The sequence below is a fragment of the Bombyx mandarina genome, chromosome 28 (assembly GCF_030267445.1).
Source record: "Bombyx mandarina strain Sakado chromosome 28, ASM3026744v2".
Lineage (NCBI taxonomy): Eukaryota > Metazoa > Arthropoda > Insecta > Lepidoptera > Bombycidae > Bombyx > Bombyx mandarina.
The window spans coordinates 8,376,905-8,433,877 of NC_143233.1; the positions used below are offsets into that span (position 1 = coordinate 8,376,905).

At 37.9% G+C, this 56,973-nt stretch overlaps 2 protein-coding genes across 3 annotated transcripts; both read right to left on the bottom strand.

Moving 5' to 3' along the window:
- Positions 1-345: 345 nt before the first annotated feature.
- LOC114250111 (uncharacterized) lies at positions 346-31,257 on the bottom strand. Of its 2 annotated transcripts, none has more exons than XM_089739007.1 (6): positions 30,673-31,257; positions 8,806-8,953; positions 3,419-3,528; positions 2,474-2,632; positions 1,802-1,916; positions 346-539 (listed from the first exon to the last, which is right to left on the bottom strand). In XM_089739007.1, the coding sequence occupies exons 1-6, from the start codon at positions 31,171-31,173 to the stop codon at positions 361-363; spliced, it is 1,212 nt and encodes a 403-aa protein (XP_089595133.1). In that variant the 5' UTR covers positions 31,174-31,257; the 3' UTR covers positions 346-360. The 2 variants fall into 2 exon arrangements, with proteins under 2 accessions (XP_089595133.1, XP_089595132.1); XM_089739006.1 differs by lacking the exon at positions 30,673-31,257 and adding an exon at positions 23,016-23,809.
- Positions 31,258-33,112: 1,855 nt separating this feature from the next.
- Positions 33,113-40,609, bottom strand: LOC114250116 (uncharacterized). The gene is made up of 3 exons (XM_089738949.1): positions 40,589-40,609; positions 39,489-39,590; positions 33,113-33,973 (listed from the first exon to the last, which is right to left on the bottom strand). The coding sequence occupies exons 1-3, from the start codon at positions 40,607-40,609 to the stop codon at positions 33,479-33,481; spliced, it is 618 nt and encodes a 205-aa protein (XP_089595075.1). The 3' UTR covers positions 33,113-33,478.
- Between the last annotated feature and the right edge of the window lie 16,364 nt (positions 40,610-56,973).

Genomic DNA, 56,973 nt, shown 5'->3' on the forward strand with positions numbered 1-56,973 from the left:
TTGCTGGCTTCATCCTACACATTTTTGTATTTGTGTCTCTTACCTGTCGTTTTTTCCGTTGCATCCGGTTTGAAATCACAACGATTCTAAAGAAGTTTTCATTTCAAAAAAATATTATTATACTATTCTGCACTCCTTCTCTATACTCTCTACAAGTGTGGGAAATTTCATACTCCTCCGTCCGCACAATTTTCGTAAAAAGGGATACAAAGTTTTTGCTTCACGTATTAATATATAGATTTAAATTAAACTTTCAGTCGATTAATAAACAACTTCACAGCAGTCTTGCGTGAGGAAGAACTTTTATCCATTTCTAATGAGGTATTTGAATAAAAAAGAACACCATGTTAATTAACTAATTTATTTCTCCAAAAATTGGTTGATCCAATCCAAATAATTATCCAAGGTAGTATAATCGATGCGTTTGATGAAGCAAATTCCCCTCTCTGCTGGATCCCCTGATCGGATGCCACGAAGATACCAGCCGTTCTCAACCTTGACAGCGTAGAGCCCTCCGTAACTTGGACAAAGAGCCACCTCTGGGAAATACAAATTAAAGAGTAAATTAGATTGACAAGGCATGCCTCAAATAAGGCTTGTGTGGTTTGAGCCCCGTGAGCTCACCTACACGTCAAGAAGAAGCTGAAATAGCCTCTCAAGGCTATCAGCATACAAAATCAGGCTTTTGTAACGTGCTTCTAGTGAGCCGATTTATATGTGTTTCGGAATCTTTTGAACGTAAAATTAATTTTCGGTTCAATTAATGTTTTTATCCTGAACTTGATAAAAACATTAATTAAATTATTTTTTTTTTTGGTGGCTGTTAAGATTTGTTAATTTAATTTATTTTGTACGACACTGTGCCTAGGATCCATTTACCAGATTTTCAAAGACAAAACTCACACTTTTGCGGTTTCATTCGATGTTTCATATATTAATAAGGTGCTTTCGATTACGAATGAGTGTGTATCGAATGCTTATTGTATTCATTTCTAGCACATTCGAAATTTGTCTTAATTTTTTTTTCCGGGCCGGGTGCCAAACTTCCTACGAGGCCCCCGCGCCTAGGCCCTACCAGGCCGCCCGGGCGATGCCGCTGGTTTTCCGGGATACCCCGCTGGGCCAGAACCAGCCTGCCGGGTCGGAACGCGATACACCGCCAACTGGGTAGGACATAGGCCTCCCTCAAGCCTCAAAGATCAGTCCTGTGCTGCTTGCATCCAGCGGATCCCCGCGAACCTCAATAGATCGTCGGTCCATCTTGTGGGAGGCCTACCCACGCTACGTCTTCCGGCACGCGGTCGCCACTCAAGAACTTTTCGGCCCTAACGTTTGTTTCCCTACAACTAGTTCCACTACGAGATCAAATCAGAAATGAGGAGATTCGCAGGAAATCCATGGTAACCGGCAAAGCCTAAAGGAGTGCGACGTTTAAGTGGCATTTGGCAGGGCGTTGCGCTCGTAGAACGGATGACTGTTGGGCCGAAAAAGATTGCTACTTCATCATCATCATCAGCCTGCGGCAGCCCACTGTTGGACATAGGCCTCCCCCAAACTCGCCACTGAACCCGATCTCCGGTTCTAGTTACTTCCAGCTGCCTTGCCCAGGTCGTCGCTCCATCTAGTAAATATTTGAAACTACGCAACGGATTTTGATGCGTTTTTTTTAATAGATAGAGTGATTGAAGAGAAAGGTTTACATGTATAATAAAATCCATTAAATAGTGGAGAAATCAATAATAAATTACAGTTCCCAAAGCAAAGCGAGGGCGGGTGGCTAGTACTCCTATAAAATCCTTACCGTTTCCATAAGTAGCACACAAGACATTCTCCAAGTCGTCGTCAGCGCACGATCCATTTTCTACTTTCTCGAAGTAAACAGGCCTTAGTTCACCCGAAAAGGCCCATGCAGTAGTCTGGAATTTGGCACACGAGATTAATAGATATTACTAATGTGACGTCGTGTACACAATTGTCACCAGCTCTTTGTTTTTTTGAATAATAACCTTGATTTCTCGGAATTGATGTTCGATTCTGACTTAGAGCAGTATCTTTGTAGTCTTGATTTCTTCCGCGAAATAGTCATGAGTACTGGTCTGAGGGGTGGGATAGCCTTTATACGGTACAATTGAAACTTCAACCTTATGTCTTAAGTTAGGTGGCAACATTCATGCTGTCGTGTCAATTGACTAAGGCATACTTGTCACCAAGTGACGCCGTCCAACAATCTAGAGCAATAACAAAAACAGATCTGAACTCCTCCTAAACGGCTTGACCGATTTTTTTTGTATGCATTTGGGTGGCACCCTGGATGGTTTAGATTCACAAATCAGCCCGGCAGAGGGCGCTGCAGTCGATATCTAAGTTATTTATCTTTCCTAGAAATAATTGATATGGCAAAACATCGTTTGCCGGGCCAGCTAGTACATTTATTACCAAAAAACATTTTCTAATCGTGTTTCGGGATACTTACTAAAGATTTGTCGGAATCGCCAAATTCATCTGAACTTATATTCGCGATTTGAACATCGTCATTAAGATAGACAATCTCATCGAGTTTGAGCACCGCTAACTCATTTAAAACTTTACCATTTCCGATTGTGAAATTATCGTGCCTATGTATTTCGGTGACCTGCAATACATAAATACATTATTAAAAACAAATAACTTGACCATACGAAGACTTTATTTTATATTTCTGCCGTGAAGCAGTAATGCGTTTCGGTTTGAAGGGCGGGGCAGCCGTTGTAACTATACTTGAGACCTTAGAACTTATATCTCAAGGTGGGTGGCACATGTACGTTGTAGACGTCTATGGGCTCCAGTAACCACTTAACACCAGGTGGGACGTGAGCTTGTCCACCCATCTAATGTCCGCTCACTTACACGTCAAGGAGAAGCTTAAATAGCCGCTCAAGGCTATCAGCATAGGTAGGAAAAAAAACATTGATTATTGCGTCTTAATGTTTTATTAGATTTACACAATTTACATTACGCAACGCATTACTGCTTCACAGCAGAAATAGGCAGGGTGGTGGTACCCACCCGCGCGGACTCACAAGAAGTCCTAACACCAGTAGTTACGTAAATTATAATTTTGCGGGTTTGATTTTTATTACACGATGTTATTCCTTCACCGTGGAAATCAATCGTGAACATTAAAATTTGTTGAGTACGTATTTCATTACAAAAATTGGTACCCGCCTGAGATTCGAGCACCGGTGCATCGCTCAACACGAATGCACCGGACTAATATACAATACAAGTCACTCTTTCAAGCTTGTGGTTGGAATCAGTTTTCGATAATTAAGTAGTGACTTCGTCCATCCATCTTTATACGCCATTAAAAAAATTAGGCAAATGCTGCCCAGAACACAAGTAGTATCCAGAATGCAGAGCAGTAGAAAGCAAGCGTTACCCTGACAGCCTTTTCATTCCCGCCAGACCCTTGCAAAGACTTCTTCCCAACAATAACTATAACGTCATCAGGCTTGAACGTGACATTTGCGTGGACTGTACATCTTGCACCTGGAATGAATTAGAAACAAAATCTGAAGCAGTTAAAGATATGACTGTCGCGATACTTGAACCATTGTACCATGGTTCACTTGCGGACTAAATAATCTATATATTAATACGTGAAGCAAAAACTTTGTATCCCTTTTTACGAAAATTGCGCGGACGGAGGAGTATGAAATTTTCTTCACTTATAGAGAATATAGAGAAGAAGTGCACAACGCTAATATTTTTTAAAAATAATGCATAAAAGATACATTAAATCAATAAAGAAAACATTACACACACTACATACCATGTATTTGACGCACACACGCATGCATACTATTTATTGTCAAACTTTTGTTCTTGACGTCTGTTGTCAAATTGAGAATAAATTAAATATTGTTAGTCTTAATTAATATTTTTTTATAGTGTACCCTTGGTGAAGTTTGTGATTATAGAAGTATAAAATACAATAATAACAGTGTACAAACTTACAATTCCAATTAATTATAGTCGAATTTCGACTACTGCGGGACCTCTAGTTATAATAATAATGGTTTGTTCGAAGTAAGTATCAGTTGAATGGAATATTTGAAATGTATTCAACTGATAATAATTATTTTTGATAAATGTATCTTTTTTATTTGATTGGTGTTGTTAATTTTAAGTATGTTTCAATGATACTATATACACATATAGAGTTCTTGTTGTCTGAAATAAAATAAATCATTCATTCATTCATTCATCATTCATTCATTCATTCAAAGTCAATGATTAGATTTTGGAAAACACGTATAACAAAGAAAGTATTGTATTATATTTTAAAGAAAGTAGCGAAGTTGTTATTTTTAAATTTAATCTATATATTCTAGAGGCTTGGGGAGGCCTATGTTCAACAGTGGACGTCTGTAGGCTGATAGGATAGAATTAAAAAGTCGACACATGTATGATGAAATCTTCAGATTGGCCTGGCAGTGATCCTGAGAAGTTTGGTAGCGACCGAATCCAAGTTGAATCAAAGATCTTCCATCAAAGCGGGCTGAGGTTGAATAGCATATTATTAAAAAAAAACGTTTTCTAATTTACATGACATCATATTTACTTATAAACAACTTGACGAAAACGGAATTCGAAAATAAGTGATCCACACAATTATTACAAAATCCAATGACGGCGACAACAAATATAGTGATTACGTCATTTCCTGCAGACCGGAAATAATATTAAGCCGTAGACTGCAAGGCGGAAACGGAAGGAGGGCGTAATCAAATTAGAGCCACTGGCGCCCTGTGCTTGTTAAGGAAAAAAAAACGAACATTGAGTGAAACGTATTATTATGGTGCTGGTTCCGTACGTTATTCACCGTCACCTGATATAATAATAATATTAATAAGCCTTTATTGCTGTTTCACTTACTAATTACTAACTTAATACATTACTTAATAATAAATTAAATTTAAATGCAACTTATAATCAACTATTCCGTTCGGAGTTCGGTGCGGTTTTAAAAACAGCTTGTCTCTCGACAAAGGCCTCCTCTAAAGATTGCCAATATTCTCTATTTTTGGCCATTCGACTCCAATGCGGGCCGGCTACACTCTTTATTTCATCTTCCCAACGTTTTGGCTGTCTGCCTTTTTTTCTACAGCCATCCCGTGGGTACCACTCTGTAGTTATTTTAGTCCATTTCTCGTATTTCTCTCTTAAGATATGTCCTGTCCATCTCCACTTCAGCGTTCTACCGTCTAGCGTCACCTGATATACTTGCTAATTAATACTTAGCACATAGTTCCTGTGTCAACGTATTGTTACGCGCTGGGGATCGGGATACATAAAATTCCACCAAAGTACAACTAAAGCTGTATTCAACACTTAGAACACTTAAAACACTCAAAAAACACTTTAAAACTCTCAATTCGCTTCTTCCGCTTCGCTTCAGGTGATCCGTTCGCTGTTTCGCTTCGAGTAGTTCCGATTACTGCCACTACTGCGTGCCATCTCTGCAACGCTTTTATAGCTGATACCACATCCCTAGAATTATCGAGAATATTCCACATATTTCGAGTATTGTGTTTCCGCTATCTGGCAATAGATGGCGTTGTACTTCTCGAGCGTTCTAGATGTTACTAGATCCTTCGATATTCGTTCGGCTATTCGGCGATAGATGGCGTTACTCTTACCAGCGTAACAATACGTACGCTTTAATAGGTATGCTTTTACGATTTAATTTCCCGTTTATTACTGGAGTAAGTGGTATTTGGCGTAATATTGTAGTGTCGAATAACAACTTAGTCGTAGGTGACTACGAAAACTGTAATAGCTTAAAAACATTACTTAACATTACTTTACTTAAAAAAAACATTACATTACAACAGAAACGCATTACTGCTTCGCGATAGAAATAGATTGAATGGACCTGCCGTAATGAGCCACTATGCGCCCTACCCACTATAATTACGCAAATCAAAATATCTGAGGATATGATTTTGATTACACTATGTTGTGATCACCTACCGAACGGACCGACAACCTAGTGAAAATCGCTGAGTCACATTGGATGCAGGTCCCAACGGACCACATTGGAGATCGATTGGAGAGGTCAACGTTCAACAGTGGAGACTGGACAGGTTGAGATGAGGATGATTATGATGATCCCTTCGTCGTGGGAGCCTTCAAATCTTAATCTCTTGTATCTCAAATCGTGTTTAATTTACTAAGTTTTTCATGATCCATGTAAACATTATATAAGCTCTAGCTGCACTGCAAATTATCAATCAACTAGCGACCCGCCCTCGCTTCGCTTCGGAAACTGTAATTTATTATTGATTTCTCCACTATTTAATGGATGTTATACATTTTTTTTATTGCCCTTGTAGGCAGACGAGCCATACGGCCCACCTGATAGTGGGTGGTTACCGTCGCCCATGGACTTCAGCAATGCCAGGGGCAGAGCCAAGCCGCTGCCTACCGCGGCATATAAAATACCTATACATATAAACCTTCAATCACTCTAACTATTAAAAAAAAAAAGTGAGCCATCACGGGACGCCTGGCAGATGTGAAACATCGACATTATTTTGTAAAACTAATATGCAGAAAAGAACAGATTGTGATAGAAACTAAATATGTCATAATGTTTAAATAAAATATTACGAAAAAATAATTTGTTTTCAAGTAAAACACAGGCTATGTGTACTGTAGTAAACAACACTGTATACACTACGGAGTATACACTATAGGTATCCGAGCTCAGAGTAGCGAGAGAGATGGCTTAACGCCGGATCGAGTGGGAGAGAATCGCACAGTCGATTGCGCATGGCGGCGCGTCGCCACGGCATACGTCGCCACGCCAGAAATCGGTTTTACGTGCGGATATAGATGTTTCACATCAAAAAACCGCATCAAAATTCGTTGCGTATTTTTAAAGATTTAAGCACACATAGGGACAGATATAGGGATAGAGAAAGCGACTTTGTTTTATACTATGTAGTGATATTTCAGGGCTGGTTCCACGCTCTGACCGTGGTGGGTTGTTACGTTGCTATATTAGGTGTACATAAGTAGTCCACAGACATAATGCTTCCTAACTCATTGTTTTTTTTATTTTATTTTTATTGCTTAGGTGGGTGGACGAGCTCACGGTCCACCTGGTGTTAAGTGATTACCAGAGCCCACAGCTACAACCTAAATTCCGCAAGCTACCTTGAATTTTTACAGTATAACGGCTGCCCCACCTTTTAAACTTAAACGCATTACTGCTTCACGGTGGAAATAGGCGGGGTGGTGGTACCTACCCGTGCGGACTCCCAAGAGGTCCTACCATCAGTGATTACGCAAATTATAATTTTGCGGGTTTCGTTTTTATAACACGATGTTATTCCTTCACCGTGGAAGTCAATCGTGAACATTTGTTGAGTACGTATTTCATTAGAAAAATTGGTACCCGCCTGCGGGATTCGAACACCGGTGCATCGCTACATACGAATGTGCCGGACGTCTTATCCTTTAAGCCAGGATGACTTCCAATTGTGACATGTTATATCTTATGAATTTATGTGTCTGTCTCTTTTTACTGTCGCTTTTTCGTTCCATCGACTTTCGAATCACAACGATGCTAAAGAAATTTTCATTTCAAAATAACTAGTGATTATTAATTCGCACAACACGGTACCCTAAAAAGTCGTTCGATCTCTGATTTCTATTTAATTTCAACGAGACTTGTCTTCGAAGTAGAATTCAAAGATTCAGATATTCTTATAGAAAACGGTGACTCTAATTTTTACTGTCTTTTACAGTTTGCGGAACGTTAGATAGATTTGTAGGTTTACGACGAAAGGAAAGATCATCCACCGAGCGAGTGATATTGCTCTGTAGACCGACGGTCCAAATGTTGTTCGGAACTTGTATATATGCGAGCTTATCTTGAAAATGTCGTAAGCGTGATTCAGGCATCTGTCAAATATCTTGTGTTCTGTGATGGCTACCGCCACAGGACTGTACATATTGTTTTGTCTATAGTCAAGTGCAATAGTTAACTGGGTGTGCAACGTCGTCTTCTGACTTCTAGATCTTTTCCAGTTTTGGGAAGCAATTATGCGTTCTAGTTCGAAAGGTCCTATAGTCATTATCCAGTTTAATTGAAACTTCGGCTTTATGATTAAAGAAATGTTACGCCGGTAAGAGTAACGCCATCTATCGCCGAATAGTCGAACGAATATCGAAGTATCTAGTAGCACCTAGAACGCTCTAAAAGTACAACGCCATCTATTTGTCACATAGCGGAAACACAATACTAGAGATGTGTGAAATATTCTCGATAATTCTAGGGATGTGGTATCGGCCATAAAAGCGTTGCATAAATGGCACGCAATCACTTAGTAATCGGAACGAAACAGCGGACGGATCACCTGAAGCGAAGCGGAAGACGCGAATTGAGAATTTTAAAGTGTTTGTGAAGTGTTTTATGTGTTTTAAGTACTAATAAAGTGTTAACTTGTGATTCGGTAGATTTTTTTTATTTATCCCTAACCCCAGCGTGTAACAGTAATATAGCGACATGTCACGGCTCGCTGGTGCATTAATTAGCACCCCTCACTGCTACGCTGAACGCATCTCACTCACCAGATCGGATAAAGCTCCTCCCTATATATAGCACATTGCACTGCATATACTACTGGAGGTTATAGGCTTAGGAGAGTTTACTTGATCGTAAAACTCATGCCAAGTCCTTACGCAGCAGGATACCCTGGGCCGACCTTAAATAGAGACAAGAAACAGAAAGAAGAAGATAATATAATTACTCACCAGTCAGCACATGTTGATTCGATATCAGAGCTCCATCGCACACATAGTCGAACTGGCTATTCGCGGTCGTATTTTTCACAAACACAGTAACGATCCATGCGGAAACTACATTTAAGTCAGCGTTTTCCTCGTCTGATTTCGATCGTGACTGAAAAAAGAAAGATTCGATCACTGCTATTTACTTCTTCTAGGTTTTTTTTTTATTGCTTAGATGTGTGGTCGAGCTCATAGCCCACCTGGTGTTAACTAATTACTGGAGCCCATAGACATCTACAACGTAAATGCGCCACCCACCTTGAGAGATGAGTTCTAAGGTCTCAGTATAGTTACAACGGCTGCCCCGCCCTTCAAACCGAAACGCATTACTGCTTCACGGCAGAAAATAGGCAGGACGGTGGTACTTGTGCGGACTCACAAGAGGTCCTACCACCAATAATAACGCAAATTATCATTTTGGGGGTTTGATTTTTATTACACGATGTTATTCCTTCACCGTGGTAGTCAATCGTGAACATTTGTTGAGTACGTATTTCATTAGAAAAAATTATCTGGTCCTTGGCTACTGGAGTACTGAAGTACCCTCGTACTGGTAATGGTAACGTGAGGTTAATTAATTAATCAACAAATGAGGTGAACCGACGACCTGGTCAAAATAGCTGGTAGAGACTAGACGCTAAAGGCAAGACACCGAAGGGAAAGTAGTTCATATAAAGAGATCACATTGAACATTGGGTGGACTCGGGTTGACAAACAAATAGTCCTTAATGCCTGTGCAAAATTTCAATTTAATCCTAATCCTAAAGTCAGTGAAAATGAGGTTCAAAGATTTCTTTGCATATGTATACAAACTTCGATGCCAGCTAGTAAAGGCATGTTAAAAGGCTCAACTCTTCCTATAACGGGCTTAGAAAGCTCCGATAACTTACTATGAATAAGAACCGTTAAGCAGAAAGCACAGTTTTCATTGTCGACTGTTAAAAAAAACGGTTCTCTTCGAACGCTGTATATAATTCACAGCCATAAACAGCTATTAAAATTTCGCGGGACTGTTAATTTGAATTTTTAATTATAATACGACCCTCCGTTCGCGGGGATGAATTACTGAAAACGCCTGCTCTGCGGGATTTGCGGTTTTTTTATGCCGCATCTCATTTATTAGCTTATTTAGAGACGGGCTTTGTGAGCGAAGCGCAGATTAATTCTGTATGTGGAGCTTCGATAATGATGAACAATTTTATCTAAATTTATAGAGTCTAAATATACCTCTTTAAACTTACTAGTGGTCCCGCAGTAGTCGAAATTCGACTATAATATATGCCTATATATGTAATGTGTTTTGTAATGAAACAAAGAACCAAGTTGTTGCTCTGCAAAGAGTTTTTTATTATTATTATTTTACTAGCTGACCCGGCAGACTTCGTAGTGCCTCAATCGATAAATAAAAGACCTAAAATTTTGTTTAAGATAAACTTAAAACAAACAAAAGGAATCCGTCCGACGGGGGACACATCAAAGGAAAAACAAAATTGTTATTTTTATTTAATTCCGAATATTTTTATATTTATCTAACCTTTTAAACCTTCTCTGGACTTCAACAAATAATTCAAGACCAAAATTAGCCAAATCGGTCAAGCCGTTTTCATGTTATGTCGTGACAACGGAAAACGGGTTTCATTTTTATATATATAGATTAACTTATTTCTACACTTACAATTATTATAATTATTTTCGAACCTGCAAAGAGAAACAACATTGAAAGATATTGCTTCACCCTTTTTTAAATCTGCAAGTTTTTTTAATCTATTAAGAAAGCACGTTATATTTTTGAATGTCCGAAGCCAGAGAGCAAATCCAATTATGGAATGAACATAGCTTCCACCACAGATAATATTATTATGATAGTCGAAGCTAATGCGCGGGAAATTTAAATGTAATTAATGAAGGGCCAAGAGAGCTTCATTTACATATATAAAAAAAAAAAAAAACTTTGAAATTTTATGTTCAAACATTATTATGGTTCTATTGTCAAACACTAATAATCTACTTGTGTAATACAATTACAGATTTCGTCAAAGCTACACTATAGATAAATAATATTAAAGACAAACAATATTGATCTGTTCTCAATTTGACCACAGACTTTAAACAATAACAAAAGTTTGACAATTTGACAATAAACAAACAGTACCTTTTTTCTCTTTTTTTTTCCTACCTGTGCTGATAGCCTTGAGAGGCTATATCAGCTTCACTCTAACATGTAGGTGAGCTCATGGGGCTCAAACCGTGAGTGTTGCTAGCACTGGCCCTAGCAAGATCCGTGCTTCGCAGAATCTACCACCGGATCGGAAACGCGACCCACTGAGAAGATCCGGCGAGAAACTCAGTGGGCTGTGTCTACGGGTTAAAAGAGTACCTATATGCTGTGTCAAATACATGGTAGTGTATATAATACTTTTTTTTAATTAATTTAATGTATTTCCATGCTTAAGTTACAAAAAAATACCGCACTCCTTCTCTATATTCTCTATAAGTGTGGGACATTTCATGCTCCTCCGTCCGCGCAATTTTCGTAAAAAGGGGTACAAAGTTTTTGCTTCACGTATTAATACATAGATGTATTTCTGGTATAAGCTTCAAAATTTCATAAATAAACCGATTCCTTTGCGATATCTTATTTAGTTGTTTGTATAACTGTATTAAGACTTCACGGATTTGTCCTGGTGTGGTGTGTACGTACGGAAATTAACGTGTGAGACTTTTCAACAAACTCCGCGGTATATCGGGAGGCTTAACCCAACTTACATTACTTTAGTAGCAATAAGATCCGGTCTCGTGTCCTTAATCACGCGCGTACGACCCGAATTCGTCACGAGGAAGCATCCAGAATACCCTGTATCTTAATTATACCTTTAAACGAGCAATTCTTGTATATAATATAATCTGAATCTCGGAAACGGCTCCAATGATTTTCATAAAATTTAGTATACAGGGGATTTCGGGGGCGATAAATCGATCTAGCTACGATTTATTTTCAGAAAATGTTGTTTTATTCGTGTTTTCAATAATCAACTCTTACCGACATCTATTAGCGAATAATAATACTATTTTTCTTAATTGAGGGCAACTAACCGCTCTAAAGACACAACAAGATGGCGTTATCAAAAAAAAAAACAACAAAGCTCGGTCATCATCTAGTATTCATTAACAACGATCCAAGGCCGAAACTCAATGGTTTGAACGACGAACAAACAAAAAGTTTATTACTGTTTATACATAATAATTATCGCCTTTTACTTCTGATTGTCTTGTCTGTTGGACTGGTATTTTGTCATCGATTTCATAGTTGCTAGTGTCAGAGAGGCTTAAATTTGTTATCTGCTCAAGTTTACTGGTGGTAGGACATCTTGTGAGTCCGCACGGGTAGGTACCACCACCCTGCCTATTTGAGCCGTGAAGCAGTAATGCGTTTCGGTTTGAAGGGTGGGACAGCCGTTGTAACTATACTGAAACCTTAGAACTTATATCTCAAGTTGCGTGGCGCATTGTCGTTGAAGATGTCTATGGGCTCCGTTAACCACTTAACATCAGATGGGCATTGAGTTCGTCCTCCCATATAAGCAATAAAAAAAAATAGGGTGACGACAGCTAAGCGAATAAATAGTACAAGGGCTGTTAATCAATTTCCAGGGTAATCATTGCAATTTTCAACGGTAGGCAGCGGCTTGGTCTGCCCCTGGCATTACTGAAGTCCACGGGTGACGGTAACCACTCACCATCAGGTGGGCCGTATGCTCGTCTGCCTACAAGGGCAAAAAAAAAGCTGCCCTTGAACTAGACCTCAAAGTCTCAATCGTCTGGTAACAGACGACTGAGCTATCGAGTCAATTCCAAATGTCAAACAAAACTTATCTTCCAATCAATCTACACTGTATAGAAGATCTATGTAAATAAATTAGAATTTCAAAGTTTAAACAGTACCTATAGCTTGGACAAGAAAACGAATTGAATTATATGATCCAATTATTACATGAATATAATTATATGAACGAATTGAATGATAAATTTCAAGATTTAAGAAACGCGGCATCAACCTCTCTGTTCTTTTGACATTTTATTTACGAATGAAATTATCGGACTCATTTTTCAATAAACCTTCAAAAATTTTCAAGCTAATTTCAATTTAAATTTAAGTACGTCAAACTGCAAATTATAATAAACTAGCGGTCCGCCCCGGCTTCGCTCGGGAAGTAGAGCACGCCATGTAAAACATTTTACGTAATTTTTTTAACACATTAGGTTACATTATTGGAGTTTCAGTAAAGATCCCTAACTTTTTGAAAATATAATAAATATAGCCTATGTCACCCAGGGATAACCTAGATTTCCAACAGTGTAAGATTTTTTTAAATCTGTTCAGTAGTTTCGAAGCCTATTCAATAAAAATAAACAAACAAATGTTTCCTCTTTATAATATCTATATATTACGTATAATATCTATATATATATACGTGAAGCAAAAACTTTGTATCCCTTTTTACGAAAATTGCACGGACGGAAAAGTATGAAATTTTCCACACTTATAGATAATATAGAGAAGAAGTGCACAATGCTAATATTTTTTAAAAATAATGCATAAAAGATACATTAAATCAATAAAGAAAACATTACACACACCATATACCATGTATTTGACGCACACACACATGCATACTATTTATTGTCAAACTTTTGTTCTTGACGTCTGTTGTCAAATTGATAATAGATTAAAATTAAATATTGTTTGTCTTTATCAATATTTTTTATAGTGTAGTCTTGGCGAAATTTGTGATTATAGAAGTATAAAATACAATCATAATAGTGTACAAACTTACAATTCCAATTAATTATAGTCGAACTTCGTCAACCGCGGGACCTCTAGTTAGTATAGATATCGAAATAACCGTTTATTTTGTATTCACACGTTCAACATACGAATGTTTGCCCGATGTGGGAATCGAACCCGCGACCATCGGTCCGACAGTCAGAGGCGCTGACTACTCACCAATGATAATAAAGATTCTTGAATGTGCTGAGATAAACTGAGATATCTTCCAACTCAATAAAATTCGCGATACAGAAAAACTATGCGAAATCTAGAATTGATATATTTATTTATATGTAACTAGCGACCCGCCCTCGCTTCACTTCGGAATTTGTAATGTATTATTAATTTCTCCGCTATTTAATGGATGTTGTTATACATATAAACCTTCCTCTTCAATCACTCTATCTATTAAAAAAAACCGCATCAAAATCCGCGGCGTAGTTTTAAAGATTTAAGCATACATAGGGATATAGGGACAGAGAAAGCGACTTTGTTTTATACTATGTAGTGATTTCATATTATATGGTAAACGGTATTTATATTTTTTTTTCGAGCTCAAAGCCCACCTGGTGTTAGGTGGTTACTGGAGCCCATAAACATCTACAACGTAAATGCGCCACCCACCCTGAGATATAAGTTGTAAGGTCTCAGTATAGTTACAACGGCTGCCCCATCCTTCAAACCGAAACGCATTACTGCTTCACGGCAGAAATAGGCAGGGCGGTGGTACCTACCGGCGCGGACTCACAACAGGTCCTACCACCAGTAATTACGCAAATTATAATTTTGCGGGTTTCACTTTTACTACACGATGTTATTCCTTCACCGTGGAAGTAAATCGTGAACATTTGTTGAGTATTTCATTAGAAAAATTGGTACCCGCCTGCGGGATTCGAACACCGGTGCATCGCTTCAACACGAATGCACCGGACGTCTTATCTTTTAGGCCACGACGACTTCATATTATTGTCTATCTTATCTATTTCGATAATAATACTAGCAGACCCGGCCACACGTTGCTGTGGCGTAAGTTTTTGTTTCTAAATAACACGCGGCCGGCTATACTAATACAAAAAATTAACAAAGTAAGAACAATTAATTGGATTTCAATGTATTGCGTTTACTACGAAATAAATTTCATTATTATATAATATAGATTATATCTTTTCCAGAATTTCTGTTAATTAAACGGTTGTCTGGAAGAGATCGCTTTTAGCAATAAGACCGCCGATTATACAATCTGCTCGTTGACTGTTTTATTTTTAATTGTGTTTTGGTGTGCAATAAAGTGTATTCTCTTTATTTAATTATTTCTACTGTACATGTGTAGGTCACTGAACTCCTCCTAAGCGGCTGGATCGATTTAAATTATTTTTTGTGTATGCATTCACACAATTCACAGGACAACGTCTGTTGGGTCCGCTAGTACCTATATAAAAGCATTACTGAAGAAAGTTTTGTTTCAGCTTTTTTTTGTTTTCCTTTTCGTTCATAAATAAGACGTTAATTCGTGTTGTACACATCAAGAGGAGGAAAAACATTTTTTTTTCTTCTTCTTCATCGTAATTACACAACCTTGGAAGATCTCGCGAGCGCGCTATTATTTTCGACGTGGAGCTATGAAAGCGCCTGCCCTTTGGATGTGCTATTTTTTTGTTTTTGTTATTACAATGGTCGTAAATGTTTGCAATGCCAGGAGTATAGCCAAGTCACTGTCTACCGCTTAGTCTACTCTCCACAAACCTCGCCATAAGGATATCATGTCAAATAGCTCAGAAAAGTTTTTTTTTATTGCCCTTGTAGGCGGACGAGCATACGACCAACCTGATGGTGAGTTGTTACCGTCGCCCATCGACTTCAGCAATTCCAGGGGCAGAGCCAAGCCGCTGCCTACCTTAAGTGCTCTCCACAAGCCTCGTTTGAAGAAGGACATGTCGGAGCGCTCGAGAAACACCGCCTTTTCAACATAGCCAACGCAGACGTAATCAGATAAAAGTTGATCGGGTAATTTAAGCCAAACTGGCAAACGAATTTTTAAGTCTGATGTGGAATGGCCCTCAAAACCTACAAAAAGTACAACGTAAATGCTGCCACTAATTTCGAAACATCAAACAATCTTATTCGCGTTAAAATAATGAACATTCTAGCCTTTAAAGTTTGAAAATAATTAAAATCCACGTGAACTTCGTTTATACACCCAACTGGTAACAATTAAGACTTGATTGCTTAAACAAAGTCTGCTTTTTTTTCCTACCTAAGTCGATAACCTTGAGAGGCTATTTCAGCGTAACCTTAACTAGTAGGATAACTCACGGGGCTCAAACTTGACGACGTTGCTAACACGTACCCTAGTGCAGCACGGCTCTTGCCCCGTGCTTCGCAGAATCTACCACCAGATCGGAAACGCGACCCACTGAGAAGATCCGGCAACAAACTCAGTGGGCTGCATCTGTGGATTAATTTACTCGTCGAGCCCTTCCTCGCAAGCGACCGGTTCGACGAGAACGATGACCGGGAGTCTGCTATGCTTTATTGGAGGTATTGGCAAAGGCAAAATCTTTCACCTTGTGAATATGACGTTAACGAGATATCGTCATCCGCCAAATATATTTTCCTCTATGATAACTACCGCTTCACACATCTTATTTGACGCCAATCCAAATCTAACCGCGCATTTTTCATTATTAATGCCATATCCAAAACGAACCGACTCCAAAACTCAAGACCTCGGATGGCAGGCTTTTGTTCAGCAGTGATTGATAGCATTTTATCGCATGGTACCAGGTCTCACGGTACACACATGACACACGCTTTACTTGCGTCGTGTGGGGTTTTTATTAACTTATAAACAAAGCAGGGTGTCGAGTGATATCGTTAATACCTTTAATAAAAAACCCTTATTAAGTCTATCTGGTACGGACTAGGAATTACAACTTTGCAGCTTTGAATCTTCTTGACATCTTTTTTATTGCTTAGGTGGGTGGACGAGCTCACGGCCCATCTGGTGTTAAGTGATTACCAGAGCCCACAGCTACAACCTAAATTCCGCAAGCTACCTTGAGATATCTAAGGTCTCAGTTTTTACAGTACAACGACTGCCCCACCCTTCAAACTTAAACGCATTACTGCTTCACCTACCTACCCGTGCGGACTCACAAGACGTCCTAGCACCAGTAAATTTCTAATTACCTTTACGATTTCAATATGCTGGCCCGCAGGTACCCAGCTTGCGATAGCCATGTATAAATTACACTTTGTAAAGCTTATTGTCAGACTTTTTACGCCAGTAGTCTGTGGACCACATATACGCGGAGAGCTTATATATTGCGGAAGAGAAGAGCATCGTTATTGTATCAATAGACAACAGTCTTTTGAACATCATATCGAGAAAGATCGAGGGACTGCTAATTAATAGCCTTTGCAGCAAGCAATTAGGAAAGATCCAAAAATAATAAGCCCAAAAATAATAATAGTGCCCTCGTACTCTGTATCCCGATTGTCGTGTTTCTTCTTAAAGCTGTGTGTACAAAATACATTAAATAAATAAATAAAATAAATAAATAATAATAAATGGAGTCAGATATAATGTGTTATGTTTTTAAATCAAGTAATACTGACAAAATTTGTGGTTTTTGCTGAAAAAAAAATCAATGCTTTTACATTCGTTGCAACTGATGAAGGTGTTTGACTGTGCTAACGCAATTAGAAATCAGCATGTGCCGTCGAGGAAAAAAACGGGTAACTCGATTTGTAGATAAATGAAAATCCCTTCTATTTAATGTTTCATTTGCCTCATCTATAAATTATATAATGTATGTTTTAAGCTGTTATATAATTGAACTATACTGAGTATACTGAGACTTTAGAACTTATATCTCAAAGTGGGTGGCGCATTTACGTTGTGGATGTCTATGGGCTCCAGTAACCACTTAACACCAGGTGGGCTGTGAGCTCGTCCACCCATCTAAGCAATAAAAAAAAAGCTTAATAACAGGTGGGCTGTGAGCTCGTCCACCAATCTATGCAATATTTTTTTTAATTGATACAGGCATCGAATTGAGTAGGCACGGTCTACAGATATAAGGTTTTGATCTCAATTTCTCGTAAAAAAGTAAAAGACATATTTTCTAAAGAATGTAATAAGCTATTGGAAATTTCAATGAAAAATCTAACATATTTTTTTATGAGAATATGTTCGAAATAATAATACAGTGAAGATAATAAAATCTGTTATTCGAAATATCTTTATTACGAAAAGTTTTAGATAAAGAATGTTAATATACAAACGAAGGGTAACAGATTATTGTTGAACAAGAATGTTAAAATATCTTGCTCCGAAAATCTATATCGAAGGGTGAAAAACTATTTGGCTTTAGCGACATTTCGCTTAATACGCAACATTTATCTTTGTAAATTTGGCATTGCTGAAGTCCACGGGCGACGGTAACCACTCACCATCAGATGGGCTACGTCGTCTGCCTACAAAGACAATAAAAAAGTTCCATTTTATTTGGTATTAGTTTCAACAAGTTTTACAACAATTAATTATTAGTATTGACAATTAGTCTATACTTATACTTTTACTTTTAATTTAAAATATTATAAAGAGGAAAGATTTGTTTGTTTGTTTGTATTGAATAGGCTCCGAAACTACTGAACCGATTTGAAAAATTCTTTCACTATTTGGAAGCTACACTATTCCCGAGTGACATAGGCTACAATCTTTTTTGAAAAAGAATAGGGATCTTTACTAAAACTCCAATAATATAACCCAAGGTGTAAAAAAATTACCTAAAATATTCTTTACATCGCGTGCCTTGCGAAAACTATTGATGATAGAATAAAACAATGTACTACGACTTTGTAGGAAACATTATTATTTACAAAAAGTGTTAAGACAGCATATGTCTAACTATTATAGTTATGCCGCAATGAGTGTTCTTTTATTTTTAAAAATAAAACAACGTCCAATATCGTTGAAATTTTTGTTAAAGACCCGAGCGGAGCCGGAGCGGGTCACTAGTATTCAATAGAGGAAGAGGTAGGCCTAAGAAGAAATGGATGGATTGCGTGAAATACGGTATGTGTAAGAGGGGAGTGAGCGGAGAAATAATATATGATAGAAGAGTATGGAAGAAGAGAACAGTTGCGCCGACCCCAAGTGACTGGGAGAAGGGCAGAAGAATGATGATGATTATGATATAATTGAGTATTAACAATTCGATGCGTTTAATTGTGCTTCAATTAAGTTTACACCATTTAAATAGCTGTAGAAGTTGTTAGGTATGGATATTTCCTCCGAGTTTTAAACTTTATATAACTCTCCTGTAAAATTGCAAAAATGTCGCTTAAACCAAATAGCTTTTCCCTCCTCGATATAATAACATTAAAAAAAAACATGTGTGCAATTCACACGTGGTAGAAGTGAAACCTTCTAAAATTAAAATATAATTATCCTAAACGTCTTAAGTGTTTCGGTGAGTTCCTGCACCGGATCACAGCCGAGCCGACGGCAGAGTGCCACCATTGTGGTTGCGACTTGGACACGGCAGAGCATACGCTCGTCGCCTGCCGCGCATGGGAGGGGTGGCGCCGTGTCCTCGTCGCAAAAATAGGAACCGACTTGTCGTTGCCGAGTGCTGTGGCATCGATGCTCGGCGACGACGAGTCGTGGAAGGCGATGCTCGACTTCTGCGAGTGCACCATCTCGCAGAAGGAGGCGGCGGGGCGCGTGAGAGACGCACAATCCCGCCGCCGTCGAGCGGGGACAGGGAGGCGGATCTCGCCCAAACCCTGGCCCTCTAAGTGTTTCGGGTCCCCCTCACATGTCGGTCTGGGGACCGGCGAGGGGGGCCTAAGAAGACGACGTGCAAGCTGCTCTGCACGCGTTTTACGCAAGAGCATCCGGGTGATGGAAGGCCGGCTATCCTCGACCCACGCTGGTTCTGGCCCAGCGGGGTATTCCGTAGGGTAACCCACTCTAACCGGCGCCATCTAGGCGGGCTTCGGACAGTCTGCCGACCGAGAGGGCTGGTGGTCGTGGCGCCGACGACCGCCAGTCCGGCGTCCCGAGGGGGAGGGTGATGGGAGAGATGTGCTCCGCACTAAACGCTTCACTTTCCCCCCTTTGCCTTGTCATGAATTCTGTCTCATGCGAGGTTTGGACGTTGGTTGTTGAGCGACAGGAGGTTTTAGTCAGTTCGACTCTGACATACCCCGCCCAGTATCCCCAGAAAAGCGCGGAAGTCCGGCGATTTCCTCCGGACCAAAAAAAAAAAACGTCTTAAGTATATGTTAAATTTTGTCATTAGTAAATAATTGTAAGGTAGCGCCCTCTGTGAATTGATATTTTAATTTCACGTATAATCCTAAATTAAAATTCACTACAAGAGCTTTCATACACACGTTAGTATTAAAAAATCTCACAGATGGCGCTGTATTAAATAGTATGTATATTTCTGTCTCATTCTTTGCTGGCTTCATCCTACACATTTTTGTATTTGTGTCTCTTACCTGTCGTTTTTTCCGTTGCATCCGGTTTGAAATCACAACGATTCTAAAGAAGTTTTCACTTCAAAAAGAGAATTTTTGTCTGTTTGTATGATCACCTAAAGCCCGAGAACCGTTAGCAAAATGCATATGAAGCTATACAGCACACAGATACGAACACAGTTACTTTATGGCAAGATAGGTGGCGCTAGTAGTAGTGATTTTTATTTTTTCTATAAGTCGAATTGATAATATGAAATCTGTATATAAAAAAGAGATTGTATTTGTGATGTAAAGGTTCATCTATGATTCTCTTACATAGTTAGCTTTCTGAATCGTCTTATGATTTTTATGTTTTAATATAAATTAAATATTGTTGCGGGCGAAGCCACGGGCGCAGCTAGTATTTAATAACATAATTTAGGTTTCTTTGCGTAGCTGGATGAAAGATCTCACAGCAGACTTGATGTAAGGTAGTTTCTTCGTCAGAGTTTATTCACATCACAATGGAAGTACCGCCAGAATACCTATGAGTGTGAACGAACTCTTAATGCAATTGTATAATGGTAGGGACAGCCTTTGAACCGAATCGTGGGACTGATTCTCACACGGGTGGAATGGCATTTCTGCCGCGAAGCAATAATGCATTTCGGTTTGAAAGCTGTTATAACTATACAAAAGTGACTTAGATCTCATATCGGAATGGGATGACGGTATTCACCTGGTGGTATCTCTGGGCTCCGATCCCACCACCAAGCTAGCCATAAGTTTGTTGTTCCGTATATGGATCAAAATATTTAACTAGTTAACGATTTATATCGGCCATATTTAAAGTCAAAAATTTACTGGTGATAGGACCTCTTGTGAGTCCGCACAGGTAAGTACCACCACCCTGCCTATTTCAGCCGTGCAGCAGTAATGCGTTGCGGTTTGAAGAGCGGGACAGCCGTTGTAACTATACTGAAAACTTAGAACTCATATCTCAAGGTGGGTGCCGGCATTTACGTTGTAGATGTCTAGGGGGTCCAGTAATCACTTAACGCCACTTAACGGTGGACTGTGAGCTCGTCCACCTAACTACGCAACAAAAAAATAAAAATTTAATTTCTTCTGAGCAAAACATCGAAGCGATACCCGAAAATCAATGAAAACGTCAAACGTTCTCCAACGAAAAAAACACTGCGGATCCAATGCGTATACAAAATCAATCCACACACAATAGGGAAAACAATTTCAAAGCCAAAAAATCCGTCCATTGAAATAGACGACGGGAATAAAGGCAGAAATATTTGAATAACGTTTGTGGATTAACACTTCGATATTGTGCATCGTGCCAATGATTTTGAATAAAAAGTAGCCAATCTAATGCGGCTTTCCTACCTATTCTAGTGACCTCGGCTCATACTAGATTCGGCGAACGAGTAGGTGAGTTCACGGGGCTCTATCCTGGTGACGTTGCTGACACTAGTCCTAGTAAGCGCAGTGCTTCGCAGAATCTACCACCGGATCGGAAACGCGACCTACTGAGAAGATCTGGCGAGAAACTCAGTGGGCTATGTCTGTGGGTTAATTTACTCGCCGAGCCCTTCGTCGCAAGCGACTGGTTCGACGAGAGCGGTGACCGATGCTTGTGGTACCTAAAAGCACCGATAGCAAATCAGGAGGATCCGAAATGACGTGTTTTGAGTGTCAATAACATTGTTGCGAATCCGGAGGTGTCGCCATAACATCTAATAAATAAATCTTTCCGAGAACAGACTACAAACCAAGCCGTTTTAATTATTTGGCCAATGTTGAATGGAGTTAAATATTTTAAAACCTTTAAGCTCACAATTTTACCGCTCACTTGATTTTGATCACTGCCACTATTATCAGAAGCAACACAATCGTGTCTGACTTATGTGATTGTTACCACATACCTTACGACTCCATTGAATTGTATGACAACTGACCCACCCTTCAAAGAGGACGGACGCCTGCTTTGCGGCAGAAATAGGCAAGATTTTCACCTATGCGTGTAGATTCACATTACGCTCTACCAGTCCGTGTAGTTTTTCTCTTCGGATGCGTCATAATATTGTTAATAACAGAAATACGCACTGCAATTGTACCAATCCGAACGGGTTTACGCATTTTACTACCGTTTCTAATCATCATAAAAAGTATTAGAGTTTGAGTAGGAAGATAAATCTATACTAATATATAAATCTACAGTGGTTTTTACGGACGTTTCGTTATAACTACTGAACCATGCGTCCAATTGACTTGAAACTTGGTATCTATGTAGAAAATACATGTACTTAATGGATAGGCTAATATTTATATGAGTGTTGGACTCCCTACACCAGTTGCGGGGGCGATAATGATGAGAATATTTGTTTGGGTGAGAAATAATAATGTAAATTTTAAATGCCCAGCGAAGCGGACGGGTACAGCTAGTTTAGGATATGACTAGAGAATAATTCTAGTAATGTTATAATTCTAAATCGAAAATGTCAACGTCTAACTATCAACATGCAAGATCCTCTGGGCTAATTCATTAATTTTATTTTTATTTGTAATTTTCAATTTTTGTTTGTTTGTTGTAATTTTATTTTCAATAGCCAAAGCTATGTACATTAATACGGGTTTACTGAGTGCATATACCATTTAGATTGCAATCCAGATTAGATCTAGGTACTACTTGTACGATTTAGCTAATATGTACTGTAATAATTGTAATTTGTTTTGTGCATCAATAAATTTTAAAAAAAATGAATATTCTTCATAAATACCATAGTTAAATTTAAGGTTTACATGTAAACACTAATATTAATCGCATTAAAATTGGTTCATATTAAACTACTGGCACAGATACCTTATCCGGAGAATTCTCAATGAGATTATCATTTTCACTTTTTGTAGCATTCCCGTCGAAGTCATCAATAGAAGGCTCTTGTGTGGGAATGTATACATGTTCTTCAACAGTAACATCTCTGTATATTTCAGCGTAGTCTATAGCCGGATAATCTGTAGAATTGTCGTCTATATCATCATAATACGTCATGTAAAGCTCATCATTGAATATTTCATTTTGACCGACGTGTTTTGATCCTTTCTCGATAATATCACTATTCTTCGACTTTGCATTTATGGCTGTTCCATCATTTATACCGGCTTTAGTATTTCGGTCAGGTATTTTAGATACAACTTCGAAATTTTCATTCCTTCTTTCGGCTCCATCAGCGTTTTCACCGTTGGCACCAAAATCGAATGCCTTAATGTAAATTTTCGTTTCGGCTTTGACTGTTTTGAAAACGTCATCTGATTCATTCTGCGGCTGACTTTGAACTTCTTCACTCAAAAATTCTGTTATATCTTTCAGCACAGCATCTAGATCACTGAAATTTATATTTTTGATTTCCGTATTGTTAGTTCTAAACGTCTGCGCTCTCACTTCCGTCTCCTCTGGGTCCCCAAAGAAGAAATCCTCGAAGAAACCGCTAAGACATTCAACATAACTGTCACAGTCGCAGCTGATTTCGTTCGCTTGAAAAACAACGAGCAACGTCACGATTATTTTAAAATTCATTTTTGTATTTAATTAAAATTCTTCAGTACGCGTTTGTTTCGCGATGAGCATTCACACGAAATGTATGCGCGAAGCGAGTTTCGTTACTGTTTTTTTTCTTTTTCTAATTGCAATTCGTGAATCGTAATGCTTACGAAATAGAGGTCAAAGTTGTTGGTCCATAGCCACCGGATAAAATCTTCACTTTACAAATACATATGACCTTAAGGTTTTTATAGAGTACGATAATAGCAGTATGTTTAGTTTATTTGTTAGTAATAATACATGATATGGTTCGAGGTAAGTATATTTAAATTTTGAAACCTCATATTATAAATATGTATACCATTTTAGGTATCTACAATATAAAAGTCGATGTGTACGTCTATTCCCTGTAGACTCCGAAGGGGATGGAGTGATTTCGATTAAGTTTTCAGGAAATCTCCTAATTTTTCCTTGTGATTCAATCGCCCGAAGGCAGAACTGGTGCCAATAAAGATACCTAGAAACGCATTGTGGATATGCGTAATAGTCTCAAGTAACAACCAATTTCTACCAAGCTTACTTCTCCACGTCTCAAAGCTATAACCTCATGCATCAGCCAACACAACTGTCTTGGGGTACTGCTCAAGTATACACTAGCCTCAACCGCTTCGTGCCTCGACTGACTTTGACGGATAAGAGCGCGCAATTAAAGAATAATGGATGAATAGGGTGTGTTCACACACGTCTGAAAACGCAGCGATCTAGCCGTCGCTTTTTACGACTATAAATATCGAATATTAAGTAAAACCAATTTATTGAAACGTAGTGGAATCAATGATTTTTTTCTCTACCGTCGTTAGCCTAAAGGGCTATTATAATTACACACGGACCGGTCAGTGAGCCCATTAGTTCTACCTGAAAGAATTTGCTAACACTAGCCCTAGCAAGAGGAGTGCTTCGTTGAATCTACCACCGGATCGAAATCGCGATCCCCTGAGAAGATCCTCAGATGCTCAGTGGACAAAAACCAATTGACGTCACTCATCTGTGAACCACGAAAACTATGCAGTATTCAAAACATCAGAATTAATATATTAACAATAACACACACACAAAATTAGACTGTAAATTAATAAGCATAGAAGTTTTTTTCTAAATTATAATTAACACCGTACGTGTCAAGATCTGTCGTGAAAAAAATCATGGGTTTTAGTTTGAAGAGTGGGATATGTGTTACATAATTACAGTTGAAACTTCGACCATATCTCTCAGATCAAACGGCAGCCTTTACTTTGAATGCTCCGATAAGTTAACATGAGATAGAATGTGTGGTCATCAATCTAAGTATGATAATAAAAAAATCATCTCGGGACGCCTGAAAGAAGTGATAACTTAAACTAATCTATATTGAACTATTTAATATTGAAATTGCTTTACTCGAGAAAAGCTTAGGTTATTTCTTAAATTTTATGTAAATTAGTTTGCAAGTCTGTTTCTGTTTTTAAATACAAGGTCAAACAATTCTATCTCTCATCAACCGAATGATCATTGTTCTATACTCTTCATGTATACTGTATTACTTATAATATTTTGTATTCAAGTTTGACAATATTTGCTATGTGTATGTGCATTACTATAATTCTCATGTTGTATTTGTTATTTTAGATGTTCTACACACACTCTTCACTTTTATTATGATTATTCTCATAATCCTCTCGCAGGTCTGCTGGAGGAGATTTCTTAAAGATATAAGCAGTGCCTTTGTACATAATTTTCCTATTACTCTGTACTATGTCTTCTATTTTGTGTATACATAAATAAATAAATATTATGATAATGTAAGGATATTTTTACATAAATTGAAAAATATATATAAATAGTTAGGAGTTACATACGTTCTCTTCCGTACCGCTGCCGTATGTGTGAGAGAGAAGGAAGACCGACAGGGTGACGCCGTAACGCGTCACGTAACGAAACAACTTACCCTCCCATAAGAAGTTATCACTTCAAAGCGGTGAAAGCGGTATAAAGACTGGCAGAGTACGTCACATTAAGAGGGTAGGCAGCTCTGTCCCTGGTATTGCTGAAGTCCATGGGCGACGGTAACCACTCACCATCAGGTGGGCCGTATGCTCGTCTGCCTACTAGGGCAATAAATAAATAAAAAACAATTTGAAGACGCTTCTATTAGCTTGTAATTTATGTTTTTTTTTTGTATGTAAACATTTTGAAAGTAATTTTCACAGACTTCAAAATGCCCGATTATCTTGATAATTTAGACAAACCTTTTTTTATGTAATTATGAATGCCTTTCATTGCTGCTTCCAATACTGGAAATGTGTTATCTATCTCCATATATAAAAATGAATTGCTGTTCGTTAGTCTCGCTAAAACTCGAGAACGGCTGGACCGATTTGGCTAATTTTGATCTTGAATTATTCGTGGAAGTCCAGAGAAAGTTTAAAAGGTAGATTAATATGAAAATCCTCGGAATTGTTTTTCCTTTGATGTGTCCCCCGTCGGACGAACTCCTTTTGTTTGTTTTAAGTTTATTTTATACAAAAGTTTAGGTATTTTATTTACCAATTGAGGCACTACGAAGTCTGCCGGGTCAGCCAGTAATATTAATAGCATTTTAAGCCCACCTACACAATCCATTGCTGTTTTAAATGATTCAATGTATCCATCATCTGTTTTTCAAACCACTAAACACGAACATGATTGGATCAAATTGAACAAATATTTTTTATTTTCTAAACAAATTTCTTGATAAACATATTTCGACCGAATCAATAGTAAAATCTGTGTACACCCCCTAAGATTACAATAAACAATTAAATAACAAAACATAGTTATACCACGAGAACTTTATTGCTCTTTCACGCGTCAAAGCTTAATCACTTAATTGTTCGAGCTTCACAACTGAGCTTACGAAACAAAGAAAGCTTATAGTTGTAGTTTATTTTTTCAAGAATTAAACTTTTCGCTATAGTATCAGCTTACTGACTAAGTAAAGAACCTTAGCGTTGAGAGAGGCGACGTTGAATTGGGTCATACATTTGTTTGTTAAGATCAACAACAAGATAATAAGATGGTTTGATATTACACATTGACGTTTTAAATTATTAATTTAATAATAAAAATAAAACGACTTTTTTAAGAAAATAAGGCAATAAAACTGTACCAATCCCAAACAAAATTATGATGAATGTAGAGAGAGAGAGAGAGAGAGAGAGAGAGAGAGAAGTCGTCGTGGCCTAAAGAATATGACGTCCGGTGCATTCGTATTGAGCGATGCACCCGTGTTCGAATCCCGCAGACGGGTACCAATTTTTCTAATGAAATACGTACTTAACAAATGTTCACGATTGACTTCCACGGTGAAGGAATAACATCGTGTAATAAAAAGCAAACACTCTAAATTATAAGTAGTAGTAGTAGTAGGACCTCTTGTGAGTCCGCACGGGTAGGTACCACCACCCTGCCTATTTCTGCCGTGAAGCAGTAATGCGTTTCGATTTGTAATTATACTTGAGACCTTAGAACTTATATCGCAAGGTGGGTAACGGCATTTACGCTGTAGATGTCTATGGGCTCCGGTAACCACTTAACACCAGGTGGGATGCGAGCTCGTCCACACATAAATGCAATAAAAAAAAGAGGGACAATATACTTTATTGCGACCCACTGAGAAGATCCGGCGAGAAACTCAGCGGGATGTGTCTCTGGGTTGCTCAGTACATGTCTTTTCAAATGCACCCAATTCTTTTCAGTCTCTTTCTTGCCTTTCACACCCAGTACCTATCTGCATTCTCTACCGCTTTAAGGAATGCAGATAGGGCTACCACTAGCCCTCAGGAATTAAATGCCCTTGAAACAAACGGACTCGCCAACCCGCAACGGTCAACGTAGCGTTTTAAGACCAATAAATAACCTTCATTCACATACAATGAAGTAACAGAAAAGAGAAGGTCAATAATATCTCAATAATATATCATTAATATTATTTTGCGTAACTTTTTTCATACCGAAATTAATTCACAGAGCAATCTTTTAAAGTTCACACTAGGTACGGGCATGTGTAATTATTTATGAAGCGTACGAATCGATTCGTTGATTTCATAACACATTACAAAACTATAGAGAAACAGTCCGGATATACGCCTTTTTCTTATCGTTTATCGAATAGTAAATATAGTATTTTATTGAGTGTGCTTAATGCGAGTTTTTTAACGATATCGATAGTGTAAAAGTTAACTTTTGTTCAATTTGTTCAAATGTATTAAAATACAACTCCTCAATACGCCTCAATTTCCTTTCAATACGCCTTTTTCTTATCGTCTATCGAATAGTAAATATAGTATTTTGTTGAGTGTGCTTAATGCGAGTTTTTTAACGATATCGATAGTGTAAAAGTTAACTCTTGTTCAATTTGTTCAATTGTTTCAATACAAAGCCTCAATACGCGTCAATTTCGTTTCAATACGCCTTTTTCTTATCGTCTATCGAATAGTAAATATAGTATTTTGTTGAGTGTGCTTAATGCGAGTTTTTTAACGATATCGATAGTGTAAAAGTTAACTCTTGTTCAATTTGTTCAATTGTTTCAATACAAAGCCTCAATACGCGTCAATTTCGTTTCAATACGCCTTTTTCTTATCGTCTATCGAATAGTAAATATAGTATTTTGTTGAGTGTGCTTAATGCGAGTTTTTTAACGATATCGATAGTGTAAAAGTTAACTCTTGTTCAATTTGTTCAATTGTTTCAATACAAAGCCTCAATACGCGTCAATTTCGTTTCAATACGCCTTTTTCTTATCGTCTATCGAATAGTAAATATAGTATTTTGTTGAGTGTGCTTAATGCGAGTTTTTTAACGATATCGATAGTGTAAAAGTTAACTCTTGTTCAATTTGTTCAATTGTTTCAATACAAAGCCTCAATACGCGTCAATTTCGTTTCAATACGCCTTTTTCTTATCGTCTATCGAATAGTAAATATAGTATTATGTTGAGTGTGCTTAGTGCGAGTTTTTTAACGTTCTCGATAGCGTAAAAGTTAACTCTAATTTGTTCAATTATTTCAATACAACGCCTCAATTTCGTTTCAATACGGTACGTCTTTTTCTAATCATCTATCGAATAGTAAATATAAAATTTTGTTGAGTGTGCTTAGTGCGAGCTTATTAACGTTCTCGATAGAGTAAAAGTTAACTCAAATTTGTTCAATTGTTTCAATACAACCCCTCAATACGCCTCAATTTCGTTTCAATACGCCTTTTTCTTATCGTCTATCGAATAGTAAATATAGTATTATGTTGAGTGTGCTTAGTGCGAGTTTTTTAACGTTCTCGATAGCGTAAAAGTTAACTCTTGTTCAATTTGTTCAATTGTTTCAATACAACGCCTCAATTTCGTTTCAATACGCCTTTTTCTTATCGTCTATAGAATAGTAAATATATAGTATTTTGTTGAATGTGCTTAGTGCGAGTATTTTAACGTTTTCGTAAGCGTAAAAGTTAACTCAAATTTTTATGCAGTTTGAACATCGCCCCTAGCGGCTAACGTAGACAGGCGTTTCAACTACATATTGTATTGTACATACAAATTTGACTTAACTTTTACGTTATCGAGAACCTTAGAAAAGTCGCACTAAGGACACTGTTCTCACAGATATGTAATAGATTACCTCTTTAGTTTTTGACATTTAAACATGACATACGGACATTTTTGAAATGGCATTTTGTATTAGGCAGCGACTTGGCTGTGCCCATGGCATTGCTGCACGTCCATGAGCGACTGATCACTCAACATCACCGACATCCACCGTCATCAGACCACCTTCTGGCGGGTCGTATGATCGTCTGTCTGACTACAAGGGCAATTTTTTTCTCATAAATCGCCTTCTCGCATTAAAACTGTATACACATAATCTCAAAACTTACTAATTTTACAGGAGAGTGTTTTAATGGTTTAACATGTGATCTTTTTAATATTAATCATCTTTGCAACATTTATTTTTTATTTTTTACCAGTTACATTATCTGTCTTTTAAAGTAAGATAAAACTATGTGTTAATTTTGTTAATAGTAGTCAAAACATAGGTAAATTAAAAAAAAAACTACAACTAAACTACGCTCTTTTGACAGTAAGTATTTATGAGAAAAATACTGGTGATACCAAATGATTCCGCATATTAACTCAATTTCGAATATTTTTGGAAATTGTACACTTTTAATGCGAAAAGACGAAATATGAGCAAAAAACGCCTAATCTTTTATTAACAGCTATTCGCTTAATGATGTTTTAATAACAACTAGAGGTCCCGCAGTAGTCGAAATTCGACTATAATTAATTGGAATTGTAAGTTTGTACACTATTATGATTGTATTTTATACTTCTATAATCACAAATTTCGCAAAGACTACACTATAAAAAATATTAACAAAGACAAAAAATATGTAATCTATTCTCAATTTGACAACAGACGTCAAGAACAAAAGTTTGACAATAAATAGTATGCATGCGTGTGTGCGTCAAATACATGGTATGTAGTGTGTGTAATGTTTTCTTTATTGATTTAATATATCTTTTATGCATTATTTTTAAAAAATATTAGCATTGTGCACTTCTTCTCTATATTCTCTATAAGTGTGTTACAAAAATAACTAATTATTGTAGTAGGATGTATCATTGTTGCACTTTAACTTTTATTTATTGATTTGCATATCCATTTATTTACTTAAGTTTTGGTGTGAAAATGATTTTAAGTTTACTCCCTTAACTAACCCAAAAGTTCTTAAATTGGTAATGGTATTTTGCATTAATAGAAATAAAACTAGAAATAGTTTCTTTTAGAGTAATTTGGGCTATGGAGTCTGAAGCACCACTTGATTTTGGGAGAGCGGTCTCTAATCCAAAATAGTTTGGGAATCCCTGGTTTACTGCAACTATACAGTACAAATGTAAGTTACTCACATATCTCTCGAATTCCTCAACGATTCGATGATGTCCATCCAAAAAATCCACATCTTTGAAATCTCTCGCGCCAATTTCGCTGTCGCCTATCAAATCCGGAACTTTACCGACATTCACTGTGGTAGGTTCATCTATAAACACGTATTCAACAAGAACCCCTTTCTCTGGAACTTCGCTGTAGTCACCAGCGAAATCAATGTTCACTTCCCTCTTCTCTTTACTATACACATCATTCACTTCGAAATATTCATAACCTTCTGTTGTTGAATCAACATAATCAAATTCGGTGGTCAACTCAGTTGTGTATTCTATTTCTGCTACGGTGATTTCGGTTAGAGTCGGTATCCTTTTTATGGTGATATTAGCGTTGACGTAATTATAAATGTCCGGCCAATATCTTGCACTGTACAGAACTGTCGATATAATGAATATCAAAATGAATAAAATTATCAAAATCAATAGTTTTATTATTAATTTCAATAGCGCGCTGTTCGGTTTCATGATAGCCGACTTGTGAGTCAGTTCTATATCTACTGTATACTTTAACCAACGCGTCTGTCTCGGAAGTTTATTTGAGACTAATAAACCTTTAACCATCGTGGGCTAACCCAAAGCGTTCGTTCTCTAAATGGAACGGAACAATGATGTTGATGCGTTATTCTTAATAGTCTCCATTTTTAGATCGATTGTCTAGAATAGGGATGTCCGAATATTAGTTGAGGCTTCATTTTTAGTACCGACAATAAATGCCAAAGACATCTCCCGGTTTGAGCCCCGTGAGCTCACCCATACGTTAGGGCGAATCTGAAATAGCCTCTCAAGGCTATCAGCATAGGTAGAAATATATAAAGACATTTTGGACATTGTCGTTTACTTATTAAGTATTGAAAGTTAATTTTACATCATTACAAAGAAACTGGTGGTGGTAGGTACTGGTGGTAGGACCTCTTGAGTCCGCAAGGGGAAGGTACCACCGCTCTGCCTATTTCTGCCGTGAAGCAGTAATGCGTTTCGGTTTGAAGGGTGGGGCAGCCGTTGTAACTATACTGAGACCTTAGAACTATATCTCAAGGTGGATAGCGCATTTACGATGTCTATGGGCTCCAGTAACCACTTAACACCAGGTGGTCTGTGAGCTCGTCCACCCATCTAAGCAATAAAAAAAAACAGAAATGCGTATGAAATATAATGTTTTTATCTGTATGTTTTTGAACATCAAAATCTTTGTGTAAATGTTTATAATAATAAAATATAAATCGTGGAACCATAACCTCAATTAGTGGTGCAGTAGCTACCGCCCCTTACAGTTCCTGTTGTTTCGAGGATCGCGGGTTCGATTTCCGCATCGGACCAATATTTGTGTGATGTACAGATTTGTTTGCTCTTTATCTAAGTATTTATTATCTGTACATGTAGATATTTACACGTATTTGTGTATGTATGTCATTCTCTGCTAACCATGATACAGGGAATTTACTGGTGGTGGGACCTCTTGTGAGTCCGCAGTAATGCGTTTCGGTTTGAAGGGTGGGGCAGCCGTTGTAACTACATACACCTTGTGACATTAGAACTTATATCTCAAGGTGGATGGCGCATTTACGTTGTAAATGTCTATGGGCCCCAGTAACCACTTAACACCAGATGGGCTGTGAGCTCGTCCACCCATCTAAGCCATAGAAAAACAAGGGAAAATCGTAAAGCAAATTTGGTTCTTGCATCATTAAAATAACTCTCAATTGGATCTCGCGGTAACTCATTTATAAATTGCAACGCACAGTAAGTAAGTCATTAATGAAATTTGTACGTATTTCAAAAATCATAACCATCCTTAGTACAGAACATTAGTTGTTTATTAGTTTGATTGAAACTTTTATATTATTATTTAATGGTCGGTAACAAGGACGAATATTATGTACTCGTAATTGTAATTACGTGACTGAAATTGGCAAATGATAGGTACTCTATACTCTAATGTCTTTAAGCGCAATACAGGATTTAAATGGACAGGATCACGTATGATCACAAATTGGCAAGATTTTATAGTTTATTGTAGAGGAAAAGCTAACTTTAATAAACATAATATTTACAAAGAGAATGGACGCCTGTAGATGACAATACTATTTTTTAAGCATAGTGACATCTAGCGGATAAGTTGAAAACTACGTGGGATTTAAGCAAAACATTTCGCTTACCATATAATGAAGCAAATCGGCAAGTCAGCCTCAAAATTTCAACAAAATTAATTTGTGTACAACTTATTTTCATTTACTTAGAGGAAAACCAACACAACTATGAAATTTACTTTAAAAAATAAACCACATTCAATAAATTTCATAGATGAAAATTGTTGACCCAAAAGATATTGCAATATATTTTTGAACAAGGAATTTAATGTAGCAATTTTATTATTAAATCGAAAAATAAAATAAAAAAGCACAAGTCAACATCAAGTCTTTATAAAACTTAGAAACTAAATAACAATAATATTATTTACATAATAAACAACAAAAAATAACAACAACAAACGCACATCAACTATTTTACCTCTCGCTCTCTCACATCCAACATTTAACATTGTGTTTTTGACATTTTGACGGCAACGAAAATAAACGATGTATGGTCAAAGTTATGGAACAGAAAATCGATTTTAGTTGTAAATACTGAAACGTAATGAGTTTAAGCCGACATAATCCTATTTATTGAAACAAGTTGTAAAATAAAATACCAAATATCTATAACACGATAATTGTGTGCCAGTAAAATTTAAAATGGCGGGAACTCAAACAGGAAAAAATTACAAATTTATTTAAATCTTATGTGATCCTTTCTTGGTATGAATTATAGTCTCATAAACGGGTACCTTAAAAGGATAAGGCTTAGGTACGGGTACAATAATGTGCTTGACCACCTCGAACGGTACCTCTTTGATTTTAGGTACGTGAACCACTTTTTCGACAGGGTACGGTACGGATTTCTCAACAGGTATCGATACTTCTTTTATAATGGGTATGACCACCGCTTTCGGTACGGGTATCTGAATAGGTACCGAATGAGGTACGGGTATAATAACGGGATGGTGTACCTTAAATTCTACGTTTTTTGGTATCGGTACGACAACTTCTTTGTAATGCTTTATCGGTTCAGGGTTCTCTTCTTCCACGTGTTGGTGGACGGGGTAAGAGTGCGTCTGGATGTGGTGTCCTCCGTAATTGTGTCCATCTTGTCCACCGAAGTCTTGGATTCCATCGTGACCTTCTTGGGTGCCGAAATCAAAGCCCCCCGAATAGTCGCTAGCTTGAAGCTGTAGAGAATAAATATATTTAAGTCAACGCGATATCCAGTCCCACGAAAGCAAAAACCTCTAAGTGGTGTTAATAGGTTTTTTTTTATTGCTTAGATGGGTGGACGAGCTCACAGCCCAACTGGTGTTAAGTGGTTACTGGAGCCCATAGACATCTACAACGTAAATGCGCCACCCATCTTGAGATATAAGTTCTAAGGTCTCAGTATAGTTACAGCGGCTACCCCACCCTTCAAACCGAAACGCATTACTGCTTCACGGCAGAAATAGGCAGGGCGGTGGTACCTACCCGTGCGGACTCACAAGAGGTCCTACCACCAGTGATTACGCAAATTACAATTTTGCGGGTTTTTGGCTTTTATTACACGATGTTATTCCTTCACCGTGGAAGTCAATCGTGAACATTTGTTAAGTACGTATTTCATTAAAAAAAATTGGTACCCGCCTGCGGGATTCGAACACCGGTTCATCGCAACAACGAATGCACCGGACGTCTTATCCTTTAGGCCACGACGACTTGAGGTAACCATATACTTAGATTTTTTAAGAATAATCATGTTAGCAAGTCTGGCCTTACCATAAATACAATTATCGTATTAGTGTTTCTTAACACTAAATGTAACATAACTGGTCAAATGACCCATTTTGAACTTTTGCATTGAAAATTCTCGTATCATCTTACTGCTTTTGCACATTTAACTTTACTAGAGGTCCCGCAGTAGTCGAAATTAGACTATAATTAATTGGAATTGTAAGTTTGTATACTACTATGATTGTATTTTATACTTCTATAATCACAAATTTCGCCAAGGCTACAGTATAAAAAAATATTAACAAAGACAAACAATAGTTAATCTATTCTCAATTTGACCACAAACGTCAAGAACAAAAGTTTGACAATAAATAGTATGCATGCGTGTGTGCGTCAAATACATGGTATGTAGTGTGTGTAATGTTTTCTTTATTGATTTAATGTATCTTTTATGCATTATTTTAAAAATATATTAGCGTTGTGCACTTCTTCTCTATATTCTCTATAAGTGTGGAAAATTTCATACTCCTCCGTCCGCGCAATTTGCGTAAAAAGTGATACAAAGTTTTTGCTTCACGTATTAATATATAGATGACGGTTTCTTACCAATTAATCTACAATTATTAAATAATACTTTTTTGTTTTTGTTTTGTTTTATTTATTTTGAGTAATACTTGTCGTATACCGTAATCTACCCGCTATGGTAGATATGGGTACCAGTAAGTGTTGGTATGATTAGTGTTAAGTATTTATGTGAATTGCTGATTTATTTTTTTATGTGTAACGAAGCAAAATTAAAAATCATTATCACATTGTTGTATGTATGCGTTGGTATATATTTCAATCGATAGGTTAATCGCGTTTAATTTCTTTCGTAAAGTGATTCTTGTTCACGTGATGATTGTCTGAAAAAGATAGCTCTTAGCGATAAGACGAATAACTGTACTTTTTCTTTGTTTTTATGTGTTGCTTTTTTATTTATTTTGTGTACAATAAAGCATACTTTCTCTGTCTCTCTCTACAATTTAAAAAAGTAGGTCCAGATAGATGAACTCAGCTCCGGTGTTGGGTAGTGCGATGGTAAAAAGGAGATGGTCATATTCTTATCGGACCGTGACGGAGCAACGCTTACTGGTGGTACGACCTCTTGTGAATCCGTGCGGGTAGGTACCACCACCCTGCTTATTTCTGCCGTGAAGCAGTAATGCGTTTCGGTTTGAAGGGCGCGGCAGCCGTTGTAACTATACTGAGACCTTAGAACTCATATCTCAAGGTGGGTGGCGCATTTACGTCGTAGATGTCTATGGACTACAGTAGCCACTTAACACCAGGTGGGCTGTGAGCTCGTCCAGCTATCTAAGCAATTAAAAAAAAATTTAAAAAAAACATGTCTTGTCAGATCCCCCGGATTCACTCTCGGTGCTTTTAGGACCCTCAAGCACCGGTCACCGTCCTCGTCGAAATCTCCGATTACGACGTGCGAAGTAAGCCATAGACATAGCCCTTTGAGTTTCTCGTGCGATCTTCTCAGTGGGTGGCGATTCCGATCTGGTGGTAGATTCTGTGAAGCACTGCTCTTGCTAGGGCTAGTGCTAGCAAATTTTCTCAAGTTGAGACCGTGAGCTCACCAACCCGTCCGGGAGTAGCTGGAATAGCTTCTTAGGCTACCAGCGAATAGGTAGAGGAAGAAAGATCGGATCATCTCGACAAATTCCTTAGAGCGCTCCCCATGGAACAAACGGTACAAAATACAGAGAGAGCTTTCTCTACGTAAGCCTTGAAGTACCTAACCTCTTGATAAACTACTAGCGGTCCGCTCCGGCTCCGCTCGGGTCTTTAACAAAAATTTCAACGATATTTGACGTTGTTTTATCTTTTAAAATAAAAGAACACTTATTGCGGCATAACTATAATAGTTAGACATAATATGCTGTCGTGACATTTTTTGTAATTGATGTGTTCTACAAAGTCGTGGTACATTATTTTATTCTATCATCAATAGTTTTCGCAGGGTACGCGATGTAAAGAGTATTTTAGGTAATTTTTTTACACCTTGGGTTACGTTATTTTAGTTTTAGTAAGAATCACTAATATTTTTCAAAAATGATTATAGCCTATGTCACTCGGGAATAGTGTAGCTTCCAAACAGTGAAATAATTTTTCAAATCGGTTCAGTAGTTTCGGAGCCTATTCAATACAAACAAACAAACAAATCTTTCCTCTTTATAATATTAGTATAGATAAACAGGATTGTTTCAGCATGACTATTTAAGTCGCGTTAGTATCTAGAACACAGAACCAACGAATCCATTCTTACCGAGCTCAAGACTCCAATGCGCCTCAGCACTACATGCGCACGGAGGAGTTTCGAGTTCTTTGGACATATCGCCAGAAAGAGAGGTGACAATCTGGAGAAGCTGCTGGTGACAGGCATGGTATGCGGGAGAAGGCACAGAGGCAGAAATCCAATGCGCTGGTCGGACCAAATACGCTCCACTCTCAATACCTCAGTCCACGTTGCTATCCACACAGCCGAGGACAGGCAGGAATGGCGCAAGATGATGCAGGAGAAAGTGATTAGAGGAGGCCACGACCCTCAGCACTGAGGATTATCGACGCAAGGAGGAGAGAGGAGAGTATCTAGATATCTTCTGACGCACGCGTCTTGACAAGACCGAGTTGCGTAACAACAAAACTACCGTGAAAAGTTTTCGGTAAAATTGAATGAATTACAAAAACGAATGTGACTTTTACTAGACTAGTTGGATAACAGTTACGAGGGAGCGATCCGTTAAAGCGATCGGTCTAAAAGCAAACCGATTAATAAAATTATTACGAACGGCATGAAATGGTTCTGTATGTTAATTTTTTTTTTATAGTGAAACTTCTTTAGAATCGTTGCGATCTCAAACTCGATGAAACGAAATGAAACGAAACGAAAAAATAAGTCCACAGAGAGACAAACACATAAATGTATAGCCGCAGAGAGAATGAAATTAAAATATCAATTCAAAGAGGGCGCTACCTCATACTATAAAAGATGATTTACAATTATTATTTACTAATGACAAAATTTTACATATACTTAGACATTTAGGATAATTATATTTTTATTTTTGAAGGTTTCACTTCTACCACGTGTGAATTGCACACATGTTTTTTTTCAGTGTCTTGTGATTGTGTTTTGTTTTTTTAAGAATCAGAAACTTAAACAGTGATAGTGTATTGTGACAAATCCGTCAATTTGGGTCACTGATGGATATGTTTCTTATTTTGGTACGCGATCAAACACGGGTTTAATGCATTGTTGTTTTTACGTATTAACTGATCAATAAGGGTTTATCGTGATCCGAATAGGCATTGTACCTATTTCGGCTGCGAAGCTATCACACCTTCACACACGCATACACGCTGCCTTTAATTTATGTAATAACTCATTTTCACTATGCTTGGCGAATAAATGATTTCTTTTTTTCTTTCTTTCGGATTTGAAGAGTCATTATACAATTGAGAATTGGAAATCATGTCTCATCTAACAATTCTATCGCGTTTGGTAATTTTCTGAAACAATAAATTACCTACTAGTAAAAAAACATTTTTTTATAGCTTATGTGGGTGGGCGAGCTCACTGCTTATCTAGTGTTAAGTGGTTACCGGAGCCCATAGACATCTACAATGTAAATGCCACGACGCGCCTTGAGATATGAGTTCTAAGGTCTCTATAATTACAACGGCTGCCCCACCCTTCAAATCGAAACGCATTACTGCTTCACGGAAGAAATTACGTATCATTAAAGAACAATAAATTACGTACTAGTAAATAAGGTTTTTATTTTGGTAAAATCAACCATACTGAACCCTGATAGAACAAAAAGAAGCGTCTCGAATGAACGGGTAACCTCAAAAGATCGGTTAGGCAACGAAATAGAACGGACACAATCATAATGTCTGCTTGTTTTGTCGCTTTTTGATAAACGAAGCCAACGCTATAAGATATATTTTTATTATTTTTTAGTCACGTTACTCGTGGCTGCACACAAATTGACCGGCTCATTAGTAGTGGGAATGCGTATTTTGAAGTGACCTATTGGATCCCATCAATCGTTTATGTATCGATCACTCAGGTAGGCACTTCCTGTGTTAGTCTTATTGAACTGTTTGTTCAAATTAGAGTAAGCGTCTTTCTCATCGTTCCCCTCTAGTTCTGCTATGAAACAGACTTTGTGGTGTGGCCTGATAAGGTGTTTTTTTAATGCTTATATGGGTGGACGATCTCACAGCCCACCTGGTGTAATGTGGTTACTGGAGCCCATAGACATCTACAACGTAAATGCGCTACCCACCTTGAGATATAAGTTCTAAGGTCTCAGTATAATTACAACGGCTGCCCCACCCTTCAAGCTGAAACGCATTACTGCTTCACGGCAGAAATAGGCAGGGCGGTGGTACCTACCCGTGCGGAGTCACAAGAGGTCCTACCACCAGTAATTACGCAAATTATAATTTTGCGGGTTTGATTTTTGTTACACGATGTTATTCCTTCACCGTGGAAGTCAATCGTGAACATTTGTTAAGTACGTAGTTCATTAGAAAAATTGGCACCCGCCTGCAGGATTCGAACGCCGGTGCATCGCTAGATACGAATGCACCGGACGTCATATCCTTTGGGCCATGATGACTTCTAAACGAAGCCGAAGGTTTTTGTTGGCTGGCGGTGTACACGCGAATATCTATGGGCTCTCGTGGTCGCTTAGCATTGTGTGGGCCGTGTTCTCGTTCACGCGTCTAAACAAGTGAAAAAAGAAAACCTAGTATAAAATCCGGGCTAGCGGATAGAAATCCAGAACCCACTGAATACTAACGATGACGGGCCTCCCACTGACGCCATCATCAGTGCCTCATACAAATTCCCTAAGTAAAATTCAGATGTACAATTAAAAAAAAACTTAAGAGTGCCAGAAATTAAAAATAAAAAAAATCTACCTGCAAATCATGTTGTTGCATCTCTTGCATGTTCGTATTGATGTAAGGATTCCATTGGTTCTGTTGCGCCAGAGCCGTAGCTAGCAATGCGGCTAATGTTGCCTGTAAACAAAATATATATATATCTCCCTTGTCTATTACGGATGACACAAATAAAACTTCCACGCACTGTTTTTAAATTCATCACCATAATGTTGCTAACTTGGCGCAATGCTTATTTTCTCTCATCAGAATTTCATAGTGCTAACAGAGTATAAAAGAGCATAAATAATATTGGCTTTAGATCCGATGTGCTTAAGGACGCTGGGCTCCCAAAACTTAACAGTAATAGAATGGAATGCATAAATGTCACATCATTAAATATAACACACAAACTACTGCTCATCTTGATAGAGACACGAGAAGCATTAGATTTCAAATAAAAAAATAATCATCGAAATATGTACACAGAAAACAAACAAACACACACACACACACATACACACACATAAAAATACAGGCGAATTGACAACAATCTCGTCTATTGTAGTCGTATAAAAAAGAGCCTATAAGGTTATATACTGACAATCGAATTAAGCATTACTGTTTTTATTATTAACAAAGAATTTATATTTATAAAAACCAATATACATCTTTAAATTAATACGCGAATCAAAATCGTTGTACGCCTTTTTACGAAAATTGCGTTGACGGAGGATTATGAAATTTCCCATACTTATAAGGAATATAGAGAAGGAATGAAGAATGATAAATTTTTTTTATATTATGCATTAAAAATACATGAAATCAATTAGAAAAACATTACACACACTACTATGTATTTGACACGCACACACACGCATATATACTCTATTATTTATTGTTAAAGTCTGTGGTCAAATTGAGAATAGATTAATGTAGTTTGTCTTTAATATTATTTGTCTATAGTATAAGCCTTATTAGTATAAATCTCTGATTGTAGAACAATGACTATAATAGAAATGTGACCATAAAACCATAATAATGTTCAAAACTTATTATTTAAATTAATTATTGTCGAATTTTGACCACCGGGCGACCACTAATATTATATTATTAATTTTATCGATTGAATGACTCACATATAAAATAACTTTACACATTTCGATGCGACTGTCGGAAAGCGCGGGAAACTGTGACGACGCTCTCAAGCCGCAACTGTTTTTATACTCAAAAGACAGGACATTGAATTCGGAACAAATTCGCGGTTAGTTTTAGGGTTAAACGAGAATTCGTAAAAACTTGTATCATTTTATTTAAATCGAAAAAAATGGATTGGAATATTGTTTTCGTATACACAATTCAATTTTTACGGTTTATTGATTGACTGGATGCGAGTCGTCCATTGCAAAAGTAATTTTAAATTTATATTTATTCAAATTAAATACCAATTTCAATGAGTGAATATAAATTTAAAACTCCCCATTCTATGACAATTAATATTTATTTATTTCTTAAACTGATAAACGAATTCACGGTCCATCTGGTGTTAAGTGGTTACCGGAGCCCATAGACATCAACAATGCCGTCATCCACCTTGAGACACGAGTTCAAAGTCTCAGTTCTATAGTACAATAACTACACCGCGCTTTTCAATCCAAACGGTATAATGTATTAGCAGTATGGTCAATGGATGCCGTCTGATCTGAAGCCAGTCTCATTATAACATGTGTAATACGCTGTGTCTTGAAGTGGGTGTCGGTATTCAGGTTATGGTATTTATGGCTGTGGCGGGTAGCCATCACAGACAGAACACAACATATGTGACAGATGCTTGAATCTCACAACATTTTTTAGGTAAGCTTGCATATACAAGTTCCAAGAACATTCGGACCGGCGGTCTACCGAGCAATATCACACGCTCGGCGGAAGATCTTCTCTTTGTCGTAATTCCAAAATGACCTTCGTTGGACATTTAGGCGGAGGCACGTGAGCTCATCATCCACCATAATGCTTAACTCTTCTAACCTCAATTCTATCACGGGTGCCTGGCATTTTAGTGTAGTTGAACAGAGACAGAACAGAGCCATAAGTCGTCGTGGCCTAAAAGATAAAGATGTCCGGTGCATTCATGTTGAGCGATGCACCGGTGTTCGAATCTCGGGCGGGTACCAATTTTTCTAATGAAATACGTACTCAACAAATGTTCACGATTGGCTTCCACGGTGAAGGAATAACATCGTGTAGTATAAATCAAACCCGCAAAATTATAATTTGCGTAATTACTGGTGGTAGGACAACTTGTGAGACCGCGCGGATAGGTACCACCGCCCTGCCTATTTCTGCCGTGAAGCAGTAATGCGTTTCGGTTTGAAGGGTGGGGCAGCCGTTGTAACTATACTGAGACCTTAGAACTGATATCTCAAGGTGGGTGGCGCATTCACGTCGTAGATGTCTCTTGGCTCCAGTAACCACTTTACACCAGGTGGGCTGTGAGCTCGTCCACCCATCTAGGCAATAAAAAAAAAAACTTGACGACGTATATTGTTGGCTAGCGTAAAGTACAAGGTTTCAGGTGGATCACGGGCGCTCAGCTAGGAGCACAAAGGTCTGAAGTCTCGTTTGAAGAGGGATATGTCATGGCACTCGATAAAAACCATAGACATACTATTGTAGCGCCCAAAATGTTCGGTAAGCCAGCCTTTCTCTCTCAATGTTATTAGCGGTGGGTAGACAAAAAAAAAAAAAAAAAACATTAGCGCTGCCTTAATAATAAATGGCGCGGTTGTATTAAATGTGTTCTTCTAATCACAAAGATTTCCACAAAGATTTCTTTGGACACATTCACACACTTCGAGTCAGATATTTACATGTACGGAACCACACAAACAAACGAGGTTCCTATCACAAACTTTTTCATCTTTTTCGCTCCACATTACACAACCAAACAAACGAGAACCGTGTCCACGCATAGATAGTTAGATGACCGATATCATTTTACTTTGGATTGTTATATCACAATTCGCGAAGGAAAAAAAAAGCGTTCAGAATCTATGTATTTGTTCTTAATTTTTTTTTAACTCTTTACTTACGCCTGTAAGGTGCATATTACGAAACGTCACACTGCATTATTACTTAATATCATTTAATTACTTAGAATGTTAAAGTAATTACCTACTTTTGTGTTTGGCACTTATCATACCTATTTGTGTTACTAAGGGGAATGACTTTTCTGAATGAATTCCCCCAACGAAAGATTATTTTTTTCTAGCATAGCTCCTCAATCTGGTGTTTTTACTGGTGGTAGGACCTCTTGTGAGTCCGCACGGGTAGGTACCACCACTCTGCCTCTTTCTGCCGTGAAGCAGTAATGCGCTTCGGTTTGAAGGGTGGGGCATCCGTTGTAACGATACTTGAGACCTTAGGACTTATATCTCAAAGTGGGTGGCGCATTTACGTTGTAGATGTCTATGGGCTCCAGTAACCACTTAACACCAGGCTGTGAGCTCGTCCATGCACCTAAGCAATAAAAATAAAAAATCTGTTCTTGGTGCTATGGAGAGACCAAGCTACGATTAATGACGTGTCTATGGGAGAGCCCCAGCTTCTGTCCGAGTACAGCAGGCAACAGGAGAATCCTTTGGTAAAGCTATTGCATATTGCAATATGACATGTATGTATGTGCGATGTCAGGCGACGCTCCTGCGAAGTTATTGATTCGCCTACCGCCAGCTAAGCAAGGTGTGCAATAAATGCCTAATATTATGTCATCAGTATTACATCAGTAATACATCATTATGCAGTTCGCTTGTCGACCTTAGATGTTATTTCATATTTAACAAAAAAAATATGAAAATATTTCATTATCACTAAATAAAAAACTTCAGAGGTGTCAAGGGACACCCGGATGGAACGAAGTTCCTTTCGATTAATTAGTGAAGGAATTGTAATTTTTTTTTTAAGTTATAATAATAAAATTACGGCATTATGAAGAAGAAAAAAACAATACTATGAACTAAATTACTATTGTTGAAACGCTATCTCGAGAAACTGTACTCATTACGCGGACCAATCGGATACGAGCAATGTCACGCGATAAGCGCCTACACGTTGATTGGTCAGAATGACGGATCTAAAAAGTGTCGTGACAACTTTTCGTAAGAATTTTTTCCGTCTAGCCCCCTTTCAAAACGCGCGATAAGGAACTTCGTTCCAATATATATATCTAATATTTTCTTCGGTCTCCGCGCTTCGTGGACATAATGCAAAAGTACTTTTAAGGTATCGTGTTTTTACATATACCTACGAGTGTTTGTGTAAATAGCGTGTGCATCTTACTGATGCACACGCTATTTATTTTTCTGGAAATAATACAAAGAGCAGTAATGGGGTCGCGATTGTCATACCAAAGGGCATCAACGATTGTGTGATGGGCTATGAGTCCGTGAGTGATAGAGTACTCAGTATAAGAATTAAGGCAGCACCGGTAAACTTGAACATCATACAGATCTACGCACCAACAAGCTCATCGAGTGATAAGGATTTAGAAGATTTTTACTGCGCTTTGGAAAACACCATGTCTAAGATACCCAATCGAGAGGTACTTATAGTTATGGGTGATCTTAACTCAAAAATTGGAGCAAATGCAAATCAGCTTAGTCAGAGCGCCGGCAAATTCGGGTTGGGCCAGCGTAACGAAAGGGGTGAGCGTCTGTTAGAGTTTGCTGCCGATCACAACTTAGTGATATGTAACAGCTTTTTCCAAAATCATCCACGTAGGCTGTATACATGGACATCTCCAACTGGTCATAGAAATCAGATTGATTATATCATGATTAGTTCACGGTGGAAAACTTCTGTGAGGAACGCTCACACCCTGCCCGGAGCCATGGAGGGAGGGGATGGGAGGAACAATACAACTCAAACTTAAGGCTGCTAGGAAGGTTGACAAGCAGCGAAGAATCCAGCCTACAGACTTACCCAAGTTTGTAAATACACTAGAGCAAAATTGGAGTCGCTGGACTGACATAAATCTAGAATCTGCCACTCCAAATCAGTTGTGGAGCCGAGCAAGAGAACTCTTCCAGACTGCAGTCTCTGCATCAAAGATACCGAATGAGACTCATAAGCGTCAACACTGGATGAGTGTCGATACCTTTGCTCTTGTAGAGGAACGACGACGATTGAAGACATCGGGAGCTGATCTGAAGACTTTAAATGCTAAATCAGCTCGGATACAAGAAGCATGCAGACGGGACCGAAATCAGTATCTCCAAAACCTCTGTATTGAACTAGAAATACACGCTCATAAGCATGAAATACGAGATCTTCATCAGAAAATTAAATCCTTAACTAAAACTCTATCTTCAAAAACATGGGCTATTGAGAATTCACAAGGTGAAACAGTAACAGACCTTGAGGATATTTCCGAAACGTGGAAACAGTACTGCCAATCTCTGTTTCAAGATCCTAACTCGCACTGTTTCGATCCAACAGCACCTCAAGATGAAGAGATAGAGCCGAGCATTCTTAAGGATGAGGTTAGGGCTGCAATAAAACATCTTAAGAAAGGGAAAGCCACAGGGAAGGACGCCATTCCAATTGAAACGATAGAGGCATCTGGGGAGTATGGCGTTGAAATTTTCCATACCCTGTGTAATAAAATATGGCAGTCTGGAACTTGGCCCCAAGACTGGGTTCATACTGTTTTCGTGCCACTGCATAAAAAAGGCTCGACAAAAAGCTGCAGTAATTACCGTCTCATAGCGTTGATTCCACACGCATGCAAGATATTGCTGCGTATCGTTAACGAGCGCCTTAAATCGTACCTCTCTAAAGAAATTGCTCCTGAACAGGCCGGCTTTGTGAAGGGTAACGGTACGGTACGGTAAGGGTACACGAGAACAAATATTAACCGTTCGACAGATCATCGAAAAATCCCGGGAATTCAACAAGCCTACGTAGTTATGCTTTGTGGATTTCTCTAAGGCGTTTGATTCTGTCAAATGGCCAAAACTTTGGGAAACTCTTTTGGCCATGGGTACCCCCAAACACTTGGTCCATCTGCTGAGGCGACTCTATGAGGAAGGAACAGCTTCAGTTAGAATAGATGACATTCTATCGCGTCACTTCCACCCTAGCGCAGGAGTTCGCCAAGGGTGTATTATATCACCGCTCCTGTTCAATATATATACGGAGCTTATAATGAGAATCGCCCTCGAAAACTGGTCGGATGGAATAACTATCGGAGGTCGGAAGATTTCAAATCTTCGTTATGCAGACGACATCACTTTAGTCGCGTCAGGTGTTAGCCAGATGGAAGAGCTACTCGGTAGAGTGGAACGCGTCAGTCTTGATTTCGGACTTAAAATTAACCGCAACAAAACAAATGTCATGATTGTCGACCGTGCTAATAATAACTCGCCAGAGGTCACAAAAATTGCGAACTGCGATGTCGTACAGTCATACATTTACTTAGGTGCACTGATATCGAACACGGGCGGGTGCGTTGATGAAATCAAGCGGCGTATGGCTGTTTCGAGGTCAGCCATGGACAGGCTGAAGAAAATATGGGGGAATCGAAATATCACTAAAGCCACTAAAATCAGACTTGTAAGAGCACTGGTCTTCCCCATTTTTCTTTATGCTGCTGAGACCTGGACATTGAGAGAAAGTGAGAAAAAGAGGATAGATGCTCTCGAAATGTGGTGCTGGAGAAGAATGCTGCAAATATCGTGGACAGAGTTCAGAACGAATCAGTCAATTCTACAGGAACTCGGCATCAAGCAGCGACTATCCTCCATCGTTCAGGGTCGCATTCTCACTTTCTTCGGGCATGTGTCACGGCGGGGTGACGACTCAGTTGAGCGCCTTGTGGTGCAGGGCGTGATAGAGGGTACAAGACCGCGCGGCAGATCACCGTTACGATGGACCGACCAAATAAAGGCAGCTCTAAACGGTCCCGTTAGCGAGTGCACTAGAAGGGCCGCGGTACGCGAGGAATGGCGACGTCTGGTGAAGCGCACCACCAACCAAAGTGATGACCACGACCACTCTGCCAAGAGTGCATACGACTGAGAAGAAGAAGACGAGTGTTTGATATAGGTAGTTCTTAAAATAACATATTTATAATAGGAACAGTATCTATGCATTTATTTAGATAAAATTTTCATAGTCGCAGAACACTTTGTGCTGACTAGGTTCTACTGTTTCCCTGTATATTACTCGATTTTTACAACTAACATTATCTTGAGGCACTCTTATACTAAATAAATAATTTACACAATTATCGAGAAGGGTAGATTGGGAAACCTCAAATCGGTCGGACGTGCTTTTTGTTAATTTTCCATTTTATTTTGATTTTCATGTTAATTTTCTTTTTTTCTTTTGTTTCTTTTTTTAATATTTAGATCAGATAAGTTGTAGTTTGTATATATTTTAGTAGTTAGTTAGTATTAAAGTTTAAATTTGATGTATTCTGTGTAAATTTCATACTATTGGTAAGCTTTATTTTCTTCTCTTTTCCCTCATGACATGATGGACCCCCCGGGTGATCCTGGGGGGACAGCCCCCGATATAGGTCATGTAGTGACAATTTCAAATAATGACGATGGTAGTACCATGGATACAGATGGTTCAGTTTCCCAAATATCTAGTGGCCGTAAAAGAGTGTCAGCTCTGCCCAGAATCTGCAGGCACTGTAATAAAAGACGACGAAAACACCGTGGTGATAAGAAAGATGTTAAGGAAAGTGATTGCCAATGTGTAGAAATTAGTAAACAAATACTTTCCAAAGTCGATTCCGGCAATAATTCTTCTATAGTAGTAGAGACCACACAAAACAATAACACAGACTCTCCACCACAACCACAGCCCCCTGTTGCAAGGCTGTTATATAACTCATCCGATGCTGCTCCTTATGTTGTTCACATTCAAAAACAATTTTCATCTCCCGACGATAATATTACTTTACATCCAGTTACATTTGGACGCTTTCTCAAAAGAAATTCTATTAAAAATATTGTGAATGGAAGTTTAAAAAGGATAGGCCGGAATAGATTATCTATTTCTTTTTCTAAGCATCAAGATGCAAATGACTTTGTTGAAAACAAAAATTTAGAATGTGAAAAATATAAGGCTTTTATTCCATCATTTTCTGTGAGCAGAATAGGAATAGTAAGAGGAGTTCCAGCTGAGTGGTCCGAAGAGGAAATAAAAGATAATGTTTCTGTTCCTATTGGGTGCGGTCCAATCATAAAAATTAGGAGAATAAAACGGAAGATGATGATTGATGGACAAAACCATCTTAAATGTACTGAGTCTGTAGTATTTACTTTTGATGGTCAAATTTTGCCTAAACGTGTTTATATGTGCTACACTGCTCTTACTGTAGACTTGTATATATATCCTACTATTCAATGCTACAATTGTTGTCGGTTTGGGCATGTCAAATCTCAATGCAGATCTAAACCAAGATGTTTTAGATGTGGTCAAGGACATAGTGGTGATAACTGCTCCATTCAAGAAGATTTTATATCTTGTTGTCTATGTAAGGGGTCCCATATTGCAACCGATAAAAAATGCTTAGAATATGAAAGACAAAGAGCTATAAAGGAATCAATGGCTAAGAGCTGTATTTCTTATTCAGAAGCTTCAAAACTACATCCATTTGTCTCTCAAATTTCTTATGCAGATGCATTGCTCTCATCACCTAACATCACTCCTAATACTTTTCCAACCCAGCATCAACATCCTACATCTAAAGCTATGAACAGTAGTACTTCATATAAAAAAACTGTTTTTGTTAAACCAAAGCCTCCACCTACACTTAGCAAAGGGTATGACAAATCAGCTCACCAAGAAATTTTAAGGGATTTTAATATTCCCCAACCCTCCAATGGATGTGCATTAACTGACAAAGACAATGAAAACCCATTGGAAACCCCAGTACTTAATTTAATTATCTCTCTTATAAAATCTCTTAGTCAATCGAATGAATTTACACCGTCCAACGCTGCCTTATTAGTTTCTGCAATTACTCAAATTTATAAACCAAATAATGGACAAAGTTCTTCAATGGAATTCTCAAAGCATCACTCCTAAAAAAAGTGATCTTATTTATTTATTAAATAAATTTAAACCTTATATCTGTGCTCTTCAAGAGACATGGTTGAAACCACGATCTTTATTTAAGATTCGTGGTTATTCATGTCTCAGGGAAGATCGTGTGGATGGGCATGGCGGAGTAGCCATGCTTGTGAAACACCCCTTTTCTTTTTCTCTCTTCTCTATTCCTTCTCACAGTAATAATTTTTCTATTATTGCTGCTTTAGTCGAAAATATCTGTTATGTATCTATTTATATACCTCATCCTTCTTCTGCAATCTTGAATGAAATTAAAGATATCATTTACATTCTTCCAAAGCCTTTTATGATCTTTGGCGATTTTAACTGTCGCCATGAATCCTGGGATTACTTATCTTCTAATAGCTATGGTAACACATTAATAGATATATTTGATTCAGTGAATTTGTGTATATTAAATGATGGTCGCCCTACTCGACGTTCTCATCCTGACGAGGGCCCAAGTTGTCCAGATTTAACAGTCTCTACACCTAATCTTGCTTCTTCTTTGTCTTGGGATCCATTGCGATCTACTTTTGGTAGTGATCACTTCCCATTATTATTATCATTTCCAACCAGCAATAACAACAATAATGTATTACATAAAACATATTCTCCTCGTCTAAAATATAAGCTTAATGATGCTGATTGGGATTTATATAGAGATCTAATAAAAAACAAAATTATTACACTTCCAAAAATTAATCCAGGTACAGAATCTCTGTGTGCAGATTCTTTGGCAAGAACATTTATTGAGGTCGCCAATGAAATTTTTCTTAATAAAAATAGCTCTTTGGGTTTTATTCCTTCTCCTCCTTGGTGGGATAATGAATGCACTCAGGCAGTAAAGAGAAGAAAATATGCTGAATTTACATACTGTGAATGTTCCACTGATGAGAATTTTGAAATTCTTACAAAGATAATGTCAGAAACTTCAAAATTTCTAAAGAAAAAGAAATTTGATGGCTGGAAAACCTTCTGCTATTCAATATCACCTGATGTCAAACCATCTCTTGTATGGCAAAATATAAGGAGGTTTAGATCTGCATTCAAATATTCATCTCCAAAATCAATACCTTCTCATTTAGTTAATAGCTTTTTAGATAAATTAGCTCCTCCTTTCGTTCCCGAAGACTTAACAATTCCCTACCCTGTAAAAAATATAAATAATCATAACTATTTTGGTCTAAACAGTATATTTTCTCTCACTGAATTAAAAGGTGTATTGTCACATGTTAAGGATTCTGCTCCTGGACTGGACGGTATACCTTATTCCTTTATTTCTCATATAAATGATGATGCTTTATTTTATTATTTATCTCTTATAAATTCCATAGTGACATCTGGTAACATCCCCTCCACGTGGAAACGCCAAGAAATAATTCCCGTTCTGAAACCTGATAGGTGCTCTTCAGACCATTCTGCCTATCGCCCAATCGCACTTTCTTCTGTTTTGATGAAAATTACAGAACATCTTATAAAAAATCGTTTAGAATGGTTTGTTGAGCATAACGGTCTATTATGTGAATCAGTTTGGTTTCAGACGTGGGAAAAGTACTATTGATAGTTTAAGCATATTCGTTTCTGATATTCAATTATCATTCTCCAATAATAAATCAGTAATAGCTGCGTTCTTAGATATAAATTGTGCGTATGATAACGTAGTGATAAGTATTTTAAAGAGTAAGCTTTTACAACTTAATATACCACTGCTATTAACAAAGTTTATCATAAACATGCTTTCCGAAAGATACATAGTCCTGAAACTAGATGACGGGAAGTCAATTACTCGACTTGTTTCAAAGGGCCTTCCTCAAGGATCAGTACTTAGTCCAATATTATATAATATTTATACTCAAGATTTAAAATCATCACTTAATAGTGTAAATGTCCTTCAGTATGCTGATGATCTTTTAATTTACTGTTGTGATAAATCTATTGAAAAAGCTAGTTCGTCTATAACACAATCGCTGATAAATTTAAAAACTTGGTTGGACCTAAATGGCCTTGATCTATCACCTGCAAAAAGTACAATAGTTTTATTCACGAGATCAAGAACGCCTCCTCCTATCTCTATATTTTATGAGGGTAATCAGATTCCAGTCAAAGCTAATGTTAAGTTTTTGGGAATTGTCTTAGATTCGAAACTGACTGGTATCCCACATTGTGATTACCTAAATACTAAATGTGAACGTGCTCTTAATATTTTAAGATGTTTGTCAGGTGTTAGGTGGGGTGCTCACCCTTTTTGCATGAAATTGTTATATAATGCACTTATAAGAAGTATGCTAGATTATGGTACATTCTTGCTGGAGCCTGGGAGTGTTAAAGCATTTAAAAAACTAGATCTCATACAGTCCAAAGCTTTACGAATAGTTTCTGGTGCTATGCGGTCAAGCCCTATCAATGCTCTTCAAGTAGAATGTGGTGATCCTCCACTACATCTACGTCGTCAATATTTAGCAGACAAATTTATATTCCGATCTTTTCAGTTTCTTAACCACTCTCTTTATAACAAACTTCAGCAACTTTCTCATTGTATAGATACATCTGCATATTGGAGACATAAAAAACCACCTTGTCTAATCAATAGTTTTAAGAAATTTATTAACATAAAAGCTCCTATTCATCGATCCATTAATTACCCTCTTTTCAATACTAGCTTTGAAGCATTAATGTCTCTTCCAGAAATCCATTTTAACTTTGATTTAAAGAAGCACGATATTTGTACAAAATTTTCATTTCATCTTCTTAAAAATACTGTTTGGGTTGATTACCATCATATTTTCACGGACGCGTCTAAACACTCCTCTTCTGATCCTGTTGGTGTAGGTGTCTATCATGCTCAATTTAAAATATCACAGAAAATCAAACTTCCTCCGGAAACATCGGTGTTTACTGGGGAATGTTACGGTATTTTTAAGGCTATTGAATATATTATTCTATTTAAACTTCCAAAAACAATAATTTTCTCTGATTCAAAAAGTGCCTTACAGTCTCTCAATAGGTTCCCATTTAAATCAAAAAATATTTCTTCTGTTGTCATAGAAATAAGAAATCTATTAAATAAATGCAATCATTTTGGTCTTTCTGTGCTCTTTGTATGGATCCCTAGCCATAGTGACATTGCTGGTAATATAAAAGCAGACCAACTAGCTAATGAAGCCGTGGAAGATGGCGACATTTTCCCTTATAAAGTTTATTGCCAGGATCTAGGCGCTCTTCCTGTAGTTCACCTTCAGGATCGCTGGAATGGACTCTGGACTGAAACTGGTCAATCAAAAGGCAGGAGATATTTTAACCTTCAGCCAATTATTTCATTAAAGCCGTGGTTTTTCCGTGTCAAATGCAATAAGCTTTTTTTTTTTTTTTTTTTTGTCAGGAGGAAATCGCCGGACTCCCACCCTCCACTGGGGATGGAGGGTGGGGCATGTCGGAGTCGAACCGACTAAAACCTCCTGTCGCTCAACAACCAACGTCCAACCCTCGCATGAGACAGAACTCATGAAAAGGCAAGGGGAGGAGAGTGAAGCGTTTAGTGCGGAGCACATCTCTCCCATCACCCTCCCCCTCGGGACGCCGGGCCAGCGATCGTCGGCGCCACAACCACCAGCCCTCTCGGTCGGCAGGCTGTCCGAAGCCCGCCTAGATGGCGCCGGTTTGAATAGGTTATCCTACGAAATACCCCGCTGGGTCAGAACCAGCGTGGGTCGAGGATAGCCGGCCTTCCATCACCCGGATGCTCTTGCGTAAAACGCGTGCAGAGCAGCTTGCACGTCGTCTTCTTAGGCCCCCTTCGCCGGGCCCCAGACCGACATATGAGGGGGACCCGAAACACTTAGAGGGCCAGGGCTAGGGCGAGATCCGCCTCCCTGGCCCCCGCTCGACGGCGGCGGGCTTGTGCCTCTCTCACGCGCCCCGCCGCCTCCTTCTGCGAGATGGTGCACTCGCAGAAGTCGAGCATCGCCTTCCACGACTCGTCGTTGCCGAGCATCGATGCCACAACACTCGGCAACGACAAGTCGTTTCCTATTTTTGCGACAAGGACACGGCGCCACCCCTCCCATGCGGGGCAGCCAACGAGCGTGTGCTCCGCCGTGTCCAAGTCGCAACCACAATGGTAACACTCTGCCGTCGGCTCGGCTCCGATCCGGTGCAAGAACTCACCGAAGCAACCATGCCCAGTGAGCATCTGCGTGAGCCGGAAAGTGAGGCGCCCTCTGTCACGATTCACCCAATCCACAAGAATCGGGCGAATCGCCTCGACGGTCCTACGACCAGCCGAAGGATCGGCCAGCCGCCTGGACCATGACTCCAGCAAAATGCAATAAGCTAGTATGTTCTTCTATCATAAGAATGCGTTTGGGTCATGTTTGCACTCCTGTTCATCTTAATAGATTAGGCATTGTATCTACTGACATATGTGAATGTGAATCAGATAAATGTGATCTAGATCACATTTTCTTTTCATGTCCTCTATACGACCGCTCCTCATTCCTGAATGATCTAATGTCTCTTAATGTTCCTTTTCCTACCTGTATATCCTGTATAATTATGTATCCATGTATATTTTATAAAATATTGTCATCTTTCATCCTTCAGAACCATATTAAAGTTTAAATATTTGATTTGTAAGTGTATATATGTATATGTATTTATGAAATTTTTATTGTCCGTTTCAAACTTCTTCCAACTTATCTGATCGTTTCTCATGTTTCATATCCTATTTTAACTTGGTTTCCCAATCTTTTAATTTACGTCATTGGCAAAAAGTAAACGCTATTGCCAAAAGAAGAAAAAAAAAAAAAAATATCGAGAAATTATTGCTAGCTCTCATCTCTTTACTCCTTACACGCAGAGAGCATTAAGAAACTGAATATTAAATCTAGTTATATTTGTTAAAAATTGTTAACAGATTGTAGCATTAACAAAAACAAACAATGTACCAATTCATTCAGAATTTAAACCTTAATGTATAAGTAAAAATAACCTTAACACATTTTCGTCAGTACAGATTACATCATAATTGACTAAGAGCAATCACGGTGCATACAGAAATGATTGTATTAGATAACATAACGTAACTTTAATAAGACTGCAACTTTTACCGGAACATTTTGTGTTGTAGCAGTCTAACATAGAAGCAGAGAAGAATAAAAAAATGACTAATTGATTAATTTTTTTGGCGGCAAAAATTAATAGCATAGTCTGTGCGCAGAAGACAATGTTACAACAAAATCTAAAATATATCTTTGATCGATGTCATGATGTCACGACTACTATAGGTACTTTTTAAAATAAAATAAAAGGATATATTAAAAATTACTGATTACTGAGTATCTTACGAAAATCTCACACAGGTTTTTCGCTTTTAGCAAAAAATAAACATGCGTTTTTTAAAGTCCGTATATTTTAATTAGCAACAATATAGCATGGTAGACTCTACTAGGCTGCACTAAAAGTATCGGGAATGGAATATTTCCACTGTTCCTGTCATATTAAAATCTTTTTAATTGAAAACTCCTTGGTTTTAAAAATCGAATACCATTTATTTATTTAAAAAAAGATTCTCGGTCTTGTCACGAGGTTTTGTCAAACTTGTTTAGTCGTTGAGAAAATGGAATTGTCTCGAGAAAATTCAAGAGCGATGATTTATTATGACTTTCGAAGTGGTTTAACACAAAAACAGTGTGTTGACCGGATGATTTCTGCATTTGGTGATGAAGCCCCATCCAAAACCACAATTTATCGCTGGTTTGCTGAGTTTCAACGTGGACGTGTCAAGCTCAGTGATGATCCCCGTCAAGGTCGTCCAAAAACTGCAGTCACCCAAGAAAACGTTGATGCTGTGCGTAAGCAGATTGAGGAAGATCGACATGTGACATACCGTGAAATTCAGGCAACTTTTGACATTGGCATGAGTCAAATACAAATAATCTTGCATGAACAATTAGGTGTAAAAAAGTTGTTTTCCCGATGGATAGCGCATTCGCTCTGTGAAGAGCAAAAAGCGGCTCGCGTTACTTGGTGCGTCAGAACTCTCGAAAGATTCTACGCAGGATCCTCAAATGCTGTATACAACATTGTATCAGGTGACGAATCCTGGATATACGCGTACGAACCCGAAACAAAAAACCAGTCACGAGTTTGGGTGTTCGAAAATGAGTTAAAGCCAACAAAAATTGTTCGTTCACGGAGTGTTGCAAAAAAAAAGGTGGCCACGTTTGTCTCCAAAACCGGCCATGTTACGACTATTCCTCTTGAGGGACAAAGAACGGTTAATGCAGAATGGTATGCTAGAATTTGTTTGCCACAGGTCGTTTCTGAACTCCGTAAAGAGAACTGCAACCGCCGCATCCTCCTCCATCACGACAATGCGAGTTCTCACACCGCGCACAGAACAAAAGAGTTTTTAGAGCAAGAAAACATAGAATTATTAGACCATCCGCCGTACAGCCCCGACCTAAGCCCTAATGATTTCTATACTTTCCCTAAAATAAAGAATAAATTGCGTGGACAGAGATTTTCATCACCTGAAGAAGCTGTGGACGCCTACAAAACGGCCATTTTGGAGACCCCAACTTCCGAATGGAATGGTTGCTTCAATGATTGGTTTCATCGTATGGAAAAATGTGTCAAATTTCACGGAGAATACTTCGAAAAACAATAAATACATTTTTAAATAGTAATGTTGTGTCACTTCGTTAATTCCCGAAATTTTCAGTGCCGCCCTCGTAACTTAATTTTAATTTCAAAATACGCATGGAAATAGTATTTTAAAGAAAACTTATGTACTGTTCAAATTGGTTTGTTTAACACGTTTTTAATGCTCTTTACGTTTTAAATGTTACAGGCAGTCACTGTCATATTTTTATTTAAAAATATTTTGGCAGTGTCATACATAGATTATACACTTAATATATTTAATAGAAAGTGTTGTACAAATAACACATCTTTAAGTTTTATCATCAAGCCAATCAAAATTAATAAACCTTATCACCTTCATACGGACCTAGTGGTAATCTGGAAGAAAATATATTAATCGTAACCACCATCTTGCCTAGGTTACTAAAAACCGAATTATATATTTAAACTAGCCCGCTCTCGCTTCGCTTCGGATACATTAAATTTTATTATTGATAACAGAGTCTCGCGATATTACCCGCGGTTATTATTATTGTCGTACCCCGGCTGAGGCTAGGGGCGAAGCTAGTCTAAAAAAAGTAGCCTAAGTTACTCCTTATATCATCAGCTACCTATTAGTGAAAGTCTCGTCAAAATCAGTCCAGCCGTACCAGAGATTAGCCGGAACAAACAGACGGACAGACAAAAATTGTAAAAAATGTTATTTTGGTGTATGTACCGTATATATATTCATATGCATGTAGTAAAAAGCGGTTATTTCAATATTACAAACGGACACTCTAATTTTATTTATATGTATAGATGTGCGTATCAAAACCTTTTGCCCTGACGACTCACAATTAGGCGTTCCTTGAATAAATCTAAAATCAACAGAGCCTGCAACATTTGATACTTAACGATCGCCTTTGTTGTAGACAAAATCGCTCCATTCACGATCAAAGATATTAAAGACATTACATATTTCCGCAGCAATGAAAAAAACCGTAACCAGGCGTAATTATGATTGAGGACAATGTCCATTGTTCTGGTGATTAGGAAATTCTGATTTAACGTTAATCTTTAAGGATCTGTTTGGTTTATTTAGAAAATTGCCTTACGACCTTTAGGTTTTTATGTCCTTTGTCCGTAATATACTTTTATTTTTCTTCTTTCAAATATATAAAATTGGAAGTATATCTGTGTAATTTTGACATTCTTAAATTATCTTTTTTTTTGTTACTACACCCCAGACAAGAGTTTAATTTTCGATGGTACTATATTTTATCATATATACATCTATATATTAATACGTGAAGCAAAAACTTTGTATCCCTTTTGACGAAAATTTCGCGGACGGAGGAGTATGAAATTTTCCACACTTATAGAGAATATAGAGAAGAAGTGCACAATGCTAATATTTTTTTTAAATAATGCATAAAAGATACATTAAATCAATAAAGAAAACATTACACACACTACATACCATGTATTTGACGCACACACGCATGCATACTATTTATTGTCAAACTTTTGTTCTTGACGTCTGTTGTCAAATTGAGAATATGTATAAATATTGTTTGTCTTTGTTAATATTTTTTATAGTGTAGTCTTGGCGAAATTTGTGATTACAAAAGTATAAAATACAATCATAATAATGTACAAACTTACAATTCCAATTATAGTCGAATTTCGACTACTGCGGGACCTCTAGTGTAAATAAAATTGGAGTGTCTGTTTGTAATATTGAAAGAACAGCTTTTTGCTACATGCATATGAATAT

What these genes read in the sequence shown, in the direction of transcription:
- LOC114250111 (XM_089739006.1), bottom strand. Translation starts at nt 23,729, where the DNA reads ATGAATTTTAAAATAATCGTGACGTTGCTCGTTGTTTTTCAAGCGAAC. An exon ending in GAATCAACATGTGCTGACTG is followed by an intron (nt 3,529 to 8,805) that starts GTGAGTAATTAT and finishes AATTCATTCCAG; the next exon opens with GTGCAAGATGTACAGTCCAC. An exon ending in GTGTGCTACTTATGGAAACG is followed by an intron (nt 540 to 1,801) that starts GTAAGGATTTTA and finishes TGTATTTCCCAG; the next exon opens with AGGTGGCTCTTTGTCCAAGT.
- LOC114250116 (XM_089738949.1), bottom strand. Translation starts at nt 40,609, where the DNA reads ATGTGTAAAGTTATTTTATAT. An exon ending in TGTGTAAAGTTATTTTATAT is followed by an intron (nt 39,591 to 40,588) that starts GTGAGTCATTCA and finishes TTTTGTTTACAG; the next exon opens with GCAACATTAGCCGCATTGCT. An exon ending in TGCAACAACATGATTTGCAG is followed by an intron (nt 33,974 to 39,488) that starts GTAGATTTTTTT and finishes TATTCTCTACAG; the next exon opens with CTTCAAGCTAGCGACTATTC.